The sequence below is a fragment of the Oncorhynchus mykiss genome, chromosome 19, assembly GCF_013265735.2.
Source record: "Oncorhynchus mykiss isolate Arlee chromosome 19, USDA_OmykA_1.1, whole genome shotgun sequence".
Classification (NCBI taxonomy): Eukaryota; Metazoa; Chordata; class Actinopteri; order Salmoniformes; family Salmonidae; genus Oncorhynchus; species Oncorhynchus mykiss.
In genome coordinates, this window is record NC_048583.1 from 46878239 (window position 1) to 46948753 (window position 70515).

The 70515-nt window shown below is 43.2% G+C and overlaps 7 protein-coding genes across 10 annotated transcripts; 4 read left to right on the top strand and 3 right to left on the bottom strand.

Moving 5' to 3' along the window:
- The first annotated feature begins 935 nt into the window (after positions 1–935).
- On the top strand, positions 936–16796 carry pabpc4 (poly(A) binding protein, cytoplasmic 4 (inducible form)). Of its 3 annotated transcripts, none has more exons than XM_036954946.1 (14): positions 1182–1800; positions 7839–8032; positions 8144–8259; positions 9776–9915; positions 10074–10168; positions 10325–10462; positions 10619–10714; positions 10825–11094; positions 11291–11381; positions 11528–11653; positions 11766–11872; positions 15717–15807; positions 15975–16105; positions 16215–16796. In XM_036954946.1, the coding sequence occupies exons 1-14, from the start codon at positions 1605–1607 to the stop codon at positions 16314–16316; spliced, it is 1893 nt and encodes a 630-aa protein (XP_036810841.1). In that variant the 5' UTR covers positions 1182–1604; the 3' UTR covers positions 16317–16796. The 3 variants fall into 3 exon arrangements, with proteins under 3 accessions (XP_021430236.2, XP_036810841.1, XP_021430235.2); XM_021574560.2 differs by having other exon boundaries at positions 1183–1800; positions 11766–11899; XM_021574561.2 differs by lacking the exons at positions 10619–10714; positions 10825–11094; positions 11291–11381; ... (3 more) ...; positions 15975–16105; positions 16215–16796 and having other exon boundaries at positions 936–1800; positions 10074–10172; positions 10325–10463.
- Positions 16797–17636: 840 nt separating this feature from the next.
- Positions 17637–25129, top strand: ppie (peptidylprolyl isomerase E (cyclophilin E)). The gene is given in 9 exon segments (XM_036953825.1): positions 17637–17660; positions 18809–18887; positions 19535–19578; positions 20088–20114; positions 20282–20357; positions 20470–20573; positions 20682–20805; positions 21022–21207; positions 25122–25129. Coding segments are annotated over 9 exon segments (672 nt in total).
- Positions 23175–27005, top strand: LOC110498023 (gap junction beta-4 protein-like). The gene is made up of 2 exons (XM_021574562.2): positions 23175–23457; positions 25122–27005. Exon 2 carries the CDS (start codon positions 25248–25250, stop codon positions 26076–26078), a length of 831 nt encoding a protein of 276 aa, XP_021430237.2. The 5' UTR covers positions 23175–23457; positions 25122–25247; the 3' UTR covers positions 26079–27005.
- Positions 27006–44322: 17317 nt separating this feature from the next.
- gjb3 (gap junction protein beta 3) lies at positions 44323–48407 on the top strand. The gene is made up of 2 exons (XM_021574563.2): positions 44323–45088; positions 47022–48407. The coding sequence occupies exon 2, from the start codon at positions 47101–47103 to the stop codon at positions 47935–47937; it is 837 nt and encodes a 278-aa protein (XP_021430238.1). The 5' UTR covers positions 44323–45088; positions 47022–47100; the 3' UTR covers positions 47938–48407.
- Positions 48408–53907: 5500 nt separating this feature from the next.
- LOC110498025 (hydroxymethylglutaryl-CoA lyase, mitochondrial) lies at positions 53908–57468 on the bottom strand. 2 transcript variants are annotated; one of them, XM_021574566.2, is made up of 9 exons: positions 57317–57468; positions 56930–57019; positions 56604–56711; positions 56308–56403; positions 55944–56092; positions 55712–55775; positions 55355–55543; positions 55119–55244; positions 53908–54857 (listed from the first exon to the last, which is right to left on the bottom strand). In XM_021574566.2, exons 1-9 carry the CDS (start codon positions 57413–57415, stop codon positions 54756–54758), a joined length of 1023 nt encoding a protein of 340 aa, XP_021430241.1. In that variant the 5' UTR covers positions 57416–57468; the 3' UTR covers positions 53908–54755. The 2 variants fall into 2 exon arrangements, with proteins under 2 accessions (XP_021430241.1, XP_021430240.1); XM_021574565.2 differs by having other exon boundaries at positions 56272–56403.
- A 619-nt stretch (positions 57469–58087) lies between these two features.
- On the bottom strand, positions 58088–62357 carry zbtb8a (zinc finger and BTB domain containing 8A). The gene is made up of 4 exons (XM_021574567.2): positions 62172–62357; positions 59588–60447; positions 59324–59493; positions 58088–59213 (listed from the first exon to the last, which is right to left on the bottom strand). Exons 1-4 carry the CDS (start codon positions 62234–62236, stop codon positions 58893–58895), a joined length of 1416 nt encoding a protein of 471 aa, XP_021430242.1. The 5' UTR covers positions 62237–62357; the 3' UTR covers positions 58088–58892.
- Positions 62358–63034: 677 nt separating this feature from the next.
- gale (UDP-galactose-4-epimerase) lies at positions 63035–68566 on the bottom strand. Its single transcript, NM_001165248.1, is given in 11 exon segments — positions 63035–63310; positions 63660–63774; positions 63993–64070; positions 64209–64294; positions 64454–64520; positions 65423–65536; positions 65687–65863; positions 66140–66253; positions 66446–66561; positions 66789–66918; positions 68398–68566. Coding segments are annotated over 10 exon segments (1056 nt in total). The 5' UTR covers positions 66910–66918; positions 68398–68566; the 3' UTR covers positions 63035–63242.
- Between the last annotated feature and the right edge of the window lie 1949 nt (positions 68567–70515).

The following is a 70515-nucleotide window of genomic DNA, read 5'->3' on the forward strand; positions in this document are numbered from 1 at the left end:
TTTGGAGTACCCTTCCCCAGATCTGTGCCTCGACACACTCGTGTCTCAGAGCTCTACGGACAATTCCTTTGACCTCATGGCTTGGTTTTTGTTCTGACATGCGCTGTCAACTGTGGGACCTTATATAGACATGCGTGCGCCCTTCCAAATAACATCCAATCAATTGAATTGACCACAGGTGGACTCCAATCAAGTTGTGTAAACATCTTCAAGGATAATCAATGGAAACCGGATGCAACTGAGCTCAATTTCGAGTCCTATAGCGAAGGGTCTGAATACCTACGTAAATAAGGTATTTCTGTTTTTTTGACATTTCCAAACACTTCTAAAAACCTGTTTTCGCTTTGTCATTATTGGGTATTGTGTGTAGATTGAGGATTTGTATTTATTTAATCCATTTTAGAATAAGGATGTAATTTAACAAAATGTGGAAAAAGTCAAGGTGTCTGAATCCTTTCTGAATGCACTAAGTATATTTTAAACCAAATACTTTTAGACTTTAACTCAAGTAGAATTTAGAAAATTGAGTACTTTTTCCACCACTAATGGGGTGAGACGCCCTCTGTGTGATAATACAGTTAATACAGTTAACAGTTCCTTTGGTTGCAACTAGTCCTGATCAGCTACAATTTTCTGTTTTTTCATCAGTTTGAAGTCATTCCATCAAAACAATGAGGTAAATATATATATAATATTTATTTTTTTGTCGTTTAGAAAAAGTTGTAGATATAATCACACTTGACCAAATAAATCGTCCTCAACTAATCAAATGCTCCTTACATAAAAATTACATTTTTTTTTTTTTTTTAATTGTCAACTGCAGCCATTTTCCATCCTAGTTCGTTACCATAAGCATGACCATCATCCACCTAAAAATAAAATGTTAAAAATATCCTAACTTTTTTTCAGCAATTAGTCATTGATCTTAGGTGGGTAGTTTTACCCCATGTTACCCTACACATGTCGTACTGATTTTTTGGGGGGTTTAATAAACCTGGTCAATGGCAAAAAGCTGTGGTCACTCCCAGATGTCGCTGTAGGGATTTGTGTTGAGTAGTTGTGACGGAACACCCGCCGCGCTCCCTTTTACAACGCATGCTCAGTTTTTTTTCCTATCACAAGTTTGACCCCGTCTATTTCTTCTGCGCACTGCACTGTCTATATAGTGCCCATGCTTTTCCCACGCAGTCTCTTTCCCCAGCCACAAAACAACCGTGAGTGTAACTCACCGTTCTTTAACAACTTAAAAAAAAAACACAAACACAAAAAAAAAAAAAAATTCATAAGATCTCAAAAATAAGTAGCTGTCGTAATCTAAAAAATATTTTAAATCGCAAAACATTATTTGGGGGTTAATAATAGGCCTCGGGTTTAAACCGACGTTTTGGACAAACCGAATTTTCAGGAGAATACGCCGAAATTCAATTATGTTTTAGCTGTCTCTTTTTTTCTTTTCTCCTCAGCGAGTCGTGGAATACTTTTAGGTCAAGTCACATTTTGGTGGAAAGAGCGTCTTAGGCTCATTACGCACAGATTCTGCCCCGGCGAACAATTCTCGTGGCTAACGCGAGGGAATAATTCATACATTTTATGCACTTCAAGAAATGAACACAGCGAATGAGGGGAGTTATCCAATGGCTTCTCTATATGTTGGCGACCTGCACCCTGATATCACTGAAGCTATGCTGTATGAGAAATTCAGCCCAGCTGGACCAGTGCTGTCTATTCGAGTGTGTCGTGATATGATCACCCGACGCTCTCTGGGTTATGCCTATGTGAATTTCTCGCAACCCACGGACGGTAAGAAAAAAAGCATGCCTCAAAATCGGTGTTTGTTTGCATTACGGTGAAGAGTTGATTTGATCTTTGATTTGAGCATGTCCGTGTTATTCTGTGCATCTGTCTAAGAGGATACAATGTAAAGCACATCTTGCTTTTAATGAGTATCGATTGTTATGATTTCCCGTTAGAAAGTACACAATATATACCAAAGTTTAGACACCCCATCAAATTAGTGGATTCGGCTATTTGAGCCATATCCGTTGTAGAAAGGTGTATAAAATCGAACACACTGCCATGCAATGTCCATAGACAAACATTGGCAGTAGAGATGAGCCTTACTGAAGAGCTCAGTGACTTTCAACATGACACCGTCATAGGATGCCACCTTTTCAACAAGTTAGTGAATTTCTGCCCTGCTAGAGCTGCCCCAGTCAACTTAAGTGCTGTTATTGTGAAGTGGATAGTCTAGGAACATCAACGTCTCATACGCTAAGTGGTAGGTCACACAAGCTCACAACAGGTCCCCGGTTGTAACACTCACTACAGAGTTCCAAACTGCCTCTGGACGCAACGTCAGCACAATAATTGTTTGTCGGGAGCTTCATGAAATGGGTTTCCTTTGCCGAGCAACAGCACACAAGCCTAAGATCCCCATGTGCAATGCCAAGTGTCGTTCAAGGAGAACTCTACCTGCCCTAATGCATAGTGCCAACTGTAAAGTTTGGTGGAGGAGGAATAATGGCCTGGGGCTGTTTTCATGGTTCAGGCTAGGCCCCTTAGTTCCAGTGAGGGGAAATCTTAAAGCTTTCAACTTTGTGGCAACAGTTTGGCGAAGGCCCTTTCCTGTTTAAGCATGACAATGCTCCCGTGCACAAAATGAGGTCCATACAGAAATGGTATGTTGAGATCGGCATGGAAGAACTTGACTGGCCTACACAGAGCCCTGACCTCAACCCCATCGAACAGCTTTGGGGTGAATTGGAACGCACACTGCGAGCCAGGCCTAATCCCCTAACATCAGTACCCGACCTCACTAATGCTCTTGTGGCTGAATGGAAGCAAGTCCCCGCAGCAATGTTCCAACATCTTGTAGATATCCTTCCCAGAAGAGTGGAGGCTGTTATAGCAGCAAAGCGGGGACCAACTCTGTATTGATGCCCATGATTTTAGAATAAGATTTTCAATGAGCAGGTGTCCACATACTTCTGAACATATCTACATAATTCACACCTATTTTTGATCATATCTCCATCATTCACACCTATGTTACCTATATAGAGCTCTGTTGTTACCTCCCGACTCCACTATCTAGTGCAAACATACCAATACAAAAGCAATCTAAGAGGTGTAGGCTAAGCCCCAACTCTGCAATTAACAAAATTAATGGGAGAGGATAAATGTTTTCCTTCACTTTGGACTCAAGTAAACTTGCTCAGAACCATGCATGGCACAGTCAGTCTACTAAAGCATACTGTACAGACTCAACGACTTTTTGCCTTGCATGGACCAACTCCGTTGAGTGGAAAAGTACACATTTGGAATAGTATCTCTTGACCCATATAGCAATGATGGCCCACTTCTTCCATCTGACAGTGTTGGAGGATTGACCAGAATCTGCTCCAAGACTCCTGCTTTGTACATGTTGTAGCCAGGCTTCTGTCTGTGTTCTGCATTTACCTTTGAATAAGTGGCGCTACAGTTTTGCTCCAGAGTACTGCTCCACACTGCCTAACCCAGGGTTTCACAAACTCTGTCCTCAGGATCCCATGTTTTGGCTTTTGCCCTAGCACTACACAGCTGATTCAAATCAACTAATCATCAAGTTTTGATCATTTGAATCAGCTGTGTAGTGTTGGGGCAAAAACCAAAATGTGAACCCCTTGGGGTCTCGAGGACTGAGTTTGGGAAACGCTGGAACCCAAAGTGACCCATTTTTCAGCTCCTATTTAAAGGGCCACCAGGAAACTGTTCTGCAGTGAAATTAATTCCCATCGCCTCCCCTGCTGCCTTACACACACAGAGAGAGGAAGAAAAGGCACATCTGAACATTAACTTGTGCATTTCTCTGCTTTCTTTGGATCATGTTATGTCATGCATTTGTGTGTCATCTGATCTGAAAAGAATAAGTCTGAATAGATAGCAGGAATGTATTTGTAGAAGCAGGAACTTTTCTCTGGGATGTAACACCTATTTATGGTTGGATTTTTTGAGTAATTGTTGAAGGGTCGTGTACTTCACATCTCCATGTTCTTCTCTACATGTGGATCTGTAATGTTTTACTCATGTTTTAGGGGCTTACAATTTCTTTCCTAAATCCACTCCCAATTTACGCCATACAAGGGTACACACTTGAGGAATTTCCAGCATTTGCATTGGGAGTCAGTCCAAGCCCCAATCCTGTGGCTATTGTGAGAAGTCTGAAATACAACAGAATGTCATGCTTTGATATACCACTTGATTCAACAATCACTCTTCTCATTATCCAATGTAGAGTTATCATCTACAGTAGAATGCTGTATTTGTTGGTGAGTGTGACCTGGCAGGATTGAGCTATAATTTGTGTTCTATGAAGGTGTCTGTGTCTGCCGACTGTTTATACAGTTTGGGATGTTTTCATATTGCACCTGCCATCACTTGTCTGAGCCAGTGTAGAGAGAACCCCATGGCAATATTAACTGGAGGTTGTATTTTGATCACAAACACAATATAACGTCATGTCTAGGTCGTGAATATACAGGTTTAGACAACATCACAAACCTGTTACCAGCGCCATTGCTAACTAGCATAGCTATTCCCATTGTTGCAAAGAGTTATGGGATATTAGAATCCCGTTGTTTTAAAGGCATGGTCAATTTGACGTCTGAAGTGGCCGTACAGCGTTTACTGCGATGCATACGCCAGGGCTTTCATACTTCTTGCGCTGAGCAGAGCTATTGTGAAGTAAGTTGTCAAGGAAGTGAGTTTATGTTTATACAAGACCACCCGCCCCCACCTGAGATCATCAAATCATGTCAATACGGAGCTCTCTGTATTGTTTGAACATTTGAGAAGGGAAAGGCGATGCGGTACGGCGCATGATTTGGCCTCTGCATGCCTCCCGGGGCTTCGTTATGCCGTCACACTCTCCAGACGAAGTCTCCGACTACATTGTTGGGTCAAGCATGAGTTTGCTTTTAATCTTTGTCATCTTCAACCTAGCATCATGTCAGGAAGTAAAAGTCTAGTACAACTACTACCACATACACTGAACAAAAATATAAACTCCACATGTAAAGTGTTGGTCCCATGTTTCATGAGCTGAAATAACAGATCCCAAAAATGTTCCATACGCACAAAAAGCTTATTTCTTTAAGATTTTGTGCACAAGTTTGTTTGTCTGTTAAGTGAGAATTTCTCATTTGCTAAGATAATCCATCCACAGTAAAAGGCCACTCTACAATTTGCTGATTTGTCACACAACACATTGCCACAGACGTCTCGATGTAAAGGTAGCGTGCAATTGGCATGCTCACTGCAGGAATGTCCACCAGAGCTGTTGCCAGAGAATTTAATGTTAATTGCTCTACCATAAGCTGTCTTCAATGTCGTTTTGGAAAATTCGGCAGTACGTCCAACCGGCCTCACCACGCCAGCCCAGGACCTCCACATCTGGCTTCTTCACCTGCGGGATTGTCTGAGACCAGTCACTCGGGCATCTGATGAAACTGGGTTTGCACAACTGAAGAATTTCTGCAGAAACTGTTAGAAACCGTCTCAGGGAAGCTCATCTGCGTGTTCGTCATCCTTACCAGTGTCTTGACCTGACTGCTGTTTGGCGTTGTAACCGACTTCAGTGGGCAAATGCTCACCTTCGGTGGCCACTGGCACACTGGAGAAGTGTGTTCTTCATGGATTAATCCTGGTTTCAACTGTACTGGGCAGATGGCAGACAGCATGTGTGGGCGAGTGGTTTGCTAATGTCAACGTTGTGAACAGAGAACCCCACCTCCACCATGGGGCAATGGCATGGGCAGGCATAAGCTATGGACAACGAACACAATTGCATTTTATCGATGGCAATTTGAATGCACAGAGATACCATGACGAGATGCTGAGGCCTATTGTCGTACCATTCATTCACCTCCATCACCTATGTTTCAGCATGATAATGCACGGCCCCATGTCGCAAGGATCTGTACACAATTCCTGGGAGCTTAAAATGTCCCAGTTCTTCCATGGCCTGCATACTCACCAGACATGTCACCTATTGAGCATGTTTGGGACGCTCTGGATTGACGAGTAAGACAATCTTCCAGTTCTCGCCAATATCCAGGAACTTCACACAGCCATTGAAGAGGAGAGTGTGACATTCCACAGGCCACAATCAACAGCCTGATCAACTCTATGCGAAGGAGAGGCAAATGGTGGTCACACCAGATACTGACTGGTTTTTGGATCCACACCCCTACCTTTTTCATTTTTAAGGTATCTGTGACCAACAGTTGCATATCTGTATTCCCAGTCAAGTGAAATCCATAGATTTAGGGCCTAGTGAATTTATTTAAATGAATTCAGTTCAGGTATTTCCTTTTATATGAACTGTAACTCAGTAAAATCTTTGAAATGGTTGTGTTTTCATATTTTTGTTCAGTGCATTTGAGAAGAGTAGTCTTCCTTCATGTGTCTGAAGTCGCTTTGGCTGACCATCTCCACTTTCAGCATGTCACCGCTGCATTTAAGTCTCAAGACCTGGTCTTGATCATCTGAACATTCTTGTTGAATGTGTCTCCCATCAATGGCAGGCAGATAATGCTCAACTCACATTCCACACCAGCACATACTCTCAGTACCCCTCTCTAAATATCTCTGTCAGCCTAAATATTCCCTGCCTATAATATCTAAAACCCTATAAAGTCTCCATTTAAGGGTAATGTTTGACAGAATATATTAGGGTTGCTACCTGCCTCACCTAGAATAAAATATCCAGTTTTCAGTTTTGACAAAATACATTTCTAGTATATCGCATTGACCTGTGAAGTTCACTTCAAGGGTTTTGTGTGTGTTACATTCAGTTCACCTCTTGTTTGATGTGTTTATCTATTTCTACTATTCATCCATTCAGCAATCCCAGCTCCACATAGTGCTAATGTTTTTTCATCAAGGTTGGCCATGGGAACCTTCCAGAACTAGACGGACAACGAGAAACCATCACACACCATCTCTGAGCTGGTTTGTGTGAAGTACAATGGCACAGCTAACTGCTGATGCCAGCAGACGCAAGGGAGCTCCGTTTTGTTTAGCTCTAAAGCCCGGGTGTGTGTTGCTGTGGAGTGACGGAAACAAAGGGGAGGTCTCTGGTTGGCACGTGTGCCCAGATGAACATGAGCAGCAGGAAAACGCTAACTGGCACAACATAAATAACGATAGGCAGATCTAGAAATGTAAATCGAAGTGACAGCACACTGGCAGCAAATGTAGTTTGGACAAATTAAATGAATAGTGGCTGGTATTAATTAGAACCTCTAAAAGAGAACCTGTTAAAGAATGTCACGTTTTCAAGAGCCATTTGCCCCATTTGAATTATAACCGTACATGTACAGTATGTATCCCATTGTTTATATTCATTATGAGTGTGCATAAATGATGACTTAGGACCAGAAGTGCCTTGCAGGCCACATGTGTCTGTGAGCGCCGTGTGCCCTCCCCTAACAGCTGGTCAGTGTGGTGGCAGGCGGGGGTCAGACTCCATAGTCACATGGTCTAGTTAGTAGTTAGGACACTCCAATAGTAGTGTGGGTTCTTTAAAACAATGTGCCTTAAACTGGGGCCAGTACTTTTTTCTGACCACATGACCAGGAATAACTTCTAGTCTTGTCCACTAGGGCACAATTTGGTGGAGTGAATGATTGGGAGGCGTACATTTGGTGTAACATGCAGAGTGGTGTGGTGTCCATGATTCCAAGTGGGCACTAAATAGCATAAACAACATGGTGTAGTGGACCCAGTGGATGAGATGTTTTTAATGTTGTAAGTTAACACCCTGACTCTACCCTCTGACCTCTCCCCCTGCCCTCTAGCCGAGAGAGCCCTGGACACCATGAACTTTGATGTGGTGAAAGGGAAGCCAATCAGAATCATGTGGTCACAGCGAGATCCCTCACTCAGGAAGTCTGGGGTGGGCAACGTGTTCATCAAGAACCTGGACAAGACCATTGATAACAAGGCCCTCTATGACACCTTCTCTGCCTTTGGGAACATCCTTTCTTGCAAAGTAAGATGGAAGTGTTTCCGGCCAGACATCTGTATGACCATGTATTCACATTATGTGTATACATACTATGTAATATATTTTTTAAACGGCATCCATTTTTTTCTCAAACAGGTTGTATGTGATGAGAATGGATCCCAGGGATACGCGTTTGTGCACTTTGAAACGCAGGACGCAGCTGACCGCGCCATCGAGAAGATGAACGGCATGCTTCTGAACGATCGCAAGGTGTGAGTGTCTGATTAACTAGGAGAGGGTGGGGAATGTTGGTTTTAAGTTTTGGCTGACTTTTCTTGGTGAATTGAATTATGGGAAATTTCAGGCCCGGAGTGACCATAATTGTACACTTGCTAACTCGATCAAAAACGAGGGCTGAGGGGCTTAGGTTGCCAACTTCCCTTGCTTGGTTAATCATTTGGACCAATGACAAAGATGGCTGCAGGGATTCCCCCAAGGGCATAAGGCGAGGGTAAGTGGAGGAGGGTATGTCTTTAATGAGTTTGAAACGCAGCCCCTGTTCCTGGAAATCTACCCTCTTGTAGGTTTTCACTCCAATCCCAGTTGTAACTAACCTGATTCAGCTTATCAATCATCTAATAATTAGAATCAGGTGCACTAGATTAGGGTTGGAGTGAAAAATTACAGGACGGTAGACCTCCAGGAATAGGGTTGGAGACTCCTGGTTAAGATCAATCAAGGGCAGTTAGGATGTTGATAAGGATTGTAGTAGCTCATCTGTTTACCTATACTGTGACAAGGCAAAAGACAATTCAACTTGTTAAGGGGGAAGTTAAAAATGTCTGATAATGAAGGTGAATGAGAGAACTCAAAAAGGGTTCTTTGGCCATCCCCATAGGTATAGGAGATCCCTTTTTTCGGTTCCAGGTAGAACCCTTTCGGGTTCCATGTAGAACCCTCTGGAAAGGGTTACACATGGAACCCAAAGGGGTTCTACCTGGAACCAAAAAGGCCTGTACATAGATATAATGAGCCATATAACACCCCACACTCAGTCCCCATAAACCATGGCTTTCTTTGTGGTTTGTTGAACTACACAACTAACAGTGAATGTTTTTTTGCAGTGCTTACTGGAGTGCTTACTTTACCACCTCGCTTACTTTTTTGAAACCTACAAAACATGTCCACACTCTGGTCACCTCACACCCCGTGTCAGCTGAATGTCCGTCTGTACGTTTGTCCACCCTGCCTGCCTGGCGTGTGTATGTGTGTCTAACCACGCTTGTGTGTTTTAGTGATGGAGCGAGTGCAGGAATGCAATACTGGAGCACGGATTGGGAGAGGTCTGCATAGCAAGGTAAAGTCTGAGGTGAGGAAGATGCTCCAACAAGCTCGTTTGATCCTCAGCTTTCCTCTTTATGAACCTCTGTCCCTCCATCCTTCAGGTCTTGGACCAGGAAATGTCATTGTTTGTGTGCTGTGTTCTGGGTGTATAGCATGAATGCTCTGTTTTCCTGATTGTGGTGCCATAAACCGTGCAAGAAGGTTGATCAATGTTGTTCCTGAGAAGTCCTTGACTGACTCAATGTGGTTTTGTCTTATACGAAGTGCTTCCTTCTATTTAGTAGTCATGTCTGGGCATCCTCAATGTCAGTGCTGTGAACACCAGCTTGAAGCCAGAAAACATGTGTCTCAGATGAAAAACATGAGAGATGGATCACAGTCCCTTTCTCCCTCCTGCTCAGGACTGTTTTACAAGAGTTGTCGCTGCTCTCTCGCTGTGTTTAGGTTCGTTGGACGATTCAAGTCTCGGAAGGAGAGGGAGGCAGAACTGGGGGCCAAAGCAAAGGAGTTCACCAACGTCTATATCAAGAACTTTGGAGACGACATGAATGATGACAAGCTAAAGGAAATGTTTGATCAATACGGTAAGCTGCGACACAGATTCATACTGAGTTTTCTCATTAGTGGAGCCATTTAGTTTTTCACATTAGTCTTGAAATCCACCCAAGGAACCTAGACATGAACTTGCCTTTCTCCAAACTCATATACCGGAGTCCAAATTATTCCCTTTTCCTCCCTGCAGGTAAAACTCTCAGTGTGAGGGTTATGGCTGACCCCAGTGGCAAATCCAGAGGTTTTGGCTTTGTGAGTTACGAGAAACACGAGGACGCTAACAAGGTAGGTAGGTATATTATACCCACACGACAACAGTTGTCAATACAAGTCGGTGGGATTTCATGGTTGGTGGAAAAATACTGAAACAATCACTCATCACATTGTTAACTTATGGGTTTATTACATATACACTGCTTGTAAGAATGAATCTCTACTCAGGCATGTGAGGAGATGAACGGTCTAGAGTTCAACGGGAAGACAGTCTTCGTGGGGCGTGCTCAGAAGAAGATGGAACGGCAGGCAGAGCTAAAGAGAAAGTTTGAGATGTTGAAACAGGAGAGGATCAGCCGTTACCAGGTCAGTCACCTCCTCTGGCACCACTATGTCTAATAGAACACTGATAAGAAACAAATGCCATCATTCAACCTGACATATTGTTTCATAGTACCCACCCATTAGACAACAAGCCAGGCTGAGTATGTGTGTGGGTCACGACTGTATTTCTGGTTTCAGGGCGTTAACCTTTACATTAAAAACTTGGACGACACCATTGACGACGAGAAACTGCGAAAGGAGTTTACCCCATTCGGGTCCATCACCAGTGCCAAGGTGAGAGAGTTTAGCAGAGGTAAATGTGGTACAACAACAATGACCCCTTTTTTAGTTTTGTATTTGTAGTATGTTATCCAGAAAAACACAGCTGACTTCTCTCAATGCAGGTGATGCTGGAGGAGGGGCGGTCCAAGGGCTTTGGGTTCGTCTGCTTCTCCTCTCCTGAGGAGGCCACCAAGGCTGTGACTGAGATGAATGGGCGCATCGTGGGCTCCAAGCCACTCTACGTGGCCTTGGCTCAGCGCAAAGAAGATCGCAAAGCCCACCTCACTAACCAGTATGTGCAGCGCATCGCTGGCATGAGGGCCATGCCAGCCAACGCCATCATCAACCAGTTCCAGCCCGCCAGCGGATACTTCATGCCTGCAGTGCCACAGGTTAGTGTTGAAAGGAGAGCGGGTTCAAATGGGTTTGAAAGTTGTGTGCTTTACTGGAAATGCCCTTCACAACAGCCATGTCAGGGTTCTGCCAGTTGATATGATAGACTGCTGTGCAAATGCCAGTAAGAATCAGTATTTTTTTAGAGTAAGATTGAGAACTAATATTGTGCAACATTGTGTGTGTGCACGTCAGGCCCAGAACAGGACCACCTACTATGCACCCAATCAGCTGGCCCAGATGAGGCACAACCCCCGCTGGCAGCAGCAGGGTGGCAGAGGCCAAGGTGAGGGTTAGAGATGACATACACAATCTATCATGAGTTGTATATCCAGGCGATGTTTATTTATGTACTACATGTCCTGGTGACATACTGTATTATGGGGACTAACTTCTGTCTAATAATAACCCTGCCTCCACCTTCCTTCCTAGGTGGGTTCCAGGGAATGCCCAACTCCCTGCGCCAGCCTGGTCCACGTGCCAACCCGAGACACCTGACTCCCAATGCCAGCGCCCAGGGCCCCCGAAGCATGGGGCCTTCTGGAGCTCAGAGAATTGGTAAGTCTGGATTGCCTCAGTACTTCTGATTACAATTGACATTGTGGAAATAATACCTCATCAAACTACATATGCTTGGCTCATACATACTTTGTTTAATCCCTACCATTAGGAATTGCTGGCCAGGCCATGGGTCCTCATCCCTCCATGGGAGTCCCTGCCCCTCGGGCCATGACATCCTACAAGTACACCACAAGCGTACGCAACACTAACCCCCAGGTGGTGCACCCCATCGCCTCACAGCAGGTAAAACTCACTAACCTGGCCTCCCGGGTGGCGCAGTGGTTAAGGGCGCTGTACTGCAGCGCCAGCTGTGCCATCAGAGACCCTGGGTTCGCGCCCAGGCTCTGTCGTAACCGGCCGCGACTGGGAGGTCCGTTGGGCGACGCACAATTGGCCTAGCGTCATCCGGGTTAGGGAGAGCTTGGTCGGTAGGGATGTCCTTGTCTCATCGCACACCAGCGACTCCTGTGGCGGGCCGAGCGCAGTGCGTGCCATCCAAGGTTTCCAGGTGCACGGTGTTTCCTCCGACACATTGGTGCGGCTGGCTTCCGGGTTGGATGCGCGCTCTGTTAAGAAGCAGTGCGGCTAGGTTGGGTTGTGTATCCCGAGCCCGTGCGGGAGTTGTAGCGATGAGACAAGATACTACAACAATTGGACACTACGAAATTGGGGAGAAAAAGGGGTAAAATTCAAATAAAAAAAGAAAAAAAAAACTCACTAACCTGGCGATAGGTAGCTTAGCGGTTAGAGCGTAGGGCCAGTAACCAAAAGGATGCTGGTTCAAATACCCGAGCCGACAAGGTGAAAAGTCTCCTTGAGCAAGGCACTTAACCCCAATTTTCTCCAGAGGCGCCGTATTACCATGGCTGACCCTGTAAAACAACACATTTAACTGCACCTATCTGGTGTAGGTAACCATGAAACGCATATACAGTTGAAGTCGGAAGTTTACATGCACTTAGGTTGGAATCATTAAAACTAGTTTTTCAACCACTCCACAAATGTCTTAACAAACAATAGTTTTGGCAAGTCGGTTAGGACATCTACTTTGTGCATGACAAGTCATTTTTCCAACAATTGTTTAGACAGATTATTTAACTTATAATTCACTGTATCACAATTCCAGTGGGTCAGAAATGTACATGCACTAAATTGACTGTGCCTTTAAACAGCTTGGAAAAATCCAGGAAATGATGTCATGGCTTTAGATGCTTCTGATAGGCTAATTTATATCATTTGAGACAATTGAAGGTGTACCTGTGGCTGTATTTCAAGGCCTACCTTCAAACTCAGTGCTTCTTTGCTTGACATCATGGGAAACTCAAAAGAAATCAGCCAAGACCTCAGAAAAGAAATTGTAGACCTCCACAAGTCTGGTTCATCCTTGGGAGCAATTTCCAAACACCTGAAGGTAGCGCGCTCATCTGTACAAACAATGGTACACAAGTATAAACACACCATAGGACCACGCAGCCGTCATACCGCTCAGGAAGGAGACTCGTTCTGTCTCCTAGAGATTAACGTACTTTGATGCGAAAAGACTTCAGGAAACATTTTTTTACCTCCACAAGTCTGGTTCATCCTTGGGAGCAATTTCCAAGTGCCTGAAGGTACCACGTACCATCTGTAGAAACAATAGTACGCAAGTATATATACCATGGGACCACACAGCCGTCATACCGCTCAGGAAGGAGACTTGTTCTGTCTCCTAGAGATGAATGTACTTTGGTGCGAAAAGTGCAAATCAATCCCAGAACAACAGCAAAGGACCTTGTGAAGATGCTGGAGGAAACGGGTACAAAGTATCTATATCCACAGTAAAACGAGTCCTATATCGACATAACCTGAAAGGCCGATCAGCAAGGAAGAAGCCACTGCTCCAAAACCACCATAAAAGAGCCAGACTACTGTTTGCAACTGCACATGGGGACGAATATTGTACTTTTTGGAGAAATGTTCTCTGGTCTGATGAAACAAAAATAGAACTGTTTGGCCATAATGACCATTGTTATGTTTGGAGGAAAAAGGGGAAGGCTTGAAAGCCAAAGAACACCATCCCAACCGTGAAGCATGGGGGTGGCAGCATCATGTTGTGGGGGTGCTTTACTGCAGGAGGGACTGGTGCACTTCACAAAATAGATGGCGGAACTGAAAAAGCGTGTACGAGCAAGGAGGCCTACAAACCCGACTCCGTTACACCAGCTCTATCAGTTGGAATGGGCCAAAATTCACCCAATTTATTGTGGGAGGCTATCAGAAACGTTTGACCCAAGATAAACAAAGGCAATGCTACCAAATACTAATTGAGTGTATGTAAACTTCTGACTCACTGGGAATGTGATGAAAGCTGAAATCATTCTCTACTATTATTCTGACATTTCACATTCTTAAAATAAAGTGGTGATCCTAACTGACCCGAGATGGAATTTTTACTAAGATTAAATGTCAGGAATTGTGAAAAACTGAGTTGAAATGTATTTGGCTACGGTGTATGTAAACTTCCGACTTCAACTGTATACATACATACACACATACATGCATACATAATACAAGTCAAATGTTTGGACACACCTACTCATTCAAGGGTTTTCCTATATTTTTACTATTTTTTACATTGTAGAATAATAGTGAAGACAAACTATTAAATAACACATGTAATCATGTAGTAGCAGAAGTGTTCAACCAATCTAAATATATTTTATGTTTGAGATTCTTCAAAGTAGCCACCCTTTGCCTTTGATGACAGCTTTGCACACTCTTGGCATTCTGTCAACCAGCTTCATGGAATGCATTTCAATTAACAGGTGTGCCTTGTTAAGTTAATTTGGAATTTCTTTCCCTAATGCATTTGAGCCAATCGGTTGTGTTGTGACAAGGTAGGGGTGGTATAAAGAAAGCCCTATTTGGTTAAAATACCAAGTCCATACCAAGTCCAAGAACAGCTCAAATAAGCAAAGAGAAATGACAGTCCATCATTACTTTAAGACATGAAGGTCAGTCAATACGGAAAATGTCAAGAACTTTTAACGTTTCTTCAAGTGCAGTCGAAAAAACCAAGTGCTATGATGATAAACTGGCTCTCATGAGGACCGCCACAGGAAAGGAAGAACCAGAGTTACCTCTGCTGCATAGGATAAGTTCATTATCAGCGTTATCAGCCTCAGAAATTGTAGCCCAAACACATGCTTCACGGATTTCAAGTAACAGACACATCTCAATATCAACTGTTCAGAGGAGATCGCATGAATCAGGCCTTCATGGTCGAATTTCTGCAAAGAAACCACTACTGGACACCAATAAGAAGAAGAGTTGCTTGGGCCAAGAATCATGATAATTAGTTCCAACCTCCGTGTCTTTTGTGAGATGCAGAGTAGGTGAAAGGATGATCTCCGCATGTGTAGTTCTCACCGGGAAGCATGGAGGGGGAGGTGTGGGGGTGCTTTGCTGGTGACACTGTCTGTGCTTTATTTAGAATTCAAAGCACACTTAACCAGCATGGCGACCACAGCATTCTGCAGCGATATGCCATCCCTTCTGGTTTGCGCTTAGTGGGGGCTATCATTTGTTTTTCAAGAGGACAATAACCCAACAAACCCCCAGGCTGTGTAAGGGCTAATTGACCAAGAAGGGGCGTGCTGCATCAGATGACCTGGCCTCCACAATCTCCGACCTCAACCCAATTGAGATGGTTTGGGATGAGTTGGACCGCAGAGTGAAGGAAAAGCAGCCACCAAGTGCTCAGCATATATGGAAACTCCTTCAAGACCGTTGGAAAAGCATTCCAGGTGAAGCTAGTTTGGGAGAATGCCAAGAGTGTGCAAAGGGTGGCTACTTTGAAGAATCTCAAATATAAAATATATGTTTTTGTTTAACACTTTCTTGGGTACTACATGATTCCATATGTGTTATTTCATAGTTTTGATGTCTTCACTATTATTCTACATTGTAAAAATAAAGAAAAATCCTTGAATGAGTAGGTGTGTCCAAACTTTTGACTGGTACTGTATATTCATCACTGCCCTGTTTTTAAACTCTTTGTGGCCTGTCTTTCTATTCTCAGTCTCAACAAGCTGTAGATGTGCAGGGTCAGGAGCCTCTCACAGCCTCTGTGCTGGCTGCTGCACCATCTCAGGAGCAGAAGCAGATGCTTGGTGAGTGAGTGCTGGAACAGATTGGCGGTGTGTCATATTGTTCTTTGGAAGTTCTAGAGTCTAGACCCTTTGGATGGATTTTGAACATCAATGCAACAAGGTGCAATTATACAGTATCATTTTACCTGTGAGAACCATTCTTAACCTTCCATCTCGCTCTCTCTCAGGGGAGCGCCTGTTCCCCCTGATCCAGCCCATGCACCCCAGCTTGGCAGGGAAGATCACTGGAATGCTGCTTGAGATCGACAACTCTGAGCTGCTGCACATGCTGGAGTCCAACGAATCCTTGCGCTCCAAGGTACCAGCAACAGGATAATATCAGAATAAGATCATAAGAAGGGATCTAAGAGTCATAGTTTTGTCCAAATCTCTGACTGTCTCCTATTTCACTGTGTGTGTTTGTGCAGGTGGAGGAGGCTGTTGCCGTGCTCCAGGCCCACCAGGCAAAGAAAGATGCCACACAGAAAGTGGGAGTCATCACTACAACCGCTGCTGCCACTACCTCCTGATGTGTAAAGACCGCTTACTAAATGTTTAAAAATAAGAATAATATTTCTCATCCTATGCTTGTTTTGCTTTTTTTTTTTACACAGGCAACTGGGAAAAGACGGGTAGAGATTACTACATTGGTCGCAAATGCCTGGGTCTTCTACAAAATCCTATGCAAAAATGTAAAAAAAACAAGGTTATAAAGAATACCTTTTAACGTACTTGAGCATTAATAAACAAAATATTACAATACTTAATTTTTCTAGTTGTGTAACAATTTAAACTTTACCAAAAGTAAAGGAATTCTTCTAACTAAGTCCCTTTATTTTGTGGCCAGGACATAACTTTTTTCTATAAGGAAAATGAGCTTTGCTCTTAGTTCTTTGTTTGAAAGTTTTGTTTAATGATTTGAAAAATTGGATTCCTCTATCCCATCATGTTATTGGTTTGGTGGTTTGGTATATGTTGTTCTCAATAAAGGGATTAATATATCAAGTTTACCACATTGTCTGTTTTTTTCTTTTCCACTATAGTTTGCATACTACCGTAGCCCCATAGTGTGTACACATTGCATTGCTCAAGTGAAGCGTTGAAGAAATATTCAATTTTGGTCAAATTATTAATTCATTTCACAAAACCAAAGGATTATGGTACATTAAACTAGCTACCTTCACAGACTGGGGAGCATAAAGTAAATATAATTTGGGAATTGAGGACTGAGACCACTATTATACCAACTAGCCAACAACGGTGACAAAAAAAAATACAATTTTGATGAGTTGACGAGGCCATATGATTCCAGCTTGGTGGAGTGTCACTGGGCTGTAATCATGCCAAACAGTACATTTTGCAATGACTACTAGCATTTCTATTGGACAGGTTCAGCAGACAGGGAGGGACCTACAGTACCTGAATCTGTCCAATAGAAAAGCTTGTTTTAGTTGCAAAACAGAACGTTTTACAACTATTTAGACTAATGATTACACCCCTGGTTATGCCTAAGCCAGCATTTTTAAATGGCACAACTGGCTGGCGCCAGAGCTCAAAAGTGGATCACCAGAGTGGCAGGCTTTGGTATCCCACCTTGGTTTCTCCCTCAGCCAATGTTAGACCTAGGGTTGCTTGAAAGGCTAAGAGCTGGTGAGGAAAGAGTAGATTCAGTAAACGGTGTAAGTGAACATTTAAGAACTCAGTACTATGCTTTCTTGAATATATTCACTGATGAATCTAAGGACCCTAAAACGGGGAGCACAGGTGCAGCTTTTAGTGTTCCTGATGGCTGTGACAAAAAAACAACGGATCATTTATCTGTATACACAAAGGTGTTCCTGGTCATACTCATGGCTACAGAGTGGGTGGGGGAGGTGAGGCCAGACAGGGGTAGTCATCGTCTCGTGTTCAGCACTGATTAGCTTAAATTCATGTGTATCACAGAGCAGACGATGTATTGTATGAGATTTTTCAGTGCCAGGTTTAGGTTGAGACAGATGGGGGTATTCGTGAGGTTCCTCTGGGTACCCGCTCATGTAGAGGAGGTGAATGTTCTCGCCAAGCAGGCTCTCAAACATCCTAATGTTGACATGGAAATGTCAATCAGTAAATTCCAAAGCCAAGGGGTTAATAAGAACTGTGGTTAAAAACAAATGTCAAGAGTTGTGGAACAGGGAGGGAAAGGGAAGACCCCTGTATACAATTCAGGAAAAAGTGGGGACAGGGACGTCCTGGGGTCAAGCGATAAGGGTGGAAAGTGTAATCACTTGGCTGAGACTGAAACGCAAAGCTCAACAGCACATTGAAATGGTTAGGAAATCATCCAACTGGGAAGTGTGATCACTGTCAAGAGGAGATGGAAACTGTGGAACATGTACTATTTCAGTGCCAGCACTATTCAATGGGAGGGAAAGGGAGATATTGTAATTCGATTTAATAAGGAGTAACGGTATTCCAGAGCTAAGTTTAAGTGAATTGTGTAGTTCGTTTTTAATAAGACTAGAATTAATGGGTAGGGTTATTAGACCTTCCCTGTCTCTGGTTAACCGTCCAGTCGGTGGCGGTAATGTACCTTTAAAGTTGGTTGCCTACCGCCATATAAAATCCACAGAAGAAAGTGGGCTTTGGTTGTAATGGACCAATCACTAGTTTTGCAGGGATCAATGGTTCGTGATTTTCCCGAAACGCGGGGGGCTACTGCTAAATTACACTAAGGCCGCCATGGCATTTCTCTTGAAAAATATACATTGCACTGTGAAACGCTGCTGACTATCAGACTGGCAGGCTGTGACTGAATGGTTGGTGCGGCAGGTAGCCTAGTGGTTAGAGCGTTGGGCCAGTAACCGAAAGGTTGCTAGATCAAATCCTCTTACGTTTAGCAACTTATTGGTTGTGAGAGCTAAAACCCCATTCATTGTTTTAATACGAAGTCAAAGACACTTAAGAAACCGTTTAGTTTATCTGATCATTTACTACTTTGATTGACTAGCTAGCGAACGTGACTGTATATGTGTTGACACAGGTGGACGAAAAAGTGCTGCATGCGTTCATTCCGTTCTGGGATATCACAGGTATTCAGATTCCAATAGACTATGAAACGGGTGAGAGGAAATACCTTCACCATTCAGTGTTTTGCATAAAGGTAAAGCGCAACAGTGAAGAGAAACTCATCCATCCTGCCTGGCAATTTAGCCAGAGTTAGCTGCTTACTGGAGATGAAAACCTTAACGTTAGAGCAGAAGTTTATGTCTCATGAGTGTGTTCATAAATTCAATCTGGAGTGCGCTCTGGGTGTATATAAATCTAGAGCGATGTCAGATTGTCCGTTCGTAAATTCAGAGCGTTTCGCTCTCTAAGCTTTCAGAGTGCACACTGGACGCTCTGGCGGGTTGATCCGGGCGTTCAGACCTCACAACGGCATCCAAGCTAACGTTGGATAGTTTACTTAGCTACTTAAATACTTCCAGACACAAATGAGAACACCTCACTGACCATTTTACCGTCCAAGCAGAGCTGGTTAGGCAGTTTTTATGTTATCCAGAGCGTTGATGACTAACTGCTGCTGGCAACAATTGAATTGTGTTTTTTGCCAACGTTTACTGACACCGGCCATATTCAATGGGTGTTAAACGTTGTTTGTAAATTCATCAGTTATTCTGTGCTCTGGCACGCTCAGGCGAGTGTTCTGAAATCGGAGTAGATGGCCAGAGTTAATTTACGAATGCACCCTATATTGTTTGCTTTGCAGAGAAGCACAGAGGATTCGCATTTATTGAATTTGAATTGGCTGAAGTAAGTTTAATCAACCTCTATGCAAATATGCCATATTATGTTGGATATGGCCAGTAAACAAATGTGTGTGTATTGTAATGGCTCAGGGTTCAGCATGGACCGCCATCTAGTGGTTGTGGTGGACGGTCATTGGCTATCAAATCAAATGTTATTTGTCACTTGCACAGAATACAACAGGTTACGGTGAAATGCTCAAAATAATGATTGTGTAGTGAAGTTTTGCTCCAGCCACCCTAGTCAGACTGTTCTCTCTGCTACCGAACAGCAAGCGGTACCGGAGTGCCAAGTCTAGGTCCAAGAGGCTTCTAAACAGCTTCTACCCCCAAGCCATAAGACTCCTGAACATCTAATCAAATGGCTACCCAGGGGGCTTGATAGTAATCAGGGGCTCGATAGTAATCATTTAGTAATCATTTCACTGTAATGTCTACACCGGTTGTATTCGGCGCATGTGACTAATACAATTTGATTTGCTGTGATTCTTTCATCCCCCTCTTCATCTTCCACAGGATGTTGCTGCTGCTATTGATAACATGGTGATTGAAACACTGTCTGCTTCTAAAGTCAGTTTGGTTTAACTAATAGACATTTGCATTATCCCCTGTTTTGGTACTATGTACTCTGAGACAGTGACTCTCATTTTTCAAAGGTGTGGTTTGAACCATTCTCTTTCATGCAGGTTTTCCCTCTGTATTATTGACAGAATGAGTTCTTTTGAAGAACCATCCGGGTCAACATCGCCAAACCTATGAGGATCAAAGAGGGCTCTTCTCGTCCAGGTGAGTGATATGCATTAGTCTCTCTATAAATACTTCAACTGCCCCATGGCTTTGACCTATAATGAAACCCCATTGATGTGATAAAACCGCTAACTTTATGCCATTTCCTCAGTTTGGTCAGATGATGATTGGCTGAAAAAGTTCTCGGGAACGACTGCCGAAGAGGCTGAGGTGACGGAGTCCACTGGAGAATCAGCCAAATAAAAAACAGCAGATGCAAGTTGTGTGTGTGTTCCTGTCTGTCTCTGTGAGTGTAGTACATTGTGTAATAACATCTTATATTGTAAAAAGCCTGTCACAATAATATATTATCATTGATTGCAGAGTGAGCCACCAGCCAAGAAGGGCAGAACAAACCCCCAGGTTTACATGGACATCAAGATTGGCAATAAGCCAGCAGGGAGACTGCGCTTCCTGCTCCGAGCAGACATTGCTCCTATGCCCGCAGGTATCCATGTTCCTCCTTGTTATAATGTATCAGGGACATTTCTGAAAATATAACCCTGTCATTAGAGGAATATTTGGACTGTATCAAAAGAGATCATATGTAAAGCTGGAAAGATTCAGCCAATTAAGTTTCTCTAGTCTGCAGTTTGTCATGCCTGTTAAATAGAAGCAGCCTCCCTTAAAATCTACTACTCCTCTGCCCTGACATCTCCCGTAGAGAACTTCCTCTGCTTGTGCACACATGAGAAGGGCGTTGGCTTCAAAGGCAGCTGTTTCCACCATGTCATCCCACAGTTCATGTGTCAGGGAGGAGACTTCACCAACCACAATGGCACTGGGTGTAAGTCTATCTACGGGCGAAAGTTTGAGGATGAGAACTTTGTCCTCAAACACACTGCTGCAGGTGAGACATGTCCCTGTACAGCTGTAAATATGTCTGTCTGTGAATGAATGTGTAGAGTGGTGAGGAAGTGGATGATGCATTGCCATATTGCTCTTAAATGCAAGTAAAACTAAATGCATTCTCTTTAACCGATCGCTGCTCGCACCTACCCACCCGTCCAACATCACTACTCTGGACAGTTCTGACTTAGAATATGTGGACAACTACAAATACCTGGTTAGACTGTAAACTCACATTAAGCATCTCCAATCCAAAATTAAATCTAGAATCGGTTTCCTATTTCACAACAAAGCATCCTTCACTCATGCTGCCTAACATACCCTCGTAAAACTGACCATCCTACCGATCCTCGACCTCGGCGATGTCATTTACAAATAACCTCCAACACTCTACTCAACAAATTGGATGCAGTCTATCACAGTGCCACCCGTTTTGTCACCAAAGCCCCATATACTACCCACCACTGCAACCTGTACGCTCTCGTTGGCTGGCCCTCGCTTCATACTCGTTGCCAAACCCACTGGCTCCAGGTCATCTACAAGTCTCTGCTAGGTAAAGCCCCGCCTTATCTCAGCTCACTGGTCACCATTTCAGCACCCACCTGTAGCACCCGCTCCAGCAGGTATATCTCACTGGTCACCCCCAAAGCCAATTCTTCCTTTGGCCGTCTTTCCTTCAAGCGCTCTGCTGCCAATGACTGGAACGAACTGCAAAAATCACTGAAGCTGGAGACTCATATCTCCCTCACTAGCTTTAAGCACCAGCTGTCAGAGCAGCTCACAGATCACTGCACCTGTACATAGCCCATCTGTAAATAGCCCACCCACTACCCCATCCCCATACTGTATTTATTTATCTTGCTCGTTTGCACCCCAGTATCTCTACTTGCGCATTCACACATATATATATATATATATATATATATATATATATATATATATACTGCACATCTACCATTCCAGTGTTTAATTGCTATATTGTAATTACTTCGCCACCATGGCCTATTTATTGCCTTACCTCCCTTATCCTACCTCAGTGCACATACTGTATATAGACTTTTTCTACTGTATTATTGACTGTATGTTTGTTTATTCCATGTGTAACTCTGTTGTATGTGTCGAACTGCTTTGCTTTATCTTGGCCAGGTCGCAGTTGCAAATGAGAACTTGTTCTCAACTAGCCTACCTGGTTAAATAAAGATGAAATCAAAATAAAATATGCAGATTTGAATGAGTATAGTTTCTGATCACATGAGGATAAATGCACCTCTCCTCTCCTCGTCTCCTTCTCAAACCCATTGGATGAGAAAGCCAGAGGTCGCTACCCTTTTAACTTTCTCCTCCAATGGGTTTTGAGAAGGAGACTATGAGAGGGGATGCGAGGAGTAGGCAATTGAGATTCTCCCATGGAGGGGAAGTAGGGTCCTATATGTTGTTACAGACTGTGAAGAAGTTGTGTACCAAGACTCATGTCATGTTGTCTGTCACCACACGCAACAAGGAACAAAAGAAGGCAAGACCAAGCAGAAAGTGATCATTTTAGACTGTGGAGACTATGTTTAACTTGAAGCACAGAATAGTGACTGTTGTAGCTGAGTGTGTGACTGTATGTGTAAAAAAATATGCAGTGTCAGACTGAAGAATGGTAAACTGCTCAGTTTTTATCATGTACTACACATGTCCATGACTCATCTGCTGTACATGGATTCTCCCTGTTCTTCCCACCTTCTCTGTGATGTAAATATTACAATAAACACTTGTTTTATAATAAACATAAACAACTGCTGTATCAATGTCACATTTTCCAAATTGTAAATAAAACGTTTTCTTCGTTGATACAGTATAGGACTGTATAGTGAATCTGTCTTTTAGGATTTTTCATTCAAAATGTACCCCAGCATTTCTAAGAGGTTGCATTATATATTCGATCATTTAAGTTTATGGGTCTTCAATGAAAAAAAAAAAACTCGATATTTTTGACTAACGGTCTGAAATAAAGCCTATGACCAGCCGCTCCACTCTGAATAACATTTAAATGACCGGCGAAAACACTCCGTTCGATGGTTCGTTCACGAGCCACACCTGGATAAATGGAACGTTGTACCGTAACGTCGTTATGTTAATTCCTTTCTGAAATCTTCATAGATTTTCATCTGTGGGGCGCAGTAAAACCATATTTCTCCATTACGATACGAACTGCAACTTTCCCGACGGAGTTTATGGTCCTTTCTATATAAAGTCATTTTGAAGTGTAAGTACATTTATTTGTTTAGATTCCCACCTGCGAATCAATAGCTGTACTATAAGGTTATTATATAAAGACTACGAGAGATCAAGTTTGGGTCCTTTTTGATGATTGCAGTGATTGCATTTGAGACAATTTTTCTCAGCAGAGCACTGACTAGAATCAACAATTAGGAAATAAACTAGTTTCCACAGCCTAACTGTGTTATAAAAACTATAAATGTGTCCGGTATTAATGTTTAGGCCTACTATGAATGCAATAGTTAGTGTCTTCAGAAAGTATTCAAACCCCTAGACTTTTTCCACATTTTGTGTCACAGCCTGAATTTAACATTTAATCAATTGATGTTTTGTCTGTGGCTTACACACAATACCCCATAATGTCAAAGTGGAATTATGTTTTTAGGATAATTCACAAATTACAAAAAAATGAAAAGCTGAAATGTCTTGAGTTGATAAGTATTCAACCCCTTTCTTATGGCAAGCCTCAAATAAGTTCACAAGTAAAAATTTGCTAAAGTCACATAAGTAACATGGACTCTGTGTGCAATAATAGTTTTTAAACATGAGTTTTGAATGACTACCTCGACTCTGTACCCCCCACACACACAAGTATCGGTAAAGTCCCTCAGTTGAGCAGTGGATTTCAAACACAGATTCAACCACAAAACCAGAGGTTTTCCAATGCCTCTCAAAGGACAACTATTGGCATATGGGTAAAAATGAAAAAATCCATTGAATATCCTTTTGAGCATGGTGAAGTTATTAATTACACTTTGGATGGTGTATCAATACACCCAGTCACTACAAAGATACAGGCGTTCTTCCTAACTCAGTTGTCAGAGATTAAGGAAACCGTTCAGAGAATTTACCATGAGGCCAATTGTGATTTTGAAACAGAGTTTGGCTGTGATAGAAAACTGAGGATGGATCAAAAACATTATAGTTACTGCACAATACTAACTCAATTGACAGAGTGAAAGGAAGGAAGCATGTACAGAATAAAAATATAATAAATATGCATTATGTTTGCAACAAGACACTAAAGTAATAATGCCAAATCTACACTTGAGTTGCTTACCAAAAATACAGTGATTGTTTGTGAGTGGCCGAGTTACAGTTTGGATTTAAATATGCTTGAAAATCTATGGCAAGACCTGAACATTTTTGTTTAGGGCAAATGTTGCACAATCCAGGTATGGAAAAGTCTTAGAGACTTACCCATAAACTCACAGTTGTAATCGCTGCTAAAAATGATTCTAACATGTATTGACTCTGTTTTGTTTACAAATGACATTATTGCGCATTTTGTGTAGATCGTTGACAAAAAAATGACAATTAAATCAATTTTATTCCCACTTTGTAACACAACACATTTTGAAAAGGTCAAGGGGTGTAAATACTTTCTGAAGGCACTGTAACTTGCTACTCAACAGAAATCCTGTCATGTGTTTTTAGGACATGGGGGCTTTTATCATCCTTAATATATTAACTTTATCATTCAATTTAATTTTAAAAGAAGACCGCAAGTGTGATAATAGCTACCAGTTATTTGGTTGGGAATGACTTTTTACACTTGGGAAAACAGGTGACACCAGTTGTTTGCGTCCTTTTGTTCACTCATACTCAAAGGCCTAATCTTTTCCCCACTTCCTCTCTCTTTTTCTAAAGATCGCTGAAAGTGAAGAACACTCCAGAATTTTACCTGAGATCTCAACCAACAGTTGAAATAGTTTCTCGCACTAATTATTCCGTAATAACTTTCGTCAGGGAGGTAGATTGTGAGTCAGTCTCACAATGAACTGGGCATTCCTCCAGAGCCTCCTCAGTGGGGTGAACAAGTACTCCACGGCGTTCGGCCGCGTGTGGCTGTCCGTTGTCTTCCTCTTCAGGGTCATGGTGTTTGTCGTGGCAGCCGAGAATGTGTGGGGCGATGAGCAAAAAGACTTCACGTGCAACACGGCCCAGCCTGGCTGCCACAACGTCTGTTACGACCACTTCTTCCCTGTGTCCCACGTCCGCCTGTGGGCCCTGCAGCTCATCTTCGTCACATGTCCCTCTCTCCTGGTGGTAATGCACGTAGCCTACAGAGATGAACGTGAGCGTAAACACACACTAAAATACGGTGAGGGCTGCCAGAAAATCTACATGAACACCGGTAAGAAGCGTGGAGGGCTGTGGTGGACCTACGTCCTGACCCTGGTCTTCAAGGTGGCTGTGGACGCCACCTTTGTGTATTTAATCTACCATATCTACGAGGGCTATGACTTCCCCTCCCTCATCAAGTGTGAGCAGAAGCCCTGTCCCAACAAGGTGGACTGCTTCATTGCTCGCCCCACTGAGAAGCGGATCTTCACCATCTTCATGGTGGTCACCAGTCTGGCTTGTATCCTGCTCTCCTTCTTGGAGATCCTGTACCTGGTCGGGAAACGCTGTAAAGAGGTCTTCACCCGTATGCACAAGAACTCACCCTCCTCCACCATCCAGCCACGCCAGATGGCCATGGCTACCTCCCTGGTGGTTGGTGGCAAGAATGGAATGCAGTTCAACTCATTAAAGCTGCCCTCAATAAAGCTACCCAGCAAGGATACCTCAGCCCCATCTTATAGCGTTGTTGTGTATGCCTGAGGTAAAGACTGGTCAAAGACATTAGAGACTGAATGAGAGAATGCAAAGAAGACATAAGTATGGAGACAATGGGATATATCTTCCATTTCTCTTCAGGCCCTCACTGGGCTAGAGAGTACCTCACTGCCATTCAAGACTGTCTTCTCATTGCCTGAGCTACAATGGAACTGGATGGCTCTTGACATTCCTGGATAAATTGTTTACCTACCATTCTGTCATTGACCGGGTAATTAAACAAATCAATTAGTCACTTTAAATAAAATATCCATCATTTACAGAGGAAAGTTTCACGCTAGGGCTGGGAAATGTAATTTATTCTTATGTTATTTGTTCGCTGTCTACCACACCTCACAACTTTACCAGTGCTATTTTTATGAAAGGACTCAACCATTGCCACACTGTGCCCATACCACTGCTGTTCTTATGCCCTCGAGAAGTTGTTTTCCCTGTCTCATCCTTCATTACGAATGGCAGAGACTGCATCAGGCTTTGTTGTGAAAAAGATGAAGCAAAGAGCAATGTATTTTCAGACAATTAAAAATATGTAATTTCTTCTATGGACTTTGAGAGTATTTTTCTGGTCATACTGATGTTAGTCCATTAGATATGCACAAACATGGCTTGAAAAATGAGTATGGCTATTCTGTGTTTATGCTTATTACATTGTATATTCTAAAATACATACACTCTGCATAAAGCCAGTAGAGATAATGATTTTAGTGGGTTTCTGTAAGCTGTTGATGAAACTGTGTATCTCAAAATACATGGATGTAAACATATTTGGGGATATTTACAGTGTCTTCAGAAAGAGTTCATACACTTTTACTTGGTTCATATTTTGTTGTGTTACAACCTGAATTCAAAATGTATTAAATCTTTTTTTCTCTCACCCATCTACACATAATACCCCATGATGACAAAGTGAAAACATGTTTTTAGAAATTTTAGCAAATTCATTGACAATTAAATACAGAAATCTTCAATTTACAGAAGTATTCACACCCCAGATTCAATACTTTGTCTTCTGGATAAGTCTCTAAGAGCTTTCCACACCTTGATTGTGCAACATTTGTCCATTATTCTTGTCAAAATTCTTCAAGCTCTGTCAAATTAGTCATTGATCATTGCTAAACAAACCATATTCAGGTCTTGTCACAGATTTTCAAGTAGATTTAGGTCAAAACTGTAACTAGGCAACTCAGGACCATTAACTGTCTTCTTGGTAAGCAACTCAAGTGTAGATTTGGTCTTGTGTTTTAGGTTATTGTCCTGCTGAAAGGTGAATTAATCTCTCAGTGTCTGGTGGAAAGCAGACTGAACCAGGTTTTCCTCTAGGATTTTGCTTGTGCTTAATTCCATTCCATTTATTTTTTATCCTGAAAAACTCCCCAGTTCTTAACGATTACAAGCATACCCATAACATGATGCAGACCCCACTATGATTGAATAAATGGAGAGTGGTACTCAGTAACGTGTTGCATTGGATTTGCCCCAAACATAATACTTTGTATTCAGGACAAAAAGTGAATTGATTGGCCCCATTCTTTGCAATATTACTTTAGTACCTTGTTGGAAACAGGATGCATGTTTTGGAATATTTTTAACATACAAACAAGAGACCATACTCATTGTGAGAGAAACGCCCCTATACAGTACATTTTTCTATGATGTCACCTGTGTTAATTCGTTACAGGCAGTATTCAAATGTTTTTTCTTAGTTCAGAGACTTAGATAAGGATCAAGACCATGAAAAGTCCCTTAGCATTGAATTTCCCATTCAAAAGGAAACAGTCGTCTTAGCTGATTTCAAATCAAATCAAATTTTATTTATCACATGCACCGAATACAACAGTGAAATGCTTACTTATGAGATACTAAACCAACAATGCAGTTAAAAAATTTCAATTAAATAAAAATCTAGGTAAGAATAAGAAATAAGTAATTAAAAAGCAGCAGTAAAAATAACAATAGCGAGACGATACACAGTGGGGTACCGGTACAGAGTCAATGTGCGGGTGTACTGGTTAGTTGAGGTAATTTGTACATGTAGGTAGAGTTATTAAAGTTGTAGCGGTGTAAAAGAGGAGATGGGCAATGCAAATAGCCTCGATAGCCATTTGATTAGATGTTCAGGAGTCTTATGGCTTGGGGGGTAAAAGCTGTTTAGAAGCCTCTTGGACCTAGACTTGGCGCTCCGGGACCGCTTGCCGTGCGGTAGCAGAGAGAACAGTCTATGACTAGGGTGACTGGAGTCTTTGACAATTTAAGGTCTTCCTCTGACATCGCCTGGTGCAGAGGTCCTGGATGGCAGGGAGCTTTTCCACACTGATGTACTGGGCCGTACGCACTACCCTCTGTAGTGCTTTGCGGTCGGAGACCCAGCAGTTGCCATACCATGCAGTGATGCAACCAGTCAGGATGCTCTCGATGGTGCAGCTGTAGAACCTTTTGAGGATCTGAGGACCCATGCCAAATCTTTTCAGTCTCCTGAGGGGGAATAGGTTTTGTCGTGCCCTATTTACGACTGTCTTGGTGTGCTTGGACCATGTTAGTTTGTTGGTGATGTGGACACCAAGGAACTTGAAGCTCTCAACCTGCTCCACTACAGCCTCGTCGATGAGAATGGGGGCGTGCTCGGTCCTCTTTTTCATGTTGTCCACAATCATCTCCTTTGTCTTGATCATGTTGAGGGAGAAGTTGTTGTCCTGGCACCACACGGCCAGGTCTCTGACCTCCTCCATATAGGCTGTCTCGCCGTTGTCGGTGATCAGACCTACCACTGTTGTGTCATCTGCAAACTTAATGATGGTGTTGGAGTCGTGCCTGGCCGTGCAGTCATGAGTGAACAGGGAGTACAGGAGGGGACCTGAGCACGCACCCTTGAGGGGCCCCTGTGTTGAGGATCAGCATGGCGGATGTATTGTTGCCTACCCTTAACACCTGGGGGCGGCCCGTCAGAAAGTCCAGGATCCAGTTGCAGAGGGAGGTGTTTATTCCCAGGGTCCTTGACACAAGTCATTTTTCCAACAATTGTTTACAGACAGATTATTTAACTTATAATTCACAACAGCAAAGGACCTTGTGAAGATGCTGGGGGAAACAGGTAAAAAAGTAACTATATCCACAGTAAAATTAGTTCTATATCAACATAACCCGAAAGGCTGCTCAGCAAGGAAGAAGCCACTGCTCCAAAACCGCCATAAAAAAGCCAGACTACAGGCCTCCCGGGTGGCGCAGTGGTTAAGGGTGCTGTACTGCAGCGCCAGCTGTGCCATCAGAGTCCTGGGTTCATGCCCAGGCTCTGTCGTAACCGGCCGCGACCGGGAGGTCCGTGGGGCGACGCACAATTGGCCTAGAGACTATCTTGTCTCATCGCTACAACTCCCGTACGGGCTTGGGAGAGACGAAGGTTGAAAGTCATGCGTCCTCCGATACACAACCAACCAAGCCGCTGCTTCTTTAACACCCGGAAGCCAGCTTGGTCGCAAATGGGTCTTCCAAATGGACAATGACTCCAAAGTTGTGGCAAAATGGCTTAAGGACAACAAAGTCAAGGTATTGGAGTGGCCATCACAAAGCCCTGACCTCAATCCTCTAGAAAATTTGTGGGCAGAACTGAAAAGGTGTGTGCTCCTCTGTGAGGAGGAATGGGCCAAAATTCACCCAACTTATTGTGGGAAGCTTGTGGAAGGCTACACAAAACATTTGACCCAAGTTAAACAATTTAAAGGCAATGGTACCAAATACTAATTGAGTGATTGTAAACTTCTGACCCACTGGGAATGTGATGAAATAAATAAAAGCTGAAATAAATAATTCTCTCTACTATTATTCTGACATTTCACATTCTTAAAATAAAGCGGTGATCCTAACTGACCTAAGACAGGGAATTTTTACTCTGATTAAATGTCAGGAATTGTGAAAAACTGAGTTTAAATGTATTTGGCTAAGGTGTATGTAAACTTCCGACTTCAACTGTAGGTGTTCCTTTTGTCCAGGTGGGAAAGGGCAGTGTGGAGTGCAAAAGAGATTGCATTATTTGTGGATCTGTTAGGGCGGTAAGCAAATTGGAGTGGGTCTAGGGTTTCTGGGATAATGGTGTTGATGTGATCCATGACCAGCCTTTCAAAGCACTTCATGGCTACAGCCCGTGAATGCTACATGTCAGTAGTCATTTAGGCAGGTTACCCAAGTGTTCTTGGGCATAGATACTATGGTGGTCTGCTTAAAACATGTTGGTATTACAGACTCTGACAGGGAGAGGTTGAAAATGTCACTGAAGACACTTTCCAGTTGGTGAGCGCATGCTCGCAGTACACGTCCTGGTAATCCGTCTGGCCCTGCGGCCTTGTGAATGTTGACCTGTTTAAAGGTCTTACTCACATCGGCTGCAGAGAGTGGGATCACACAGGTTTCCGGAACAGCTGGTGCTGTCATGCATGTTTCAGTGCCGGGTATGAGTGCTGAGATTAGTCCCATATTAGCACTAGTGCATTTGTCACATATTAATGACAATCATTATATATGGGGATCAGAACATACAGTATGAGCAACACTCTAATTGTATAAGAGGACCGGTCCAATCACCAGTTTTATACGTTAGCCAGAGTGGTAGACGACCCTCCCAGTGGAGGAAATTTACCTGTCAGTCTCTGGGACAGGTGACTCCTCTGTTTACATGGAAATTAGAGATCATAAAAGGGATGATATGTGTAGTAAAGGTGAACACAGGGCTGTGAAGTGAAATCGAACAAGTTAGTCTCACTTTGTATTCCAGAAAGGGGAATTTCAGTTGTTCAATGAAGTGTATGTTTTTGTGTTCTGTAAAAATTAACTCTGTAATAATCAACCAGGAATCAAGGTTGGACCTGGTCTGTTGACACTATTCAACTATTCTGTTGACTCTATTCAGCCTCTTGAATCAGGACTTGTGGGTCTTTCACTGTGTAGACAAAGAAAATAACACACGTTGGCAGCAGGTAGACTGTACAGGATTCTCTTTTAGTTCTGCCCTAACTCCTCATTTTCCCTGTTAGCACTTGCCCCTGCTGTTTTCACTGTCTAATAGACTGTACAGACAGACACAGAACATTGTAGTCGTTTTCCTGTTCTCTCGGCGTGTGGAGACATGGTGTGCATTCTGTCAGGTGCACCCAGCAAACTGCCTGGACCAGTTCTCGAACTGGAGCGAAAAAAGGAACTCCCTGTCTCCTAAAGTGCATAAAATACAGGAAGTGTTGCCAAAGCAGATGTCTTATACACTGAACAAAAATATAAACGCAACATGCAACAATTTCAAAGATTTTACTGAGTTACAGTAAGGAAATCAATCAATTTAAATACATTCACTAGGCTCTAATCTATGGATTTCACATAACTGTGAATACAGATATACATCTGACCTTGTATTCCTTTTTTTGTGTTCCCTGACGAAGGCCATGCAGCCGAAACGCGTCGGTTTAAAAAAACGTTGTTTCTATTTAACATGCCATACTAATAAAGGCATTTTAATCAATTACATGAAGAGTGCCCTGGTCCTATTTTCTTTTTGATGACAGATATACATCTGGTGGTCACAGACCCCTTTAAAAAAAAGGAAGTCAGTACCTGGTGTGACCACCATTTGCCTCATGTAGCAGCAGCAACTCTCCTTCGCATAGAGTTGATCATGCTGTTGATTGTGGCCTGTGGAATGCTGTCCTACTCCTCTTCAATGGCTGTGCGAAGATGCTGGATATTGGCAGGAACTGGAACACGCTGTCGTGCACGTTGATCCAGAGCATCTCAAACCTGCTCAATGGGTGACATGTCTGGTGAGTATGCAGGCCATGGAAGAACTGGGATATTTTCAACTTCCAGGAATTGTGTACAGATCCTCCGCCATCACCTCGTGCTGTAACATGAGGTGATGGCGGAGGATGAATGGCATGACAATTGGGCCTTAGGATCTTGTCACTTCATCTCTGTGCATTTTAATTGCTATCGATAAAATGCAATTGTGCTGGTTGTTCGTAGCTTATGCCTGCCCATACCATAACCCCTCCGCCAACATGGGGCACTCTGTTCACAACGTTGAAATCAGCAAACAGCTTGCCCACACGATGCCACACATGGTGTCTGCCATCTGTCATGTACAGAGTGAAGAGCACACTTCTCAAGCGTGCTAGTGGCCATTAAAGGTGAGCATTTGCCCACTGAAGTCGTTCACGACACCGAACTGCAGTCAGGTCAAGACCCTGGTGAGGACGACAAGCACGCAAATGAGCTTTCCTGAGGTGGTTTATAACAGCTTGTGTAGAAATTCTTCTCTTGTGCAAACCCACTGTTTCATCAGCTGTCCTGGTTTCTGGCCTCAGACGATCCCGCAGAGGAAGAAGCCAGATGTGGAGGTCCTGGGTTGGTGTGGTTGCACGTGGTCTTTGGTTGTGAGGCCGGTTGGATGTACTGCTAGATTCTCTCAAATGATGTTGAAGGTGGCTTATGGTAGAGAAATTTACATTAAATTCTCTGCCAACAGCTCTGGTGGACATTCCTGCAGTCAGCATGCCAATTGCACGCTCACTCAAAACTTGAGACATCTGTGGCATTGTGTTGTGTGACAAAACTGAACATTTCAGAGTGGCCTTTTATTGACCCCAACACAAGGTGCACCTGTGTAATTATCATGCTGTTTAATTAGCTTCTTGTTGTGCCACACCTGTGGAACACCTCCCTCTGCAACTGGATACTGGATTTCCTGATGGTCCGCACCCAGGTGGTAAGGGTAGGTAACAACACATCCACCACACTGAACCTCAACACAGGGGCCCCTCAGGGGTGCATACTCAGGTCCCCTCCTGTACTCCCTGTTCACTCATGACAGCACGGCCAGGCACAACTTCAACACCATCATTAAGTTTGCAGATGACACAACAGTGGTAGGCCTGATCAACCGACAACAATGAGACAGCCTATAGGGAGGTCAGAGACCTAACCGTGTTGTGCAAGGACAACAACCTCTCCCTCAACATGATCAAGACAAAAGAGATAATTGTGGACTACAGGAAAAGGAGGACAGAGCACACCCCCATTCTCATCGACGGGGCTGGAGTAGAGCAGGTTGAGAGCTTCAAGTTCCTTGGTGTCCACATCCCCAACAAACTAACATGGTCCAAGCACACCAAGATATTCGTGAAGAGGGCATGACAAAACCTATTCCCCCTCAGGAGACTGAAAAGATTTGGCATGGGTCCTCAGATCCTCAAAAGGTTCTACAGCTGCACCATCCAAAGCATGACTGGTTGCATCACTGCCTGGTATAGCAACTGCTTGGCCTCCGGCGGCAAAGCACTACAGAGGGTAGTGCATATGGCCCAGTACATCACCGGGGCTAAGCTCCCTGCCTTCCAGGACCTCTGGACCAGGCGGTGTCAGAGGAAGTCCCTAAAAATTGTCAAAAACTCCAGCCACCCTAGTCATAGACTGTTTTCTCTGCTACCACATGGCAAGCGGTACCGGAGCACCAAGTCTAGGTCCAAGAGGCTTCTAAACAGATTTTACCCCCAAGCCATAAGACTCCTCAACATCTAATCAAATGGCTACCCAGACTATTTACATTGCCCCCCCCCCCCCCCCCCCTCCTCTTCTATGCTGCTGCTACTCTCTGTTATTATCTATGCATAGTCACTTTAATAACTCTACCTACATGTACATATTGCCTCAATTACCTCGACACCGGTGCCCCTGCACATTGACTTTGTACCGGTACCCCCTGTATATAGCCCCGCTATTTTTATTTACTGCTGCTTAAATTATTTGTTATTCTTATCTCTGACTTTTTTTTCGGTATTTTCTTGAAACTGCATTGTTGGTTAAGGGCTTGTAAGAAAGCATTTCACTGTCTACACCTGTTGTATTCAGCGCATGTGACAAATACAATTTGATTTAATTTGATGAGGTGCTGCATCAAATGACCTGGCCTCCACAATCACCCGACCTCAACCCAATTGAGATGGTTGGACCGCAGAGTGAAGGAAAAGCAGCCAACAGGTGCTCAGCATATATGGGAACTCCTTCAAAACTGTTGGAAAAGCATTCCAGGTGAAGCTGGTTGAGAGAATGCCAAAAGTGTGCAAAGCTGTCAACAAGTTAAATAGTGGCTACTTTGTAGAATCTCAAATATAACATATATTTTATTTGTTTACCAATTTGTTGGTTACTACATGATTCCATATGTGTAACATTTCATAGTTCATTTCTTCACTATTATTCACTATTATTCTACAATGTAGAAAATAGTAAAAATAAAGAAAAACCCTTGAATGAGTAGGTGTGTCAACTTTTGACTGGCACTGTGCATATAGGAACCTTTTTTGCCTTTGTTGTTGTGTCATGTGTGAGGACATACAGTTGAAGTCGGAAGTTTACAAACACCACTAATTTCTTGTTAACAAACTATAGTTTTGGCAAGTCGGTTAGGACATCTACTGTGTGCAAGACACAAGGATTTTTTCCAACAATTGTTTACAGACAGATTATTTCACTTATAATTCACTGTATCACAATTCCAGTGGGTCAGAAGTTTACTTACAGTAAGTTGACTGTGCCTTTCAACAGCTTGAAAAATTCCAGAAAATGATGTCATGGCTTTAGAAACTTTTGATAGGCTAATTGACATCATTTGAGTCAATTGGAGGTGTACCTGTGATGTATTTCAAGGCCTACCTTCAACCTCAGTGCCTCTTTGCTTGACATCATGGATAAAATCAAAAGAAATCAGCCAAGACCTCAGAAAAAAATTGTAGACCTCCACAAGTCTGGTTCATCCTTGGAGGTAATTTCCAAACGCCTTAAGGTACCACGTTCATCTGTACGAGCAATAGTACACAAGTATAAATAGCATGGGACCAAGCAGCCGTCATACCGCTCAGAAAGGAGACGCGTTCTGTCTCCTAGAGATGAACTCAATCCCAGAACAACAGCAAAGGACCTTGTGAAGATGCTGGAGGAAACAGGTACAAAAGTATCTATATCCAAAGTAAAACGAGTCCTATATTGGCATAACTTGAAAGGCCGCTCAGCAAGGAAGAAGCCACTGCTCCAAAACCTCCATAATAAAGCCAGACTACAGCTTGCAACTGCACATGGGGACAAAGATCGTACTTTTTGGAGAAATATCCTCTGGTCTGATGAAACAAAAATAGAACTATTTGGCCATAATGACCATCGTTATGTTTGGAGGAAAAGGGGGAGGCTTGCAAGCTGAAGAACACCATCCCAACCGTGAAGCACGGGGGTGGCCGCATCATGTTGTGGGGGTGCTTTGCTGCAGGAGGGACTGGTGCACTTCACAAAATAGATGGCATCATGAGGCAGGACAATTATGTGGATATATTGAAGCAACATCTCAAGACATCAGTCAGGAAGTTAAAGCTTGGTCGCAAATGGGTCTTCCAAATGGACAATGACGCCAAGCAAACTTCCAAAGTTGTGGCAAAATAGCTTAAGGACAACAAAGTCACGGTATTGGAGTGGCCATCACAAAGCCCTGACCTCAATCCTATAGAAAATGAGTGGGCAGAACTGAAAAGGTGTGTGCGAGCAAGGAGGCCTACAAACCTGAGTCATTTACACCAGCTCTCTCAGGAGGAATGGGCCAAAGTTCACCCAACTTAATGTGAGAAGCTTGTGGAAGGCTACCCGAAACGTTTGACCAAAGTTAAACAATTTAAAGGCAATGCTAACAAATACTAATTGAGTGCATGTAAACTTCTGACCCACTGGGAATGTGATGAATGAAGTAAAAGCTGAAATAATAGCGTTGAATAGAAGCAAATCTCCAAACAGAGCTAACATGTTCTGACATGGATTGGGCATTAGCACAAGCAGACAGATGTTCTTTTCCATTCACCAATGGCAATGTTTGTGATTGCCCACAAATATTATCCCAACAAAGATGCTCTTATGGCCACCTGAAAAGATACTGAGACACTTTGTCCTACGAACATCAGCCCAGCAATACAGTAAAAGTTATTGTGAACACTCTATATGAAAGCTTGTCTCTGAAGTCTTCTCATAAAAGTGGTGGGGTATCAAAGAGATTAGCCACATCCCATTTTCTTGGAGATTTGGATTTGGATTGATCTCCATTTTCCATAGTAAGCCACCCCTGGCCTCTCAATGTCCATGAATAGTAAGAACAAGGGAAGGGAATAAAGAGACCACATAAGACAGATGATACTTCTCAACTATCGCTTTCTGAAGCAACCATGTCAATGCAACAAACAAAAGTCAAAATAATGTTTGTTCAATGAATTGAAGGGAAAGAAACCCAACGAAAATGCAGGTAACTTAAAGGTCCAATGTAGACGTTTTTATCCCAATATCAAATCATTTCTGGGTCACAATGAAGTACCTTACTGTGATTTTCAATTAAAATTATTAAAAAATAAACAAATATAGCTTCTTAGCAAAGAGACATTTCTCAAGCAAGAATATTGCTTGGACTGTCTGGAAGAATACGCTGATTCGGTGAGCGAGGTCATTAGAACGTGCGTTGAAGATGTTGTTCCCATAGCAACGATTAAAACATTCCCAAACCAGAAACCGTGGATTGATGGCAGCATTCGCGTGAAACTGAAAGCCCGAACCACTGGCTGAGGTGACCGGAAACATGACCGAATACAAACAGTGTAACTATTCCCTCCGCAATCAAACAAGCTAAGCGTCAGTATAGAGACAAAGTAGAATCTCAATTCAATGGCTCAGACACAAGAGGTATGTGGCAGGGTCTACAGTCAATCACGGTTACAAAAAGAAAACCAGCCCAGTCACGGACCAGGATGTCTTGCTCCCAGGCAGACTAAATAACTTTTTTGCCCGCTTTGAGGACAATACAGCGCCACTGACACAGCCCGCAACTAAAACATGCAGACTCTCCTTCACTGCAGCCTACGTGAGGAAAACATTTAAACGTGTCAACCCTCGCAAGGCTGCAGGCCCAGACGGCATCCCCAGCCGCGCCCTCAGAGCATGCGCAGACCAGCTGGCTGGTGTGTTTACGGACATATTCAATCAATCCCTATCCCAGTCTGTTGTTCCCACATGCTTCAAGAGGGCCACCATTGTTCCTGTTCCCAAGAAAGCTAAGGTAACTGAGCTAAACGACTCACTCACACTCACTTCCGTCATCATGAAGTGCTTTGAGAGACTAGTCAAGGACCATATCACCTCCACCCTACCTGACACCCTAGACCCACTCCAATTTGCTTACCGCCCAAATAGCTCCACAGACGATGCAATCTCAACCACACTGCACACTGCCCTAACCCATCTGGACAAGAGGAATACCTATGTGAGAATGCTGTTCATCAACTACAGCTCGGCATTTAACACCATAGTGCCCTCCAAGCTCGTCATCAAGCTCGAGACCCTGGGTCTCGACCCCGCCCTGTGCAACTGGGTACTGGACTTCATGACGGGCCGCCCCCAGGTGGTGAGGGTAGGCAACAACATTTCCACCCCGCTGATCCTGAACACTGGGGCCCCACAAGGGTGCGTTCTGAGCCCTCTCCTGTACTCCCTGTTCACCCACGACTGCGTGGCCACGCACGCCTCCAACTCAATCATCAAGTTTGCGGACGACACTACAGTGGTAGGCTTGATTACCAACAACGACGAGACGGCCTACAGGGAGGAGGTGAGGGCCCTCTGAGTGTGGTGTCAGGAAAATAACCTCACACTCAACGTCAACAAAACTAAGGAGATGATTGTGGACTTCAGGAAACAGCAGAGGGAACACCCCCCTATCCACATCGATGGAACAGTAGTGGAGAGGGTAGTAAGTTTTAAGTTCCTCGGCGTACACATCACAGACAAACTTAATTGGTCCACCCACACAGACAGCATCGTGAAGAAGGTGCAGCAGCGCCTCTTCAACCTCAGGAGGCTGAAGAAATTCGGCTTGTCACCAAAAGCACTCACAAACCTTTACAGATGCACAATCGAGAGCATCCTGTCGGCCTGTATCACCGCCTGGTACGGCAACTGCTCCGCCCACAACCGTAAGGCTCTCCAGAGGGTAGTGAGGTCTGCACAACGCATCACCGGGGGCAAACTACCTGCCCTCCAGGACACCTACACCACCCGATGTCACAGGAAGGCCATAAAGATCATCAAGGACAACAACCACCCGAGCCACTGCCTGTTCACCCCGCTATCATCCAGAAGGCGAGGTCAGTACAGGTGCATCAAAGCTGGGACCGAGAGACTGAAAAACAGCTTCTATCTCAAGGCCATCAGACTGTTAAACAGCCACCGCTAACATTGAGTGGCTGCTGACAACACACTAACTCAACTCCAGCCACTTTAATAATGGGAATTGATGGGAAATTATGTAAAATATATCACTAGCCACTTTAAACAATGCTACCTAATATAATGTTTACATACCCTACATTATTCATCTCATATGTATATGTATATACTGTACTCTATATCATCTACTGCATCTTTATGTAATACATGTATCACTAGCCACTTTAACTATGCCACTTTGTTTACATACTCATCTCATATGTATATACTGCACTCAATACCATCTACTGTATCTTGCCTATGCCGCTCTGTACCATCACTCATTCATATATCTTTATGTACATATTCTTTATCCCCTTACACTTGTGTCTATAAGGTAGTAGTTTTGGAATTGTTAGCTAGATTACTTGTTGGTTATTACTGCATTGTCGGAACTAGAAGCACAAGCATTTCGCTACACTCGCATTAACATCTGCTAACCATGTGTATGTGACAAATAAAATTGGATTTGATTTGATTTGGAAGTGGGAAGGGGAAAACTGAAAACTAGCTGTTATTGGCATGGAGATTTTGAACTCTCTTTCTTAGTTGTCTATTAACTAACTAAAAACAAAAAACTATGTTTTAAGTGAAGTTGTCTGAAGCCGAAAAATAAAGGAAATTCACATGAGCACCACAATGCCTACTCCACCCAAACTCTACTATGTTTTCCAGCACACAGCTTTGACCTACTACAGCTATGTTGATTTATTGTTCTTCAAACAATGTGTATGAAGGTTGCTTAGGATTCAAACCTTCACAAACAGCTTAATGCATACTCTTAGAGGAGGTGCTCCCACAATCGTCACGCCTACTTCTGCTCCCTCGACGGTCTACTAATCACCCTTCCTGGCAACCATCATTGCACAAACCTGCTCCCCATCGTTGAGCACACCCTGGACTTCATCACCACCCTGATTACTCTCTCTTCATATAGCCCTCACCACCCTCAGTCATCAGGCAGTACTGGTTCTGTTTTTCATGTCCAGACACTTCTCTTGTTTTGTAACTTGCCATGCTTGTTATTATTAAACTCATCATCTGCACCTGCTTCCTGTGTCTTCGTTACAGAATACTGCCTCAAAAATACTGGAAGCAGCAGATGATTTCACCATCTTCCAGACGGTCGAAGAACAGTGTCACCGACTGCAGCAACACCACGCCCAGCTGGCTCTACTGGGTACAACCATGAAGGAGGTCCTCCGCGTTCTCCACCGCCTTGACACCACCAGCAAGGTTCTCCATACCTCTGACGGAGGGCCTCCTACAATGGGTCGTCACAGTGAGCCAGTCCCCCAGCCTACCCAGCCGTCCACCTAGGTCAGCGATGCCCAACTGTCCCTTCCGGAGAAGATTGATGGCACTCCATTGAAATGCTGTGGCTTCCTACTCCAGTGCTCCCTCTATTTTGCCTATCAGATGGGAGCCCCCACCACCAAGAGGGCCAAGGTTGCCACGGTAATTTCCTTGCTGACCAGATTGGCATTGGAGTGGGCTAATGCCATCTGGGAGAGAGGAGAGGAGGAGCTCTCCTATGAGAGGTTCAGGGTGGTCTTTGACCATCCTTCAGAGAGGGGAGGTGAGCAACTTTTCCAACTCCAGCAGGGTGCCCAGACCACTGCGGAGTACTCCCTCACCTTTCGGACTGTGGCAGCCTCCAAAGGATGGAATGAGCCGGTGCTCCGCACTCTATTCCGCAGTGGACTGCACGAAGAGGTCCAAACAGAGTTGGCATGTCGAGATGACAACATATCCTTGGATGCTCTTATCGCGATGGCCATCCATCTGGATAACCTTCTTCGGAGCGTTGGTGTCCACCTCGCCACTCACCTCCCTGCTTTGGCTGTCCTGATGCAGAGCCTGAACCCATGGAGGTAGGGGCCACACACCTCTCCACGGCAGAGCGGCATTGCCGGAGACAGCTGGGGCTCTATCCCTATTGCAACCAGAAGAGGCACCAGCTTCAGTGGTGTCCGGTGCGTCCTAACCCAGGTTCCACAAGAGCAGAGCTGTGTAGGCGTGAGTCTTCCATTATCGTTAACACCAAACCCTTTCTGGTTCCCATTTCACTGGCGGGCTGTCCCTCAGGTGTTGTCTCTACAGCTCTAGTGGACTCCGGTGACGCAGGGAACTTTATCAACCAGGCCCTTGCCTCCTCCCTGAAGTTAACCTCATACCCTCTCTCCTCTTCTTTTCCTGTCCAAGCCCTGGATATGCGACCATTGGGATCCGGCACAATTACTCAGGTCACAGCACCACTCACCCTCACGTGGGACCCAAGCACCAGGAAAGCCTTCCCTTCTTCATCACCGTACCCGCACACAAGGTCACCCTTGGCCTCCCGTGGCTCGAACTCCATAACCTCAAGATCTCTAGGTCAAAGATGAGCATATCCGCCTGGGGACCAGGATCCCGGAAGACCTTCTTTCCTGCACCCTGTGGTTCCACGTCAGTGGAGGGTCCTGTGAGTGTCCTCCAGCCCATCAAGCGGTCCTCCTGTATCGTTGGCCTCATGTTTTGGGATATAAATGTGTACATCGTCCAGGCTCTGGAGAGGGAACCCGCTCCTGCCATCTGCCCTCCAGAGTGCATGTACGTCCCCATGGGGATGAGAGATCAGCTGTTGACCTGGGCACCCACATCCCTCGCCACTGAACACCCAGGTATCACCCGCACCATCCAATCCCTCTCAGATAAATACTGGTGGCCCACCTTGGCACCTATGTTCTGTATGTACTCAATGTCAAACCCTGTCTTTCAAAGATAATTTGCACAAATCCAAATAACTTCACAGATCTTCACTGCAAAGGGTTTAAACACTGTTTATAATTGCTTGTTCAATGAACCATAAACAATTAATGAACATGGACCTGTGGAACGGTCGTTAAGACACTAACAGTTTACAGACGATAGGCAATTAAGTCACAGTTATGAAAACCAAGGATACTAAAGAGGCCTTTCTACAGACTCTGAAAAACACCAAAAGAAAGATGCCCAGGGTCCCTGCTCATCTGCGTGAACGTGCCTTAGGCATGCTGCAAGGAGGCAGGATGACTGCAGATGTGGCCAGGGCAATAAATTGCAATGTTCGTACTGTGAGACGCCTAAGACAGCGCTACAGGGAGACAGGATGGACAGCTGATCGTCCTCGCAGTGGCAGTCCACGTGAAACAACACCTGCACAGGATCGGTACATCTGAACATCACACCTACGGGACAGGTACAGGATGGCAACAACAACTGCCCGAGTTACAACAGGAACGCACAATCCCTCCATCAGTGCTCAGACTGTCCTCAATAGGCTGAGGGAGGCTGGCTTGAGAGCATGTAGGCCTGTCGTAAGGCAGGTCCTCACCAGACATCACTGGCAACAACGTTGCCTATGGGCAAAAACCCACAGTCTCTAGACCAGACAGGACTGGCAAAAATTGCTCTTCACTGACGAGTCGCAGTTTTGTCTCACCAGGGGTGATGGTTGGATTCGCGTTTATCGTCAAAGGAATGAGTGTTACTCTGGAGCGGGATCGATTTGGAGGTGGAGGGTCCGTCATGGTCTGGGGCGGTGTGTCACAGCATCATCGGACTGAGCTTTTTGGCATTGCAGGGAAGACATCCTCCTCCCTCATGTGGTACCCTTCCTGCAGGCTCATCCTGACATGACCCTCCAGCATGACAATGCCACTAGCCATACTGCTCATTCTGTGCGTGATTTCCTGCAAGACACGAATGTCAGTGTTCTGCCATGGTCAGCGAAGAGCCCGGATCTCAATCCCATTAAGCACGTCTGGGACCTGTTGGCTCAGAAGGTGAGGGCTAGAGCCATTCCCCCCAGAAATGTCCGGGAACTTGCAGGTGCCTTGGTGGAAGAGTGGGGTAACATCTCACTGCAAGTCTGGTGCAGTCCATGAGGAGGAGATGCACTGCAGTACTTAATGCAGCTGGTGGCCACACCAGATACTGACTGTTACTTTTGATTTTGACCCCCCCCCCCCTTTGTTTAGGGACACATTATTCAAGTTCAGGTTATGTCTCAGATGTTTGAATCTTGTTATGTTCATACAAATATTTACACAGTTTGCTGAAAAGTTTGCTGAAAATAAACGCAGTTGACAGTGAGAGGACCTTTCTTTTTTTACTGAGTTTAGTTTCCGACCGTGGTCCCCAATTCAAGTCACGGGTCTGGAAAGCCATCATGGAGAAGCTGGGGGCCATGGTCAGCCTCACATCCGGGTACTGGCCTCAGTGTATGAAACTCCACCAGGAGCGGTGGAGGTTCATAAGGAGTCACTGCCAGGAACGGCAGGGGGAGTGGCCCGGTTCCTTCCCTTGGTGGAATAGGCTCAACTCAACTCCTACAGCGGGCTTACTCCCTTCCAGTGTGTCCTGGAATATCAGCCGTGTGGAATATCGCCCACGGGAGGCTCCAGCCTCCGTCGTCAGAAGGATCAGGCGGACCGCCACTGCAGTGAGGCTCCCGTGTTCCATCCTGGTGATCCCGTCTGGCTCTCCACCAGGAATCTTCCGCTCCCTCTGCCCTGCCGGAAGTTGAGCCTCCGATCTGTGGGGCCTTCAAGGTCCTCCGGAGGGTCAATGAGGTAACCTATCGGATAGAACACCCTGTCAACCACCAGATCTCACCCTCCTCACTCTCATGTTTCCCTCCTCAGGCCGGTGGTTTCTGGTCCCCTGGCTGATGCCACCCCCCCCCCACCCGGGACATCGAGGGGACCCCTACCTATGCTGTTTGGCTTCCGTCTGGCCACTCTACCATAAAGGCCTGATTGGTGGAGTGCTGCAGAGATGGTTGACCTTCTGGAAGGTTCTCCCATCTACACAGAGGAACTCTGAAGCTCCCCCCGATTTCTCAGTTTGGCCGGGCGGCCAGCTCTAGGAAGAGTTTTGGTGGTTCCCAACTTCTTCTATTTAAGAATGATGGAGGCCACTGTGTTCTTGGGGACCTTCAATGCTCCCCAGACCTGTGCTTCGACACAATCCTGTCTCGGAGCTCTACGGACAATTCCTTTGACCTCATGACATGGTTTTTGATCTGACATGAACTGTCAACTATGGGACCTTATATAGACAGGTGTATGCTTTTCCAAATCATGTCCAATCAATTGAATTTACCACCGGTGGACTCCAAGTTGTAGAAACATCTCAAGGATGGTCAATGGAAACAGGATGCACCTGAGCTCAATTTCAAGTCTAATAGCAAAGGGTCTGCATACTTATGTAAATAAGCTATTTCTGTTTTTTTATTTGTAATAAATTTGCAAACATTTCTTAACCTGTTTTCGCTTTGTCATTATGGGCTATTGTTGTAAATTGATGAGTAAAAATGTGTATTTAATACATTTTTCAATAAGGATGTAACATAACTACATTTGGAAAAAGGGAAGGGAGCTGAATACTTTCCGAATGCACTGTATTTCTTATTTAACAAAACTGTATGAATATAGATTTTCTTCTAAATAAAGTATAATCAACTTATAAAATGACTAACTATAAGATTTCACCTTCCTTATAACTGTAAAATATGTATTTGTATATTTAGTGTTAGAGAACATGTCTGTAAATCGATATCTGAATGTGCTACAGAGTTATGCTGCGTTATGATGTAATGATTCCAGGCATATGTGTTGTTAGTGGCTGTGATGTAGGGTTCAGCCAGGAGTGGATGGACGGTCGGAAGAGCGAATGAAATGGAAGGAGTGACATCCCAGCTTCAAGTGGTGTCAGATTTCCCATCCTGCTTCACACAGGCAGAAGATACAGTAAGTAATAGGTAACATGATAAGTAATTGTTTTGCCTTTATGGAAAAAGCTGAAAGGATTAATTCCCTTGATGATTTGAGAGTGCCCCTGCCATGCCCTACCTCTTCATCCCACAATAGAGAGAGCTACCTTGCACCAGGTAAACCTTTGATACTTTCCACCAATCGGGTGTGAGGAACAGCAGAAGAACAACAACTGTTATTCACCTCTGGGTGTGGTGGTCTCTTATTTTAGTGGAGGGCTGGAGGCCTTCTGGAACACATTTTAACTGGAAGAAAGGACTGTGCATTGAAACTATTTATTGTGTTAGTATTTTTTTTTTTACATTTGGTTTGAGTATGTAATATTGTAGTTATTTCATCAACACATTATTAGGCTAATCCATTGTTGTCACTAAGAATCACCTGACATTAACCATAATATCTGAGCTCTAATTGATGGACACAGTAAACTATATAACATGGGTCTATTTGCTTTTGTGCTAGTAAGGGAATAACACAGGATAGTTTAATAATTAGCCAAACCAGATGTATTTTTATTGTATTTGACATATAATATGCCATGAGAAGGACAAATTCACAATTTCTTTATCATTGTAAAAGTGCAGTCTGGACTGTCAGGAGGCAGATATCTATCGAACTAGTGTGATTAGTGGATGCATCAGACCGATTAGAAAAGAGCGAAGAGTTGTGTGTTCCAGCGAAAAAAATCTGTAAATCCTAAAGCTACAAGCATTTTTTCCCTCACCCACAGGCATACTCCAAAAACCCATTACTCAAGACAACGACGTTCTACCTGTAGAGCGGGCTAAATCTCTGCGTAAAACGAATTAACCCAAGATAAATCTACAGAAAAAAGAAGTGATTTATGAACAAAAGCACAAACGGATTAACATTTGTTAAGTAAGTGGAATGTAGGCTATCTATTTTTAAATGTAATTTGTTACTTACTTTTGGTGTGTGAATGAGTTGAGCATGGGGTGTAGGCATTTGTATTGTTTTATTGCGTTGATTTTGAATTGTAGCCTACGTTTTGACATGCGTCACCTATTCAATTGACGTTGTTTGACAAAATTCGGAGATTTACCGTACATTGTACCAACGTATCATAAAAGTTTATACAGCCACCTGAAAATGCGCAATAGAAGAGGTTATGAGTAAAAGCTAGTTTGATGAAGAACCATGGTGCCTGTACGTTGAACTGTATCCATTCCTTTTGGGGGGATAATGTTGGAACAGTTCACATTGGCTTTATACCAACATGTTACATTTTTAAGCAGGCATGAGCAATGAGGGGAACAAAGAAAAAAATAGAGAAAGATGATGGGCACTGATGTCCTTCCCTGTACAGCCAAACAGTAAACATCTGATTTATTAGGGAAATCATACTTATCCAATATCACAGACATCCCAACTGTTATAGCTAGGTCGGTGTGTGGTAAAGCAAATTAAAACAAGACCTACTATAGCAGCATGTGCCTTCATTTGCATTCCCACCTTGCTCAATTGTAATTTCCCAACCCCAAATTCGAATTGATCAATTGCCACATTTACAGTGCATTCGGAAAGTCTTCAGACACCTTGACTTTTTCCACATTTTGTTACGTTACAGCCGTATTCTAAAATGTATTAAATTAAATACCCCAAATTGACAAAACGGGTTTTTAGAAATGTTTGCAAATGTATTACAAATAAATACCTGATTTACAAACAGTACCAGTCAAAAGTTTGGACACACCTACTCATTCCAGGGGTTTTCTTTATTTTTACTAATTTCTACATAAAGTCACCGAAAGACTCTCAGACCATGAGCAACAACATTCTCTGGTCTGATGAAACCAAGATTGAACTCTTTGGCCTGAATGCCAAGCATCATGCCTGGAAGAAACCTGGCACCATCCCTACAGTGAAGCATGGTGGTGGCAGTTTTTCAGCAGCAGGGACTGGGAGACTATTCAGGATCAAGGGAAAGATGAATGGAGCAAAGTACAGAGAGATCCTTGATGAAAACCTGCTCCACGGTGCTCAGGACCTCAGACTGGGGCGAAGGTTCACCTTCCAACAGGACAACGTCCCTAAGCACACAGCCAAGACAACGCAGGAGTGACTTCAGGACAAGTCTCAATGTCTTTGAGTGGGCCAGCCAGAGCCCGGTCTTGAACCCGATCGAACATCTCTGGAAAGACCTGAAAATAGCCCCATCCAACCTGACAGAACTTGAGAAGATCTGCAGAGAAGAATGGGAGAAACTCCCCAAATACAGGTGTGCAGAGGTGCGTCAGAGGTGCTTCAACAAAGTACTGAGTAAAGGGTTTGAATACTTATCTAAATGTGATATTTTTTATTTTATTTTTATAAATGTGCAAACATTTCTAAAAACCTGTTTTTGCTTTGTCATTATGGGGTATTGTGTGTAGATTGAGGGGGGAAACGGTTTAATCAATTTTAGAATAAGGCTGTAACGTAACAAAATGTGGAAAAATTCAAAAGGTCTGAATACTTTCCGAATGCACTGTACCTGTGTGTAAACCTTTTGGTTGTGAAACCTTCGCAGGTAAATATTACAAGGATAAAAGGTGATCTTTGTTGACAAAGTTCACTTTATATGCATGTCAACATGTGGGATATGTGGAAATATACTAATGACAAATCTATTGAAAAGGGGAAACAAAATGCCAGTGCATTCAAGTTAATTTCTCAAAAAATAGATATTATACCTCTGGTTTCTATAAAAGGCACATCAAAGTAATAGCCCTACACCCAACAATCTTTAAGTGTTTGTGAAATTAATTCATACCATACCATATATTGATGCCTCTCTCTTTTATCTACTCAGGTTGCTCCAGTAATCCATAGTAATCAAACTAAAGAAAGCTCATTCTAAAAAGGTGGGCTGTCAACATCCAGCCCCAATCATGGATTGGAAGACCTTCCAAGCCCTCCTGAGTGGGGTGAATAAGTACTCCACTGCGTTCGGCCGTATCTGGCTCTCTGTGGTGTTTGTGTTCAGGGTAATGGTGTACGTGGTGGCGGCAGAACGCGTGTGGGGCGATGAGCAGAAGGACTTTGACTGCAACACCAAGCAGCCCGGCTGTGCTAACGTCTGTTACGACCACTACTTCCCCATCTCCCACATCCGCCTGTGGGCCCTGCAGCTCATCTTCGTCACCTGCCCCTCCTTGATGGTGGTGATGCATGTGGCGTATCGCGATGAACGTGAGCGGAAGTACCACGCCAAGCATGGCAACAAGGCCAAGCTGTACGAGAACACAGGCAAAAAGCACGGCGGCCTCTGGTGGACCTACCTGCTCAGCCTCTTCGTCAAGACAGGCATCGAGATCTCCTTCCTCTACATCCTCCACAAAATCTATGACAGCTTCTACCTGCCCAGGCTGGTCAAGTGTGAGGTCAGCCCATGCCCCAATCAGGTGGACTGCTACATCGGCCACCCCACAGAGAAGAAGGTCTTCACCTACTTCATGGTGGGCGCCTCGGCCTTCTGCATCGTGCTCAACGTCTGTGAGATCATCTACCTCATCTCCAAGGGCATCGCTCGCAAAGCACAAAAGATGAAGAGAAGAAAGCGCACCTTGGCCTTGCATGAACGGTACAACAAGGAGAATTCCTGCAGCGACTGCAGCACTCTACCTATGTCTCGGCTGGAGAAACAATCCTTAAATCCCCAGTTTCCAGGCCACCTACAAGCCACCTTACCGGCTCATATGCATGCTTCTGCCCCTAACCTGTCCTAGAGTGGATGTCCACTCTATCCCAAGACTGAACCAAACATTAAGGCCTATGGAGCCAGGCCTCACCTTATTGGTCAAGCCTGTATGAGAGACAGACTTTTCTCAAAGTCTCTACTGCCTTAGCTATTACTGCCCTATACTGCCATGGAGCAAGGCTTTGTATTGATGTACATGACCCTGGGGCTAGACAAGCCTGTCATGAGCCACATTCCATTTTATACAACTAAACTCTTACTGCCAGACTGAATAACCAACCATTCCAACCCATTTCCCTTTACTATCAACGTTTCCCTTTCAATGCAACATAGCGAAACAAAATGAACTATGCAAGAGTTAGCATGCAAAACTACTGTCACTATGTAATACATTTTTTTGTAGGCAAAACGCATCGTAGTAGGATTCTATTGCATTGACACGTCTACACAGACCGGTGTGGCATAACCAATCAGAGCTGCAGTAGGCCTATTTATTGGTTTATGGCCAATATACATCGTGCATAAGGGCTGTTCTTAAACACGACGCAATGCGGAGTGCCTGGACACAGTCCTTAGCCGTGATATATTTGCCATATACCACAAACCCCCGAAGTGCCTTATTGCTATTATAAACTGGTTACCAATGTAATTAGAACAGTCTGATATACCACAGCTTTCAGCCAGTCAGCATTCAGAGCTCGAACCACCCAGTTTATAAATGCAAATTGATCATTGCCATGTATGGATCTGTGCCATTCGCTTTGAACTTGACTGTGTTTACAGCATGAGCGGTCGTGAGTAGATGCGCTTTTTTATTTATCAAAGCGAGAGCTGCTTGTAGCTACATGTGCACATTTTGTTCATATCCTTTGCTAGTTAGTGAGTTATTAGCCCAGTTATAAATCATTTGTAGTCAGCAATGGGGGAGTGATTGCTTCATACAAGAGCACAAAACGTGTAAATTTCTTTGAAAATATGAGTGGAGTATGAGCTTTTTTTTTGTCTTAAAGGGGCAGTGTTGTATTTTGAGACAGGTTTGACTAAGCTAAGTAGCCAATAGGCAGCAGAGGGTAACATAATTTGTCTTATTCTCTGTAATAATGGTATGGGAATAATACTGCATGTTATTTTGTAAAGTGGTTTCTTACATCAAACAATACAATAACCTTTTCAGTCACCTCATTGTCTGAAGGACAAGGTAATGTCAAGCCCTGCATGTTTTCTTTTAAGTCTCATGGAATGTAGGTCTACATTGAACATCACACATTGACTGCTACTGTAGGGTGAATGATAGAACAGCTATTTCAATGTTAAAATGTTATGAGACGCACTTTCTCCATTGTTTTTGATGGTAGGCCACTCTGGTAGGTCTACATTATGATCAAATAGCCACAGTAGCCTTCTTGACCACCGTCTGAACCTGAAACTTAAAGTGGGTACAGCCTCAGCATTCACATTAAACGCGCGCTGGAAGTTGCACAGAATTTTCACAATGGTCAAGTTTGCGCTCAGCAGACATGAAATTTGCTCAGTGGCAAAAAATATTTGAGGGAACAGGTGGGAGGGCGAAGAATGAAATGCTCATAGGGAACTATTTTGTCAGAGTGACAAGCATGTATTCAAGACACACCTGGCGGAGGTATTCACCCACATCACCAATACTTTGGAGGTGTGCTAAGGCGCTCTAGAAACAGAGACTACTAGAAAGAAAATGCATTTCAGAGATGTGCTTATTAATTACTGAAATGTGTTGTTTCTTGCCTCAAAGACATTTGTATACTCTCTGTTTTATGACTTCAATATGAGACAACAGAATGATAACAAATATCTTTGCTTTGACAGTGTTGGTGCAAGATTAGTCTAAACTGGACAGTGGCTTACCACTACTTGGCGATGGTGCACCAACATAATTAATCATTTATTTAAAGCATGCATTCTAATAGAAGCTCTTCTATCATTTAATCACTTTTTAAATTGTTTTACTCTATTACAAGACTACATCTGCATGGTTCCTCTCATATTTATGTTGTAATGCCACAACAGATTGTCTGTGTTTGTACATGTTTGTACACAAATGTTCCTCATCCAAGGCCTATGTTGATTCAAATGAGAAACAAGGAATGTTGCTGTTGTTTAATTTATCAAGTCCACGTATGCAAGTAAATGCTGGCATCTTGGAAAGCTGGAGCACAAAATCTGACTACAGAGTAAAGTGGATAAAACAGTGTTTCTCAGCGAACAATGGTGTGGACACCTGATAGCCTCACATGGTCAGGAACAGAACCTTCACAATCAGCTTCAAACTTCTGTTTTGTATATTATTTTTTATAAATAAAATATGAACATTTATTTTACTTTGGTATCATTCATATTACAGTAGTGGACTTCATTCCTGTTCCTGTTTCACTTTATCTGGAAAGTTACTCTTCAGGTAACTCGGTATTCAGTAATATTCGATATTTGGCCTCATTTCTGTCTGACTTAGCCTGAGTGACTAGATCAGAACATATCTAATCAGGACCTTAAAACAGCCCCACGTGACATACAGGACCAAGCCAGCTTTGCGACCTTTTGCCACATTTCAGGCTTCAAACATAAAGATATAAAACTTTATTTTTTTGTGAAGAATCAACAACAAGTGGGACACAATCATGAAGTGGAACGACATTTATTGGATATTTCAAACTTTTTTAACAAATCAAAAACTGAAAAATTGGGCGTGCAAAATTATTCAGCCCCTTTTACTTTCAGTGCAGCAAACTCTCTCCAGAAGTTCAGTGAGGATCTCTGAATGATCCAATGTTGACCTAAATGACTAATGATGATAAATACAATCCACCTGTGTGTAATCAAGTCTCCGTATAAATGCACCTGCACTGTGATAGTCTCAGAGGTCCGTTAAACGCGCAGAGAGCATCATGAAGAACAAGGAACACACCAGGCAGGTCCGAGATACTGTTGTGAAGAAGTTTTAAGCCGGATTTGGATACAAAAAGATTTCCCAAGCTTTAAACATCCCAAGGAGCACTGTGCAAGCGATAATATTGAAATGGAAGGAGTATCAGACCACTGCAAATCTACCAAGACCTGGCCGTCCCTCTAAACTTTCAGCTCATACAAGGAGAAGACTGATCAGAGATGCAGCCAAGAGGCCCATGATCACTCTGGATGAACTGCAGAGATCTACAGCTGAGGTGGGAGACTCTGTCCATAGGACAACAATCAGATGTATATTGCACAAATCTGGCCTTTATGGAAGAGTGGCAAGAAGAAAGCCATTTCTTAAAGATATCCATAAAAAGTGTTGTTTAAAGTTTGCCACAAGCCACCTGGGAGACACACCAAACATGTGGAAGAAGGTGCTCTGGTCAGATGAAACCAAAATTGAACTTTTTGGCAACAATGCAAAACGTTATGTTTGGCGTAAAAGCAACACAGCTGAACAGACCATCCCCACTGTCAAACATGGCGGTGGCAGCATCATGGTTTGGGCCTGCTTTTCTTCAGCAGGGACAGGGAAATGGTTAAAATTGATGGGAAGATGGATGGAGCCAAATACAGGACCATTCTGGAAGAAAACCTGATGGAGTCTGCAAAAGACCTGAGACTGGGACGGAGATTTGTCTTCCAACAAGACAATGATCCAAAACATAAAGCAAAATCTACAATGGAATGGTTCAAAAATAAACATATCCAGGTGTTTGAAATATCCAATAAATGTCGTTCCACTTCATGATTGTGTCCCACTTGTTGTTGATTCTTCACAAAAAATACAGTTTTATATCTTTATGTTTGAAGCCTGAAATGTGGCAAAAGGTCGCAAAGTTCAAGGGGGCCGAATACTTTCGCAAGGCACTGTATCAACCAGGTAAGGACAACATTTTATTTGAATGTTTCTCTGGGAGTCTGAAGTGTAAGCAAGCTAAAGGAATCTCAGTATAGCTGGTCCAGCTTCTCCGTCAGGTTCTCTGTCGCTTACTACTAGGTGTGGAAGACAAACACTGCCTGTTTGTTCTGTATCACTTGCTTTACATTAAGTGCAAAATCCCAACCTCTCAGAACATGACTCAACCATTACCTCCCACCACTGAGATGACGGTTAGGGTTCCATTCAATCAGTATCGCTTAAGCGTTACAGATTGCGTGATCTACATTTTCGACTGAGCAGACATATGCAGCATTTACTGTGAATGCAGTCTCCGCTAACATGGGAACATTGCCTTTACATTTCTATCACGCTGTAACACTGAACTTCAGCGATACAGATTAAATCCAGCCCTTAGTCCATAGAAGACTCTGATTCGATTCCTGTACAGTACGTCCTATGGTTTACAAGTATCTCAATGGTACTGCCTTTGATTGGTTTTGGAGTGCCATGAATTAATTATTATATACAGTGGGGCAAAAAAGTATTTAGTCAACCACCAAATGTGCAAGTTCTCCCACTTAAAAAGATGAGAGAGGCCTGTAATTTTCATCATAGGTACACTTCAACTATGACAGACAAAATTAGAAGAAAAAAAATCCAGAAAATCACATTGTAGGATTTTTAATGAATTTATTTGCAAATGATGGTGGAAAATAAGTATTTGGTCAATAACAAAAGTTTATCTCAATACTTTTATATACCCTTTGTTGGCAATGACAGAGGTCAAACATTTTCTGTAAGTCTTCACAAGGTTTTCACACACTATTGCTGGTATTTTGGCCCATTCCTCCATGCAGATCTCCTCTGGAGCAGTGATGTTTTGGGGCTGTTGCTGGGCAACATGGACTTTCAACTCCCTCCGAAGATTTTCTATGGGGTTGAGATCTGGAGACTGGTTAGGCCACTCCAGGACCTTGAAATGCTTCTTACGAAGCTACTCCTTCGTTGCCCGGGCGGTGTGTTTGGGATCATTGTCATGCTGAAAGACCCAGCCACGTTTCATCTTCAATGCCCTTGCTGATGGTAGGCTTTGTTACTTTGGTCCCAGCTCTCTGCAGGTCATTCACTAGGTCCTCTCGTGTGGTTCTGGGATTTTTGCTCACCGTTCTTGTGATCATTTTGACCCCACGGGGTGAGATCTTGCGTGGAGCCCCAGATCGAGGGAGATTATCAGTGGCCTTGTATGTCTTCCATTTCCTAATAATTGCTCCCACAGTTGATTTCTTCAAACCAAGCTGCTTACCTATTGCAGATTCAGTCTTCCCAGCCTGGTGCAGGTCTATAATTTTGTTTCTGGTGTCCTTTGACAGCTCTTTGGTCTTGGCCATAGTGGAGTTTGGAGTGTGACTGTTTAAGGTTGTGGACAGGTGTCTTTTATACTGATAACAAGTTCAAACAGGTGCCATTAATACAGGTAACAAGTGGAGGACAGAGAAGCCTCTTAAAGAAGAAGTTACAGGTCTGTGAGAGCCAGAAATCTTGCTTGTTTGTAGGTGACCAGATACTTATTTTCCACCATAATTTGCAAATAAATTCATTAAAAATCCTACAATGTGATTTTCTGGATTTTTCCCCTAATTTTATCTGTCATGGTTGAAGGGTACCTATGATGAAAATTACAGGCCTCTCTCACCTTTTTAAGTGGGAGAACTTGCACAATTGGTGGCGGACTAAATACTTTTTTGCCCCACTGTATTCTTTAACCTTTATTTAACTAGGCAAGTCAGTTAAGAACAAATTCTTATTTACAATGACAGCCTAGGAACAGTGGGTTGTTCAGGGGCAGAACGGCAGCTTTTTACCTTGTCAGCTCAGGGATTCGATCTAGCAACCTTTTGGTTACTGGCCCAACGCACTAGGCTACCTGCCGCCCCAATGTGGATTCCAACTAGTCTAGTGTTATAAACTCACCAGAACTCTAGGTGATTCATCTCTATGTCCTGGTTGGGTAGGCAGTGTCATGTTTCATCATGTGTCATATTTCGGCTACACTTCCGTAGCTGTGTCACAGACACTGGCTGTGTAAATGCACAATACCATTTGTTCAATTAAATATGCATAACACATTCATTAAAGAGTAAGTTTTTTTTTTTATTTAAATACAGCAAAGAATTTAGCTTCCTTAGATTTATGATAAACTTTTCTAACAGCGTCATTTCAGAAGTGCAACCTTTTACAATAAATATTTACATTCACAATGAGACACACCAAAACCGAGAATTAAACAGACGAAAACATTCAAATTCTATTCCAACTGCTGGAATGATGGACTTTACTGCCCTAATATGGTAGGTTTGCAAATCCCAAGTGATTTTCAAGGAAGGATAGTCGGAAGATTTGGAAGATGACAATAACAAACATGACAACACAATGGCTAAATCCTGTGACTCCCTGTCCCATAATATAAATCAATTTGTTGATTCTCATCAATAGATCTGTTTTCTATTCCACTCTGCAAATATCAAGGTCTGTTTGTACACCCAAATGGTCAATACAACAATAACTGTCAATAATACCTTCATTTAACTTTCTGTTGATTCAAGTTTGGTATGAGATACATATTCAACAGCATAATTTACTCTGAATAAACCGTTTGTGCATTTGCAATGATCATGTAACACACAGAGGGAGAGGACAACAAGGCACCAGGTGTATGGAGGACATGAGAAGAATGAGAAGGCACCACTTGAGCAAGGCTTTCCAACTATTTGGATGTTTTCATTTATAAGAAAGGTACTTGACTTATATCAAATAACGGAACACACAGTTCTTACAACCGCTTTTACCTACAGCTAAATCAAAGTATTTTACATCTAAGTGGCACAGGTGTGTGTGTGCCTTGCCTTGGTAATGCCTTCTGGCCATGTCTGTAGGTATCATTTGTGACATCCCTCTTATAGGCCTTCGTGGAGCCAGGTTCAGAGTTTGCAGGTTGCCTGGGCCACTTTAGAGCTAGTCTTTCTGTTCAGGGAACGACAGATGAACGCTCCAGCATCCATCAGCTTGGGCAGGTCCACTCCCTGAGACAGAGGGAGAAGGAGGACAACAGAGTCACACACTGAAACAGGGAACTTTACATGTGTACTGACCAGTTTAAAAAGGGAACTGGGACTCCTCCAGGTCAAACGTGTTGTGTTAAAAGTAAACACTGAAGACAATTCATTTTTCAATGCACAGGAAGTAGAACATTTTCTCGTTACAGATTGCCAGACTATTGGACTGAGGAAGGAAGTGAAAGAGGGAGACTGATAAAGAAAGAGTGGGAAGAGGTGAATTCTCACCGTCTGAATGCCGAGTCCATGCAGCATGTACACCACATCCTCTGTGGCCACATTCCCAGAAGCCCCTTGTGCATATGGACACCCGCCCAGGCCAGCCACAGATGAGTCCACAACGCTGATGCCCATCTGCAAAAACAAACAACATCTTCATGCCAAAAGTATTGCAGTACTTTTTATACACCAAATCAGAGGAGTCCTCTATATTGCACTCAGTTTCAGGTCTTACTGTGCAGTACCTGCAGGGCGATGAGGATGTTGGCCAGAGCCTGACCATAGGTGTCATGGCAGTGGACTGCCAAGGCGTCAACAGGCACCTCCCTGCTCACTGCCTCCAGCAACTCAGCCATGCCGCCCGGTGTACCCACACCTATGGTGTCGCCCAGAGAGATCTCATAGCAACCCATGGAATACAGACGCTTGGCTACCTGCATTAGAGGAAGCAACAGGTGAAATCTTCAAGCAGGTTTAAACCTCTATGACACTGTTAATAAAATCTATTTGGAGTATAATTACATTTATATGGGAAGATGAAGAGACAGTTCTCAGTGACAAGTAATAGAATGCTGGGCTTGGTCTGAGTCAGAGGAACTCACCTGAGCCACTTTGTCTGGTGACACCTGGCCCTCATATGGGCATCCCAGCACGCATGACACATACCTGAGGGAACAGAGCAAGGAGGTGAGACTGATGCCCTGGAGTCAAACAACATGACGTCTTAGAGAACTGTAAACAACCCTACAGCATTTGACAGACTTTCCCATTGAAAATCACAACCACTCCCATTTTCTTCCTCTGCCTCTCCCTATGTCTGTCTGTCAATCTTACCCTCTGACTCGCACACCGGCCTCTTTGGCTGCTTTGGTGACCTCCTCAAAGCGCTGCAGGCTCTCATCCACAGAGCAGTTGATGTTCTTCTTACTAAACAGCTCAGAAGCAGCCCCAAATATGGCCACCTCTGCTGCTCCTGCCTTCACCTGAGAAAATAACCAGCAACATACTTGCTCAATACCTACAGTCTAAAAATACCACAGTGCTTACAATGGTTTAATAATTAGCTGATGGAATTATTAAGTTACTGAGTTACATGAGTTACTCAAACATCTCTGTGTTTCTGTTATGTGTATATTTGATGTTGAGGTGACACAGTAAGCACAGTAACAGGTGCATGGAGCCAATCAGAGGTATGTACAGCTGCCTGGAAGCCCTTGAGGTTGGGGGTCAGTACGGGATAGGACACACCAGGCCGTCTGTTGATCCCCTTCATCACCTCTACCTGGTCGGCCATCTGTCAATCAGGAGGGACAGGACACATCACAAATGATGCAATTGCAACTATTTTCATAGTTGAATGAATACAGTATCCATGATACACATCTGTAAAGCAAACTATGGTCGTCACATGGACACCGATATTCAGTGATGATCTGGAATATACAATGTGAAAGGACATGTTGTTGAGTAAACAAAACACTCTAGTAAGCTCACCTGTGGGACCCATTCTGGAGAGACAAAGCTTGTGGCTTCAATGACAGGAAGGCCTGCCTCTGAGAGCATGTCAATCAGGTGAATCTTAACTTCAGTAGGGACAAGAGTCTAACAGGGACAGCAGGAGAGAGACATGAGTTATGACAATAACATCTGCAACAGGTGACTTTTCACAGTTCCCCAGAACTGTAAAAATACTTCCTGGTTCCTCACGAGTTTAAGCGACACCCACCCAGCCACACCTGCTCTATTCAATGCGCCACAAAAAAATATGTAATTCACCCAAAAAAAGCACAAAATCCTAATAATGTGGAATACTACTACACCTTTTCATTCTGAAGACCATCTCTGGGTCCAACCTCCACTATCTTTACCCTCTGTGGGAGAGCCTTCCCTGCAGATGCACCAACTTGAACCTGTCAACAACAGAGGTAAGTGTGAGACAGTAGACGTAGCTAACTACAACACACACACACACACACACACACACACACTATGGCTATGACATTGCTCGTTATACCAAAATAGAGTATTTCACACACATTTTAAAAGCGGTCTTTAGCATTAATTTAACCAACAATTAGCTAGTACTGTAGTAATCTTAGCTAGCTAAATTAGGTTAATAACAGGAACTTGTGTTTATCAAATAAAAAATGGATTTAAAATAACACTGCACTGGAGAGACGTTGAAGAAAGAAAACACACGGACTTACTGATTTCGCCACTGCTGCTGAACAACTGAAGGATAAACATTGATGACCCATTCTAGAACCAAAGGTGCTTCTGTTGACAAATCTCATGACAGCCGCCATGTTCGTCCAGCCTTAGCAGTGACGTAAATTTCTTCTTTGGGATTGGGTTGGCAGATAGCATCCAACTTTAAGGTGCATACACCGCCACCTACTGTACTGAAGTGCGAGGCCAGCCCCGGCCTACCTACGTTAAATTCTCTTCATTATTCCTGTTCTTAGGAAAAAAATGCACCACCAACTAACCCTACCCCTATATACCACTATTTCCTAAAAATTCAAATCACCACCCCATTAAGTCTTCTGCAGTAATGTCTCATACACCCAGGTTATTCTCTGCAGTTAACACCTACACTCATTAAAAACTCACTACCCTATTCCACCACTTTGACCCTATCTGCTCCTGCACCATGCCAATGGCCTGGGAGGACGGGACACCACCACTCAACACACCCTGTAACTCTTCTGAAGTCAAATCTCGTATACTCTCAGGATTCCTCACCTTTTGACCCATCCTACTGTACTTTCTTCACTGCATCAGCATACAACAATTTCTTCTGCTGGTCCTCTACTCCACAAAAAAGTAGTACATTACTGCCACCTACTGACCAGCCCAGGTATAGCCTACATTTGCACCAGGTGTAAAGTTGACTTGAAACACCTCAAATTGTTTTGAAAAGTATATTGGAAAGCGAAGTTACATCATGAACGTGAGTGACTGTAGTGTCTTTAACGTTTTATTCTATCTCGTAACCTTTATTTTGACTTTGGTTCAAAACATTATAAATAATTTGTGAGCAAAGAACAGCCGCAATATGGCCCTAGACCCCACCATAGATAATCAAACTCAAATTGAAAGACATTTCCTGATGAATCAATAAAACAAAGTCAACTTGGAATTCTTATAAAAATATACATTTTATGTGTGTAAAATAAGTATAAAAGATAATAAATAAACATCAACAATAATCATGGTCAAAATAATGTGTAGTAATTCATTTGTAAATAAAAACAAACAATTAATAGTAAACAATTAACAGAGTAAAACATTCTCTACACAAAAACGTGCAAACACTGTCCACTGTAGTTGACTTAACATGAAAGGCATTGGCAAACATATATAAATACCATTGACGTCCCTTAAAATCCTCGCTAACATCAAAGGTGTGAGGAGTATTTGGCTGGAAATAATATTGTTAATATTAATGTTAATATTCTTGATGCAAAGAAAGATAAAAGCTGACAAACAAAATGGTAACATTGTACATTGAATATCAAACACTTTCTTCTCATATTAAACTGAAAATACAAGCTTGAAAACGTCTTGTTAAGAATAAAAGCAGTCTATTATATTACAAATTCTAATATTTACAGTTATAAACAATTATTATTCAACATAACTTTCTCCAATGAATAGTCATTAAAAATGTGGATGCTTATTTATATATAATCACTGACAATAAACGTTGAGAAATATAGCAGACACTCATACACAAAAGTGCCCAAGCAAGCAAGCAAGCAAGCACACACACACACACTTTCACTGAAGCTCCTCATCGCTGTCTTCCACTTCCTGGATGATAAGGTCAGCTCCTGAGTCTTCTGCCAGGTCGTCATCATCGGTTACCAGCCAACTCCTCTGTGTGTCTCCATCCTCCTCCTCCCCGTCCACCCCCAGCAACAGGGCAGGCTCCTCGCTAGCCCCCTCCAGGCCATCGATAGGCAGATCCTCACAGCCCGTCTCCTGGATGCACTCAGTACACATTCGGTAGCGCCGCAAGCCCTCACACACTACCCGCCCACTCTGCTCTGTCACCTGACGCTTACACTTCCTGCACACCAGCTTCCTGGCCTGATGGATCTGTAGAGCATCAATCAGGGAAACAAATAGAGAAATTATACAGGAAAAACACTAATAGAATGTCTACACCTGTAAATCTGCCCACCATGTTTTAGCCCTAGATGACTCACCGTCTCGAAGTGGCTGCGAAGGTGCTCCAGGCGGGTGAAGCGTTTGTTGCAGGCCTGGCAGGGATACGGCCGCTCGCCCGTGTGACAGCGCAGGTGCCTCTTCAGGTCTGCCTTCCTCTTGACCGTGTGAGTGCAGAACGGGCACTTGAAGCGCATGGAGGGGTTAGGGTCTAAAGTGAGATTAGGGGGACATTAATTAGAACCTGTTTTAACCCTAAGAACCTAATAATTAGTAAGGGTCAATAATAATATCACCGCGCTCACCTTTGTTAAAGAGTCCCACAACACCCACAATGGTAGGTAGAGTGGCATACAGTTCGTCTGCCTTCTGTGCCGTTTGTGACCGGGCCTCTTGTATGGCCAGGGCCTCATCTGTTGAGGAGCGCATGCAGTAGGGTTTCCTCTTGCCAGCTCCTTTCCGTCTGCGCTCCGCACGAGGCCGGGCAAACTGGGGCTCCTCTGCATCCGGCAGCACCTCCACCTCAGGGCTGTGCTGCTGGCTGGGCTGAGGGGAGCTGAGATCCTGCTTCAGGACTGCAGCATCCAGGTCCAACTCCTTCACCAGGTACCTGGAGGACTGGGGCCTGGAGCTGTCGTGGGTCCAGAGGGCAGAGGGAGGGCTGGTGGAGGTGGCTGCTTGGTGGTCTATGGCGTTGTCCTCCCTACCCGCCTGAGGATAGCTGTTCTCAGACAAGCTGAGGTAGTGGACATCATCCTCTTTGGCACTGATCTCCAGGGAGGACTTGATGAAGTCCTTGCAGTAGCTGATGACGTTGTTCATCTGCAGGTAGCTGGCAGCGGACATCACCTCGATCACATTGTGGCTGGAGAGGTCCAGCTGTCCAGAGTAGATGAAGTCCAGGATGACGGTGAACGTGTCGGGGCTAAAGACCTCGAAGGAGGTGCTGACCGGCTCAGCGTTGTCATCGGCCCCATGGGAAAGCAGCATACGGAAGTAGCCGCTGCTGCCGAAAAGGACATTGCGGTGGGCCTTGAAAAGCTGGCCCTCCACCAGAACGTTGCAGTCACAGAACAGCTCCTGACGCCTCTGATTATCCAACTGCTTCAGCAGATAGCTCTGGTGATTGGCTGTGATGTCCGTATGGTACCACCGCTGGGCCTGTCTGCAACACACAACAGACATATGTGACAGGTGAATATAATGTCACACAAAAATTATAATAAAGAGGAAAATTGTTGAGACTGATCACATGATCTGGATTGTAAAATCATTCAACATACAAATATGAATTCACACCAACAGGATAAACTGAAATAAAAGTGAATTCAATTAATTATTTATGAAAACAATTATACACCCCGAAATGTGCAACTCTCATCCTCTTGTGTAACCATCACTGACTGCCTTTTGTTTTCTAGGTGGAGCCAATCCAACTCAATGGTTTATATACACACTAGATGACTGGTGGGGCGCTGTGTTGAAGCCACTGTGCCTCTATCTTGGCACTCCCCCACTTTGTAAAAAAATATTTGAAAGCTATAGTAATTACTTTATTAATGTCTACATTCATTTTTGCAACATTCATATTTGAATCCATACTTTTAAACTATATTATGTGAGCTAAACATACAAATAAAATAACTGTAAACTATATTTTTAAAAATTCCTTTAAGTATTATATTTTTTTAGATTACTAATGTTACTGTCCCCACCACAGCAAAAAAAAAGATGGACAAAAGTACATGTATTTAAGTCTTTGAAACATTTAATTGAAATACTGCAGTATTCCATTCATTCCTATGGAGGACTAGGCCTACTAGGGAGTGCCAATATGGCCGACTCGTGGCTTCAAAGCCTCTCAATGGCCAATACATAAATATACAATCCAGGGTTTATATACGCCACTGATCCAACTCTTCAGAGAGTCAGCCTACTAGTCCCCAACCTGCACCGTGAGTGGTTGCCTCAGCCGTCAATCAAGCGCTTTATTATCTGAGGGGCTACACCCGACTCACTGACACCATCGGGTAACGAAACCCTACAATCATCCCACAGGAGAATATAAACCCTCACCAGGAAACTCTTCACAAATAGAAAATGACAGTAATGAGACATTATGAATGTGTGCTGCTCTCATACACAGTGGGTATATTTGCTTTGTGGATTTATTGTAGGTTTTGGTTGTTTAAAACCATGTCAAAATGTTCTCGTTTAGCCATGTATTTATCCCTAATTACTTATATCTAATTAGCTGATAACGTTTTTTTTTTTAAATCAGCATTTCGTAATAAATATATGGAATACACGAAGAGCTGCATGCAGCACTGCGCCCACTTAACGCCCGGTTGGAGTGGATACCCTAGAAATCAAAACAACGAACTAATTCCCTCCAATATATATATAAATCAATATACTATTTAATTCAAAAGCATTTACGCATCTATATCTTAAAATTACTGTGAACAATAATAGGCTACTACAGCGCATCGAAATAAAATCGGGTAGCTTCAGTGCCTGTGCGCGAGCGCAGGAGAGACGCCCACTTACAGCTCCCGCACAATGGAATTACAGTAAAACAGAGATATTATGGTAGACTTCAATCGATCATGCACAAACAAATACGAATCATAGTTATATCCCAGGTGCCAACGGACCGCATCACATTCACACCCGATTTTGGTTCCATTGATCACCCCTTTCATGCCCAAACTCCAGAGCTCAGTAGGCTATGAGCAGCGAAGAGAATTTCCGTGCTGCGGAACCTAGTGCATTTTCCTCAGGCGAGCGATGTCCGCAGGACCCGCTTACGCCCTATAGGCTAGACTGCTTACCCGCGCTCTCTGCTTCTGCCAATGCTCTACCCACGACAAAGGTATCGATACTCACAGGTGATTTGGTTCGCCCGTTGCCCGATATGCCAAATTCGCCCCCATCTCTGTCACCATTGCCATTTTTTTTATTTTTAGTTGGCAATTTTACTCCTTCTTTTACTGGTTCGGGGTACACATTCGCTCCACTTCCTGCTCAGCCCTAAAGACCGAAACCCGTTTATAGACCGAGAAAAAACGGCAGTGCTGACGTGGGTGTTTAACTGAGCGCCCGAGGGCCAAGGAGCCACTTAAAGTACAAGTGCCCCTTTTAGAGACTATACTCGCCCTTTTCGGCCTTGAAATGGGAAAGTATTGAAAGAGTAACATTCCTAAAATACCTGATCCTCCTAATTTTTGTTTAAAACACAATTTGAACAGATTATTTGTTTCAAAAACATAGTCTATCCCATAGCCACAGGAAGTATGGTGCTGAGGGTGCTGCAGCGCCCCCTGATAAATCAAAATGTAAAACAAATAATCAATAAAAATAACATAAATAAATATTGTTCAACAAAATTTGTGAACTTGGCCTTTATTACTCCTGTATTTATACTCCTTTGTTACCGGGGCGGCAGGGTAGCCTAGTGGTTAGAGCATTGGACTTGTAGCCGGAAGGTTGCAAGTTCTAATCCCTGAGCTGACAAGGTACAAATATGTCATTCTCCCCCTGGCAGAAGAATTTGTTCTTAACTGACTTGCCTAGTTAAATAAATAAAAGTATTAGCAAGAAATACTCCTCAAATACTCTCCCCCCAACACATAAAGGGTCAAATCACAATACAATTTATTTATTTCCCCATTTTATGGCTCTAGACTCAACTATTAAATAATTACAGAACATGTCTATGACAATATGTATAAATGACAAGACAAATAGATAAGACATGGTATTTTTTTTATCTAAGCATTAGAGAATAGTCTTAGTGAAAGTAGCTATAAGGAATCAACAACATAATATTAAATCATTATGAAATATAAATCATTCATTTTGTCTTGAGGTCTCTTCATGTGTGAATGTGATCTTTTTTTTTGCTTTGGCCCAGTAATTTAGGAGGAAGTGAAGAAGGTACTCAATGAGATTAACATCTCATGAAGACGGGCCGTTATTGGTGAATCCGGTTGGGTTTTTGGACTGCCAGCGCCACAGGTCCTTACCTTGGAAGACATTACCAGAGGCATGACATTATTACATTTTAGTCATTTAGCAGCATATAATTTATCTTATCCAGAGTAACTTACAGGAGCAATTATGGTTAAGTGCCTTGCTCAAGGACACATTGACAGTTTTTCACCTAATTGGCTCGGAGATTAGAACCAGCAACTTTTCGGTTACTGGCCCAACGCTCTAAACAGCTAGGCTACCAAGCATTACATTATGCTCTATAGAATCAGGATTGTGCATTGTGCTGAGGACTGGGGCTGTCGTGGTGTGATGACAAATGATGTATAAACTCAGAGTAACAGTTACACTAAGTGGTAGGTAGTTCAATAAAGGTTTACTTACACATTCTCTCCAGGTTGAAGTCAGCTTTCCAGCCCAGCTCTTTCTCAGCCAGACGGGGGTCAGCATAGCAGGACGCTACATCTCCTCCTCGTCGGGGGGCAATCAGGTACATGATCTGTGGCAAAGACAATCATAACAGTACAAACACCCCCACGTGAAATTGTTTGGTCTGAAATTAGCGGTCAGACAGGTATCGCTTGAAGTAGCTGCTTTCTACACATGAAGACCTAAAAAAGATTCCATTCCCTGTGATTAAGAAGTAATATATATAAAATACAGGAATACTGATGGATGAAGGCTCTGAAGTTTTTAAAAGAGGGTCAAGTCACTCACCTCTATCCCTGAGGCCTTCTCCATAGCCTTTACCATCTGGAGCACAGAGTAACCCGTTCCTGTTCCTAAGTTATACACCTAGAGGGAGATGAGGGGAAAATGTCACGTTTCTATAAGACAATGGATGAGACAAGAGAAATTGTGAATGAATGAGGAAAGACAGGACACATGAAACATGTAACAGTGGGGTCAGGTAAGCCAGCCTGTATACTGTACTTTGCATCCACAATTGTCCTTCAGTTTCTTGAGAGCAGCTATGTGTCCTTTGGCCAAATCCACAACATGGATGTAATCTCGCACCCCTAAAGAGAAGAAGGATTATTCACAATTGGATGCATTTCTGTAAAATAAATATGATTTGACATTTACCATTAGACAAGGTTATGACTGATTGATTGAAAACAGCATTAAATATCAATCAACCCTCTTTTTTCTTTAAGCATAAAGTCAGTCATCATTACCTGTTCCATCAATAGTGTCGTAGTCATTCCCAAACACATTGAGGTGTTTTCTTCTACCAATGGCAACCTGGGTTAGAGAAGAGAGAGCCACAGCACCTAAAGTTAAGTCAATTATTACTCAACAAAAATATAAAAATGCAACAATTTAAAAGATTTTACCGAGTTACAGTTCATAAGGAAATCAGTCAATTGAATTCAATTCATTAGCCCCTAATCTATGGATTTCACATGACTGAGAATACAGATATGAATCTGTTGGTCACCGATACCTTAAAAGAAAATGGGCCTCACAATAAGCCTTAGGATCTCGTAATGGTATTTCTGTGCATTCAAATTGCCATTGATAAAATGCAATTGTGTTTGTTGTCTGTAGCTTATGCCTGCCCATACCATAACCCCCCTGATACCATGGGGGCACTCTGTTCACAACCTTGACATCAACAAACGACTCGCAAAACACCACGCCATACACGTGGTCTGCGGTTGCGAGGCCGGTTGGATGTGCTGCCAAATTCTCTAAAACGAGGTTGTAGGTGGCATATGGTAGAGAAATGAACATTAAATCATCTGGCAACAGCTCTGGTGGACATTCCTGAAGTCTCAAAACTTGAGACATCTGTGGCATTGCGTACACATGTGTAATGATCATGCTGTTTAATCAGCTTCTTGATATGCCACACCTGTCAGGTGGATGGATTATCTTGGCAAAGGAGAAATGCTCATTAACAGGGATGTAAACAAATTTGTGCACAACATTTGAGAGAAATAAGCTTTTTGTGCTTATGGAACATTTCTGGGATCTTTTATTTCAGCTCATGAAACATGGGACCAACACTTTACATGTTGCGTTTATATTTTTTGTTCAGAGTACAAAACTACATCCCAGTGAAAATAACAGAAATTAGAAAAGCAATAGTTCAAAGTGGGATACCACATCATTCATGGTGGATAAACATTATTTGTGGTTACCTGGGCGACATAGGGCAGCAGGTTGTTGGGGATGCCCTGAGGGTCTTCTCCGATGAGCCCAGAGGAGTGAGCCCCAATGGGGTTGAAATACCGCAGCAGCACCGAGTTCCAGTCCTGGGAATACATGAAGTAGTATGGGCATTATTATCATTATACACATTGTTATACAAACTGTTATTCAGGACATCTATCATGCATGGGATGTATGTGACAGATGGTCAGGGTGTGTGTTGAAGAATAGAGAGCCTGGGGTAGGTACAGTACCTTCTCTGCCTTACACTGGTCCATAATCATCTCCTCTATGAAGTACTTGGTCTTGCCATAGGGGTTGGTGCACCCCCCAACAGGGTGCTGTTCATCTATGGGAAGCCGCTGGGGGTCTCCATACACCGTGGCTGAGCTGCTGAAGACCAGATTGCGCACGCCATGAGTCTGCATCACCTGGGAGACATGCAGATGCACACACGACACACACACACGGACAGCAGCCGTTGAGACAGCAATCTAAAGCACACACGCTTAAGCATACAGACTAACATCCCGAGGTTGGTTGAGATTATTGCAAGCATCGCGTAAACATTAGTAGCTGGTCATAAAGTAAAAGACAATCAATACACACCGGCACCCATGCACTTAGTTAGCAGTTCTCGGAAAGCAGCCATTATAGGTCACTTCAAATGATGCAAGGCAAGCTGAGATTGGGGTGTTCTAACTTACCTCAAGCAAGTTCATGGTTGCAGTGAGGTTAACCTGATAGTACCTCAATGGCTGCTCAACTGACTCACCCACCGCTTTCAGACCAGCAAAATGCATTACAGCACTGAATGAATGCTGTTAAGACATTAAGACAGAGACAAACAAGTAAACACTTAATAAAGACAAAGGTGAGTGATGTCTTGAGCAAAACTAATAATAGGGCCAGGAGCTGTCCCGGAACACATGACCTGAAGAGTAAAACTCTGGTGCCTAGTTAAAGCAAATGCATTGGAACACTGTTCAGCAGGGATGAGTGTAGTTTCTAACCTGTTTGAAAAGCTTCTCCAAGCCTGGGCGGTCCAGCAGGTCCAGCTCATGGAACTCAATGCTGGTGTCCAGGATCTTCTCTATCCTCCGCAGGCTCTCAGGGACATCTCCTTCTCCTCCATAAAACATCAGGATGTGGAACAATGATCAACACACACACACACACACACACACACACACACACACACACACACCCACACACACACCCACACACACACACACACACACACACACCTTTACTGTAACTGTTCTCACCCAAAACAAACAGTAACTGTCAAACAGATAACGTGCGTTACATCACTATCCCTCTCAAAGTTACGCCGGGCAAACTAAGGACACTTACCTCGGACAGCATTGCTGAAGTTATCTATGACCACGGGGCAGAATCCTGCCTCAATCAGTTCCACCACACAGTGGCTGCCGATGTAGCCTCCTCCCCCAGTCACCAGGACCTTCTGTGCCATCCTGAATGCCTGCCGTACAAAGACAGAACACATCACACAACAGCAACACACATGACAACAACATTAGTGGACACAGCAACATACTAGAGACGTGCTCAGATCGACCTTATTGAAATCCTAAAGATCAATGTCTGACTAGTGCTTTGCAGGAAAAACAAATGCGGAGGAGCATGTTTTATGATGAACAACTCATGGTGTGATTATAGGAATGCACAAACCCTTAAGAGAGTTTATGTTCCCTGCTTATCTTGTGTAATTTCTCCCAGTGTACATACGTATAGATTGCATTTGATTACTGCTACAGTGCTATTTGGCTTGTTAAATCAGATTTGCTCCACCATTCTTCATTTCTTGTATTTTTTCCCATACATTTGAATTGTTTGACATTTTACTGCATTGTTAGGAGCTACACAGAACAAAAATATAAACCCAACGTAAAGTGTTGGTATTTCAGACAGAGGAGTATTTCTGTCTGTAACAAAGCCCTTTCATGGAAAAAACTCATGATTGGCTGGGCCTGGCTCCCAAGTGCTGGGCCTATGCCCTCCAAGCCCCACCTATGGCAGAACCCCTGCCCAGTCATGTGAAATCCATAGATTAGGGTCTAATTTATTTATTTAAATTGACTGATTTCCTTATATGAACTGTAACTCAGTCAAATCTTTGAAATTGTTGCATGTTGCGTTTATATTTTTGTTTGTGATGTAACACAAACTGTGTACACAACCAATAAACTTTGATTTGATCTGACTTTCATTAGACTGTAACAGTATTTCAGGAACAGCCCAGGTCAAGAGAGCAACCCATAAAACCCGGAGGGCTTGTCAAGCTAGAATTTTTTAAAGAGGTATGCGGTTCGGCTATTCAATTTCAGTCCCCCACCCCATCCAGTCCCACGTCACCATTCAGTGCACCTGTTCGACCAGGATATAGAGGATGAAAAGATAACATTGGTGCAGTAAAGAGAGGCTGTGTTCGAGAGGATAAAAACCATAATGTATCATGGGTAAATTGTGACTGACTGACTAATCTACAAACCTATTTATAACTCGACATCATAAATAACTACTCATTATTATTTGTAGATCCGTCAGTCAGTCAGTCACAATTTACCCATGAGACATTACGGTTTTGACCCTCTAATATCCCTAATATCAGATTACACTGTAGATGCATTGAACATGATCTGGAATATGACTGATTCCTGGCCTTTTTTGTGCATTTCCTGACATCAAGGAGACACATCAGCATAATCAGTCAGTTATAAAATGTCATTGGACTGCTATGTTATGCTTGACTCTCTCAATCCTGTCTATAATAAGTCATCTGCCACTAAAGTCTTAAATCCATTATACAGTTTATAGCGGCAGTAAACAAGTAAACATTCATTCAACTCTTCTGATTTTAGTTATTGCTAAGCTGTCATCACTGGATAAATCCTAACACTGTCATTCACCCAGAAAATAATTCATGAAGGAAAATACTTACTTGTACGTCCTTTACACCAAATTAATTGTATTCCCGGGAAGGAAGACGTCCGAAGAATATAGGAGTGTGTAAAGGACTGCTTTGACAGAATTAAGCTATCACCTGAAAAAAGGGACGTCTCTCCCTGTCCTGTTTTGACATATTTCTTGCTTCCTGTTCAGAGAGAGACGTGGAGCTGTGTTAAGTCAGAACAATCAGATACTACATCCGGTAGCGTATAGCTGTTTTTTTTCTCAAAATAAAAGCCATGTTTGCTGGATTGAATAATATTCACTTTTTTGTGCCTCCTCATGACTACTTAAACATATATTCCTGCAGTAGAGCTTTCTCTTCATGGAGACGTAAGATGTTATAATTGTATTATCAGAAATTATAATATTTGACTTACAGAAATACGTTCTATTTTCTATTTATCAGAGAGGACTTTTATTTTTGTAAAGTCACCCGGTTCAGTTAGAAAATCTACGGACCACTTGCGCTAACTTCCTGGCACTGATAAGTGAATGGCGTCAAACAAGGAAGCCTCACATGCTCCGACGTCAGAAATCACTCGATGGAAACCACGCCTTTGACTATTAGACAGTACAGTGACTGTGGTGGCAGAGAGCTTGGGGCACTATTGACCAGAGGCCAGATGTACCTATCTATGCCCACATTTAAGGCATGGAAACTTCAGAAAAAAGTCTAACAATTCAACCCTTCCTCTCTCTCTTGCTCCCTCTCTCTCAATTCAATTTCAATTTAAGGGGCTTTATTGGCATTGCCAAAGCAAGTGAAGAAAAGAATAAACAAAAGTGAAATAAACAAACAAAATGAACTGTAAACATCACACTCATAAAGTTCAAAAAGAATAAAGACATTTCAAATGTCATAATATGTCGATACACAGTGTTGTAACGATGTGCAAATACTCAAAGTACAAAATGGAAAATAAATACAAATAAATATGGGTTGTTCTTCACTTGTTGCCGTTTTCTTGTGGCAAAAGCTCACAAATCTTGCTGCTGTGATTGCACACTGTGGTATTACACCCAATAGATATGGGAGTTTATCAACAAGGTAAGAAGGGCCTTCGATGCCATCAAAAGGAACATCAAATTTGACATACCAGTTAAGATCTGGCTAGGAATACTTGAATCAGTTGTAGAACCCATGGTCTTTATGGTTGTGAGGTCTGGGGTCCGCTCACCAAACAAGAATTCACTAAATGGGACAAACACCAAATTGAGACTCTGCATGCAGAATTCTACAAAAATATCCTCAGTGTACAACGTAGAACATGCAGAGCAGATTAAGGCCGATACCCGCTAATTATAAAAATCCATTGAAGAACACACACACACACACACACACACACACACACACACACACACACACACACACACCACAATACATTTATAAGCTTGTTGATACTATCCCCAATGGGTACACACTGATAGAATCAATGTTGTTTCCACGTAATTTCCATGAAATTACATTGAACCAATGTGGAATAGACATTATTAAATTGACATCTGTGCCCAGTGGGTCTTCGCTAATGAAACACGAACCCTCAAGGCAGAACAATGCCTCTTTGTTTGTAGGCCTAAAACAATTTCTTTAACAAATAAGAAAAAAAACATGTTTCAAAATTGCACAGTACAACTGATATTAAATAACACTCTTTCCCATCTATTCCCTAAATGCAGACAGATTCACTGACGTACATGAAAAGCTGCCAGTCCCAGCAATGTCCCACTGCCCCAATATAGAGTGTGGCTCTGAGACAAGGGGAGAGAGGAGGATGATACAACCGAAAGGATTTCATCATAAAATCTACATTTAGATGTCATATTATTGTAGATGTGTGTTTCAGTGTGTCATCTGTAAGGTCCTTATGGTCTGTGCAGTTGACAGATAGAAAGGAGTGGAGGCATCCCCACATGAATGCCTATATGAAATAATATGTTGTGCCATTTTTGAAACCCTTGCGGCAGTCCTGCCTTGCCAAGGAACACTGGCAGACACTGTGACGGAGGCAGACACTGTGACGGAGGAGAGAAGAGGGAGAAAAGAAGAGATGAGAATTTGGGGGGTACAATTTCCTCACACCTCAATTGCTTTCTCTAAAACTGGGGG

Bases quoted from the DNA above. Each gene is read 5' to 3' on its own strand.
- pabpc4 (XM_021574560.2), top strand. From the start codon at position 1,605: ATGAACACAGCGAATGAGGGGAGTTATCCAATGGCTTCTCTATATGTT. The intron at 10,169-10,324 runs GTAGGTAGGTAT...ATCTCTACTCAG, and splicing joins AACACGAGGACGCTAACAAG to GCATGTGAGGAGATGAACGG. The intron at 11,095-11,290 runs GTTAGTGTTGAA...TGTGCACGTCAG, and splicing joins TCATGCCTGCAGTGCCACAG to GCCCAGAACAGGACCACCTA.
- LOC110498023 (XM_021574562.2), top strand. From the start codon at position 25,248: ATGAACTGGGCATTCCTCCAGAGCCTCCTCAGTGGGGTGAACAAGTAC.
- gjb3 (XM_021574563.2), top strand. From the start codon at position 47,101: ATGGATTGGAAGACCTTCCAAGCCCTCCTGAGTGGGGTGAATAAGTAC.
- LOC110498025 (XM_021574565.2), bottom strand. From the start codon at position 57,415: ATGGCGGCTGTCATGAGATTTGTCAACAGAAGCACCTTTGGTTCTAGA. The intron at 55,776-55,943 runs GTAAGATTGACA...CTGTTCCCTCAG, and splicing joins GCCGGTGTGCGAGTCAGAGG to GTATGTGTCATGCGTGCTGG. The intron at 55,245-55,354 runs GTACTGCACAGT...TTGTTTTTGCAG, and splicing joins ACATCCTCATCGCCCTGCAG to ATGGGCATCAGCGTTGTGGA.
- zbtb8a (XM_021574567.2), bottom strand. From the start codon at position 62,236: ATGGCAATGGTGACAGAGATGGGGGCGAATTTGGCATATCGGGCAACG. The intron at 60,448-62,171 runs GTGAGTATCGAT...TGTGTGTTGCAG, and splicing joins ACGGGCGAACCAAATCACCT to ACAGGCCCAGCGGTGGTACC. The intron at 59,494-59,587 runs GTGAGCGCGGTG...ATCTCACTTTAG, and splicing joins TGTGGGACTCTTTAACAAAG to ACCCTAACCCCTCCATGCGC.